The sequence below is a fragment of the Euphorbia lathyris genome, chromosome 1 (assembly GCF_963576675.1).
Source record: "Euphorbia lathyris chromosome 1, ddEupLath1.1, whole genome shotgun sequence".
Lineage (NCBI taxonomy): Eukaryota > Viridiplantae > Streptophyta > Magnoliopsida > Malpighiales > Euphorbiaceae > Euphorbia > Euphorbia lathyris.
This window is the reverse complement of record NC_088910.1, coordinates 62,375,399-62,447,487: the sequence shown is the minus strand read 5'-3', so window position 1 is coordinate 62,447,487 and position 72,089 is coordinate 62,375,399. Positions and strand designations below refer to the sequence as shown.

At 37.7% G+C, this 72,089-nt stretch overlaps 1 protein-coding gene across 2 annotated transcripts; it reads left to right on the top strand.

Annotated features, from left to right (window-relative positions):
- The first annotated feature begins 46,494 nt into the window (after positions 1–46,494).
- LOC136207729 (transcription factor BEE 3-like) lies at positions 46,495–47,847 on the top strand. Of its 2 annotated transcripts, none has more exons than XM_065998768.1 (6): positions 46,495–46,712; positions 46,770–46,901; positions 46,990–47,055; positions 47,121–47,189; positions 47,261–47,356; positions 47,431–47,847. In XM_065998768.1, the coding sequence occupies exons 1-6, from the start codon at positions 46,581–46,583 to the stop codon at positions 47,518–47,520; spliced, it is 585 nt and encodes a 194-aa protein (XP_065854840.1). In that variant the 5' UTR covers positions 46,495–46,580; the 3' UTR covers positions 47,521–47,847. The 2 variants fall into 2 exon arrangements, with proteins under 2 accessions (XP_065854840.1, XP_065854849.1); XM_065998777.1 differs by having other exon boundaries at positions 46,499–46,712; positions 46,779–46,901; positions 47,431–47,842.
- Positions 47,848–72,089: the final 24,242 nt, after the last annotated feature.

Genomic DNA, 72,089 nt, shown 5'->3' with positions numbered 1-72,089 from the left:
TTCGATTCGTATGTTAACTCTATACTAAACTCACTCCCCGAAAACGAGTTTATTTACATGGTTCGTACCTTAATCGCCGTTGGAACGATTTAGGTACGTTTCAAAACCCCGCTGACTTACATGTCATCTACTTGAATCGCCGTTGGAACGACTCGAGCATTTGAAGACGTGAAATAAAGAATTTTAATCCGAAAACGTGGTTAGGCATACAAGTCGATTTATTTTATACAAATCATTTAAGAAAACGATTCAAAACTCCATTATTTACGACGAAAACGATTTTAATTACAAGGTTCACCTATTCCGTCGTTGGAACGGATCAAGGTTTCAACACGTGATATTTTGGAAATGATTTAAAAATGTCAAGAAGACGTTTTATTTACATTAGAAACCTCTAATACGAGACGAAAACTAAATAAATACGAAAAAATTAAATAAAACGTGATAAATAAATAAGTAACTAAATAAATAAAATTATAACATAAAAAAAATAAATAAAGGAAATAAATTAAATAAAATAAAACGAGTCTAGTCCTCGGATAATACCTCAAGTTCGGTATTGACAGTTGAAGTCGGTTGATTCCACGAATCGTGCTTTTCCGGTGTTTTTTGTATTTTCGGTAAAATTTTAACTTTGGGAAAATTTGGAGATTTTCAATTTTTAGGAAAAAAAATGTTTTCTCCCAAAAAAATCAACTTTCTCTCTGTAGAAAATGTTCTAGTGTGAGGAGCTCTCCCCAAAAATCCCCCCCCCCCCTTTTGCATAGGGATCCGTGCCTTAAATAGGCAACGGATCCCGTAATCTTTTGGGCCACGCCCAACTAAGGTTGGGCGTCGCCCAAAAGAGGTTGGGCTATCACCCAACCTGGTTTCATGGATGAGTTTCATCTCTACACAAGGATCTGTCATATCTCACCTTATAGCTAATATATTTCTGGCAGAATTAAGCTTTAGAGATTACCTATAAGACAGAATTGAGTAGACCTATTCTTATTTGAGTGTTATTTCTATTAGGTTTTTAATATACCACAGAAGGTAACACACATCCTTACATAATCATTTTACCTTGCAAAGGGACGCTCAATCGCTCATGGTGTTTGTGGTATTTCTGTTCTAAGCTCGTTCCAACGAGGCTAATAGGAGCAAATATCATAAGATAGCATCTTTTCTAAAATCATAGTTTTTCATCGAAAAAACCCGGCTTTTAGCAACTTTTTTATCTAAAATTCTAGATTTTAGAACATGAATTGGCTGTTCTGTATTTCAGGATTATTTCCTACATACACTCTTTAGCCCTTGCATACTTGCTTAATTCCATAAGCTTGTAAGGTTGTCGAGACTCCATTGTTTTGTTTTAAACTTAAGGACAATCAAGAGTCTTTTAATTCGGTTATAATGGGGCTAGGGTAAATATTTATGGATTGAAAAGATGTGAGCTAATCATGGCTACCATATCATAGTTCCCCATTCATATAACAGTATTTAGCACACATATACACATGTAATAGAGGCTTTTTATTGCCTTTCTCAATGGTACATGCTATAGGATAAATTTCCAGTTCCCATAATCCACACATGAAAGAATTTAGCACAAGTTAGGTAGAATTCAACTTTTCATCACAAGGGAATATTTCAAAACAATTAAAACACATGTAACTTATAATTGGAAAATTAATACCATAAGAAAGAATAATTATGCCTTATGCTTTTGTTTATTTTTTTTATTGTATAGGCAAAATTCATGAAGAAATTTTTCTTAGCTAAGCACCTTTCTTTAAACACACACATTTGGAACTTTTAATAAGTATCACAGTAGCCATGTGGGTGTTTTAGAAAAAGACATTGAGAATAGGCTAAAGAAAAACAATATAGTGGCTGTCAAGAAAGGTTAAGCTCAAGTGGGCTTACTATAATGAGAATATTCAGTTTGCACAAGGTAGGTCAATTTAAGCCAAGTGGTTATTAGTATACCTCTATCATATTTCTCTTAAGGTTAAGCATACAATTTTGAATGGCAACAGTACAAGTTCTAGCATTACCAAGCTATGGATGACTCTTTCAATAATGAGTTTACTGAATGAATTCAGTTACAATGAATGGCTCAAGTACCGCAACCTGTTGTAAAATTAATTTATTTGATTACTTGTGGCAGGTGTACTCATGTCATATGTTGCCCTGACAATATTAGATTTCAAGATAGCAACACAGTCTGAACTTACTATTGTCTGCACAAAAATACAAACTAAAACCTAAGCACTCAATACTACCTATCAATCATGCCATACTAAGTTAAATGTATTTTTTACTAAATATACTCTTGACTGACTCTTACACTTAAGAATGATATGAGTTAGCTAAAAAAAATGGAGGCAACATTTTATGCACATCTTAGCATGATACTTGAAATATTACACAATCATACAAAGTAATGTCAATAAAAGAAACTTAATTTTCGCCTCTTCCCAAAAATATTTGTGGCACTATCCTCAAAACATACATATCAATATAAAAATGACACATTGAGTTCTAATTACCGTATCAGCTGCCAAAAGGTCAAAAAATAAAAATTTAGAAGTCATACCAATTAAGCGGTGCAAGTAAAATTCATGCATCAGATTTTGAGGACTCTCCTATGGAGACCTCGTTCGAGGGTTCCATGGATTCCTTATTGCCACTTAGTAGTCTTTTGAAATGCTATTTGGGGCTGAGGGAGGAGGTGCTTGTAGAACTATAGGAGATAGCAGGCTGTGGGGCTTCTGTAAAGGTCTTGGCAGGGAAAACATGCATGGTTACCTTGCTACTTGATCCTAGAGGTCGTGGATTACCTATCCAATTTCTCCAAGAGTTAGTGCACTCTAAGGTTTCTTTGTCAATGCACTCCAAGGTTTCTTTGGTGATGATATTTATCCAGTTGAGGCTGGTGTGCCACCTCAAATGATTTTTTAGATCTAGGCTTCCTATAATTATGGTTGCCTCAGTTATTGGCCTCTTCTCTAGTGCCTTTTCCTCAGCTGTTGTCTCACTTGTCAATTTTTCTACACATGCATATGCCTTACAGTCCTCCATGAAGAAAATTTGTCCCGGAATCTTTTCAGACTAGCAAATGTGCAAATTTTCCATCATCTTTACATTGAATGCTTCCATCAATTGAGCTCTGGACTAAGACTCCTTGTCTGTTGGTCCCTTGTGAGGTTAGATTTGTTCCAAAAGGGGGGTGATAGGCTAAAGATCGTATAACCCTCTATAAGAGTAAGTGAACCTTATTGTATCACATAGTAAAAGTTCCGAAGAACAATATCGATCCCACAAAGACTAGTACCTAATGCCCTATTCGTACTCGAATTCTATATTATCTAAGATATCGGTTAAGTGTATCGTGTGTTTTTATACTAATACAAAAAATAAACTAGCAAAGCAATTAAACAACTAATATGTTAAACGTATGAATGGAAGACTGGGATTTAGGATCCCCATGCTAACCCCTATGGATCAATAAGTGTATGTTATGTGAATTTAAAGGTTAACTCGAGACGGTGATTTTCCATTAGAAAATAGTAACTCATGTCAATAACTACTAAATCTACCTCAAACACTATTAGGTCGATGCTTGGTTGGAAAATCCCTAAATGTGTTTGAAGGCATTATATGGTATGTAAATGAAGGCTAAACAATAACCTAGACCACGAAGCCGCACTATCCGGTTAAAGCTATATGGTTAACTAATATGTTAAATTGATTCGTTTATTTGGTTAGGTTTCATAATTCAACTTCTCTGCCTAATTACTTGGTTAGGTTTCTTAGATAGAGGTAAGCAATACTTTAGTTAATTCTCTAGTTAAATCCTACAACATAAATAAACGATTATTAACGATCCATACTCGTTAAGTACGGTTTATCGCCATCCTAACCTATAGTGCTTTATCTTATGTCTGAGCTAAGACACAAAGGCATGATGAGATGGATTGAAGATGGAATCATGTTCAGAAAGTTAGGTTTATTAATTCAAGAATAAAAGATGAAGAGTATGTAGATAAAGAGAAAACTTGAATTAAGATGAACTAAACTTGGGAATAAGAGGTGAGAAAAAAAAATGTCAAAGCTTGCTTAACTAAACTAACAATATAACGAAAACAGTAATCTAAACTAAGGTAAAAAGAAATATAAAGCAAAGAATGTGAAAACGGAAAGTAAAACTAAGTTACAACTAAGCTAATTTAAGAACTGATGACTAATCTCCCTAATTACACTGTAAAAGCTACTATTTATAGTGATTAGGTCATCCACTGATCTCTAGTAGGTCTTCTAGCCTTCATCTGGTCGGATTACCTTTTGTCTGACTTGGACATTTGTTTGCCTTGTGGTTAAAATCACCACACTTGAAGCACCTTCCTTGTTTCTTCTTAACCCTCGATCTATTATACCCATTGGGGCTAGTGGTGCTGAAATCTACTTTAGGGATAACAGGACAACAAAGGCACATGCACTATTCAGGAGGCCTTTATAAGACACGAGATGATCCCTAAGATCATAGAAATCAATGACAGCTCCCTAATTTGTAATCAACAACTGGATAATGTTATCAAAATCTTCCTCGAGATTTTTTGAATAGTAGTGAAGAGAGCAGATGAACAAGAAAAGGAATTCTAAAAGCAGTTAAATCATCAAGGATCAGTTTGACCTTCTGCATGTAATGAGCAACAGGCAAATCATTTTTTTAGATCATACAGATCCAGACTGAGTTGAAATTTTCTAGTACTCGAGACAACCCAATAGGTACATTCAAGTACCACCCATATGGCATGTGGGGATTTAAGTCGAGTGATAATGGGATAAACTTCTTCAATTATAGAATTAAGCAGTAGGGCCCGAACAAAATTCTCAACATCATACCATTAAAAAAGGAGGGATTAAGTAAATAATCATGAATAATTATTGGATAAGCAACATGAGGTAAATGTTGGTCCCGTGTAATGTAATAGGATTAGATCCAATGGAGGGGGGTTAGGAACTAATGTAACTTTTTTGCTTAATTGCTGACTTAATTTAATTCTTTAAACAACTTCACTCAGTTTAGGTCAGCAAGGCTGAGCGCGATGCAAGACAGCTTTAGTCAGAGGCTGACTAGAAATGTTTTACTTGTGAGTTGGGAATTAACACTCAAGGTCAGCTTCCAACTCAACACTCTGATTACTCAGCGTCGGTTTACAGATTATATACTGAGTAATTTAAACAAGCAACACATACATATATATATATATATCAAGAGAAGGGTAAGAAATTACTCAGCAGTCTTATCCTGGTTCGGCCTCACCGCTGTTAGACGAGGTGCCGCGGCCTAATCTCCCGGGCGGACCGGGGGGTGGACACCTCATGGCGATGTAAGCGGTGATTGGCGCTGAAAGCAACCAATCGTGGAATCAAGCTGCTCGGCAGGACCGGAGCTCGGAGTATGGAAGAGTCGCCACCCACGAATGGGAAAATGAACACCGATCCCTTGCGGGAGACCGGTGAGGGTTCGGGAAACTTAGGTACGAGCCGAGAAGGCTAGCTCCTTTCCGGAGAAAGGCTACTAGGCACCCCGACATCGCCCGGTTATGAACCACCGGCCTCCTACTCAGCGTGTTAGGCGATAACGGACTAATCGCATATTTCTTTAAGTTTAAAATTCATTTGAAACCTTTTCTTTCTCGTTTTGAAAACCGTTTTGAGCATATATTATTGAAAGCCACTTTGGTAAAGAATCACCCATTTTGCATAAATTTATAAAAGAGAGAGGGGGAGAAGGAAAAATTGATTTATTTACAGTGTGTCTTATGCTTCGATTCGTATGTTAACTCTATACTAAACTCACTCCCCGAAAACGAGTTTATTTACATGGTTCGTACCTTAATCGCCGTTGGAACGATTTAGGTACGTTTCAAAACCCCACTGACTTACATGTCATCTATTTGAATCGCCGTTGGAACGACTCGAGCGTTTGAAGACGTGAAATAAAGAATTTTAATCCGAAAACGTGGTTAGGCATACAAGTCGATTTATTTTATACAAATCATTTAAAAAAAACGATTCAAAACTCCATTATTTACGACGAAAACGATTTTAATTACAAGGTTCGCCTAATCCGTCGTTGGATCGGATCAAGGTGTCAACACGTGATATTTTGGAAATGATTTAAAAATGTCAAGAAGACGTTTTATTTACATTAGAAACCTCTAAAAATTGAGCTTAAATAAACAAATTAAATTCTCTTTTTTTTGTGGTTTATTTTCCCCTTTTCACTCAATTGAAACAATCTTGAACATTATCATAGTCACAACAACAAATGAACCAATCCCAAATTCATCAATTGGAAACTAATTTAAAACCTATATCCCCAAATGCCAAAAGGGTAAGAAAATGAGCATATACATATATATATACATATATTTAAAAATAATGATATACATATAATTTAGAAAACCAAGTAAAGGATACCACCTAATATAGCTAAATATATACATAATAATGAAAATGAAAGATACTAAATATAATACACTTTTATCATACTTAAAACATGTAAAATAATGAACCAAGTTTATTGTTAATAAGAAAATAAACCTTATATCCCCAAAATAACTATCATAATAAATATATGAGAAATAACTCTCCCAAATATACATTAAACATCAAAAATAACTCCTAATTATCCTCAAAACACCTTCTAATTAATTACCCAAGATGCCCAGATAAATAATCCTCTAAAAATAATACCCAATATAGTTTAAAGGAATTAAATAGAAAATATATACATATAAATAAACATATGTACAAAGTATTTAAAAATAGCTTGAAAGTATATATTACATAAATATACATATATATATATAAAGGACCAAAAGCCTAAAAGTTGAGAAAAAGGGACCAAAACAGCATTTTTTACATTTCAGCAGATTTACCGACGGAAAATCCGTCGTTAAACAGCAATCAGTGACAGAAAGAGAAGAATTACAGAAACAGTCCACGACTTTCCAGATTCGTTCAAAAGCTTTAAATTAAGTCTAATTCAATCGTTTTGGATCTCCGAACTACCAAAAATGGATCATAGTCTATAACGGAGTTTCCTAAAACGACGTTTTTATTTTAAAACGTTATTCGGAAATATCTTTTAAAAAAACTTATAATTACGACGTTTTTTAATACCCGAACTACCTTTTAATCGGATCACGGTTCGTATTGGGATATCAAAACGAGGTTTTTTATTTAAAAACAAAACCGAACGTTTATCTAATACGAGACGAAAACTAAATAAATACGAAAAAATTAAATAAAACGTGATAAATAAATAACTAAATAAATAAAATTATAACATAAAACAAAATAAATAAAGGAAATAAATTAAATAAAATAAAACGAGTCTAGTCCTCGGATAATACCTCAAGTTCGGTATTGACAGTTGAAGTCGGTTGATTCTACGAATCGTGCTTTTCCGGTGTTTTTTGTATTTTCGGTAAAATTTTAACTTTGGGAAAATTTGGAGATTTTCAATTTTTAGGAAAAAAAATGTTTTCTCCCAAAAAAATCAACTTTCTCTCTCTAGAAAATGTTCTAGTGTGAGAAGCTCTCCCCAAAAATCCCCCCCCCCTTTTGCATAGGGAATCGTGCCTTAAATAGGCAACGGATCCCGTAATCTTTTGGGCGACGCCCAACTAAGGTTGGGCGTCGCCCAAAAGAGGTTGGGCTATCACCCAACCTGGTTTCATGGATGAGTTTCATCTCTACACAAGGATCTGTCATATCTCACCTTATAGCTAATCCATTGCTTAGTTATAACTCAATGACATTAACTACCAATATTATTAACCAAAGTTTTTTGTATTAATATATTTCTGGCAGAATTAAGCTTTAGAGATTACCTATAAGACAGAATTGAGTAGACCTATTCTTATTTGAGTGTTATTTCTATTAGGTTTTTAATATACCACAGAAGGTAACAATATACCACAAAAGGTAACACACATCCTTACATAATCATTTTACCTTGCAAAGGGTCGCTCAATCGCTCATGGTGTTTGTGGTATTTCTGTTCTAAGCTCGTTCCAACGAGGCTAATAGGAGCAAATATCATAAGATAGCATCTTTTCTAAAATCATAGATTTTCATCGAAAAAACCCGGCTTTTAGCAACTTTTTTATCTAAAATTCTAGATTTCAGAACATGAATTGGCTGTTCTGTATTTCAGGATTATTTCCTACATACACTCTTTAGCCCTTGCATACTTGCTTAATTCCATAAGCTTGTAAGGTTGTCGAGACTCCATTGTTTTGTTTTAAACTTAAGGACAATCAAGAGTCTTTTAATTCGGTTATAATAGGGCTAGGGTAAATATTTATGGATTGAAAAGATGTGAGCTAATCATGGCTACCATATCATAGTTCCCCATTCATATAACAGTATTTAGCACACATATACACATGTAATAGAGGCTTTTTGTTGCCTTTCTCAATGGTACATGCTATAGGATAAATTTCCAGTTCCCATAATCCATCCACACATGAAAGAATTTAGCACAAGTTAGGTAGAATTCAACTTTTCATCACAAGGGAATATTTCAAAACAATTAAAACACATGTAACTTATAATTGGAAAATTAATACCATAAGAAAGAATAATTATGCCTTATGCTTTTGTTTATTTTTTTTATTGTATAGGCAAAATTCATGAAGAAATTTTTCTTAGCTAAGCACCTTTCTTTAAACACACACATTTGGAACTTTTAATAAGTATCACAGTAGCCATGTGGGTGTTTTAGAAAAAGACATTGAGAATAGGCTAAAGAAAAACAATATAGTGGCTGTCAAGAAAGGTTAAGCTCAAGTGGGCTTACTATAATGAGAATATTCAGTTTGCACAAGGTAGGTCAATTTAAGCCAAGTGGTTATTAGTATACCTCTATCATATTTCTCTTAAGGTTAATCATACAATTTTGAATGGCAACAGTACAAGTTCTAGCATTACCAAGCTATGGATGACTCTCTCAATAATGAGTTTACTGAATGAATTCAGTTACAATGAATGGCTCAAGTACCGCAACCTGTTGTAAAATTAATTTATTTGATTACTTGTGGCAGGTGTACTCATGTCATATGTTGCCCTGACAATATTAGATTTCAAGATAGCAACACAGTCTGAACTTACTATTGTCTGCACAAAAATACAAAGTAAAACCTAAGCACTCAATACTACCTATCAATCATGCCATACTAAGTTAAATGTATTTTTTACTAAATATACTCTTGACTGACTCTTACACTTAAGAATGATATGAGTTAGCTAAAAAAAATGGAGGCAACATTTTATGCACATCTTAGCATGATACTTGAAATATTACACAATCATACAAAGTAATGTCAATAAAAGAAACTTAATTTTCGCCTCTTCCCAAAAATATTTGTGGCACTATCCTCAAAACATACATATCAATATAAAAATGACACATTGAGTTCTAATTACCGTATCAGCTGCCAAAAGGTCAAAAAATAAAAATTTAGAAGTCATACCAATTAAGCGGTGCAAGTAAAATTCATGCATCAGATTTTGAGGACTCTCCTATGGAGACCTCGTTCGAGGGTTCCATGGATTCCTTATTGCCACTTAGTAGTCTTTTGAAATGCTATTTGGGGCTGAGGGAGGAGGTGCTTGTAGAACTATAGGAGATAGCAGGCTGTGGGGCTTCTGTAAAGGTCTTGGCAGGGAAAACATGCATGGTTACCTTGCTACTTGATCCTAGAGGTCGTGGATTACCTATCCAATTTCTCCAAGAGTTAGTGCACTCTAAGGTTTCTTTGTCAATGCACTCCAAGGTTTCTTTGGTGATGATATTTATCCAGTTGAGGCTGGTGTGCCACCTCAAATGATTTTTTAGATCTAGGCTTCCTATAATTATGGTTGCCTCAGCTATTGGCCTCTTCTCTAGTGCCTTTTCCTCAGCTGTTGTCTCACTTGTCAATTTTTCTACACATGCATATGCCTTACAGTCCTCCATGAAGAAAATTTGTCCCGGAATCTTTTCAGACTAGCAAATGTGCAAATTTTCCATCATCTTTACATTGAATGCTTCCATCAATTGAGCTCTGGACTAAGACTCCTTGTCTGTTGGTCCCTTGTGAGGTTAGATTTGTTCCAAAAGGGGGGTGATAGGCTAAAGATCGTATAACCCTCTATAAGAGTAAGTGAACCTTATTGTATCACATAGTAAAAGTTCCGAAGAACAATATCGATCCCACAAAGACTAGTACCTAATGCCCTATTCGTACTCGAATTCTATATTATCTAAGATATCGGTTAAGTGTATCGTGTGTTTTTATACTAATACAAAAAATAAACTAGCAAAGCAATTAAACAACTAATATGTTAAACGTATGAATGGAAGACTGGGATTTAGGATCCCCATGCTAACCCCTATGGATCAATAAGTGTATGTTATGTGAATTTAAAGGTTAACTCGAGACGGTGATTTTCCATTAGAAAATAGTAACTCATGTCAATAACTACTAAATCTACCTCAAACACTATTAGGTCGATGCTTGGTTGGAAAATCCCTAAATGTGTTTGAAGGCATTATATGGTATGTAAATGAAGGCTAAACAATAACCTAGACCACGAAGCCGCACTATCCGGTTAAAGCTATATGGTTAACTAATATGGTCAACACTCTGATTACTCAGCGTCGGTTTACAGATTATATACTGAGTAATTTAAACAAGCAACACATACATATATATATATATCAAGAGAAGGGTAAGAAATTACTCAGCAGTCTTATCCTGGTTCGGCCTCACCGCTGTTAGACGAGGTGCCGCGGCCTAATCTCCCGGGCGGACCGGGGGGTGGACACCTCATGGCGACGTAAGCGGTGATTGGCGATGAAAGCAACCAATCGTGGAATCAAGCTGCTCGGCAGGACCGGAGCTCGGAGTATGGAAGAGTCGACACCCACGAATGGGAAAATGAACACCGATCCCTTGCGGGAGACCGGTGAGGTTTCGGGAAACTTAGGTACGAGCCGAGAAGGCTAGCTCCTTTCCGGAGAAAGGCTACTAGGCACCCCGACATCGCCCGGTTATGAACCACCGGCCTCCTACTCAGCGTGTTAGGCGATAACGGACTAATCGCATATTTCTTTAAGTTTAAAATTCATTTGAAACCTTTTCTTTCTCGTTTTGAAAACCGTTTTGAGCATATATTATTGAAAGCCACTTTGGTAAAGAATCACCCATTTTGCATAAATTTATAAAAGAGAGAGGGGGAGAAGGAAGAATTGATTTATTTACAGTGTGTCTTATGCTTCGATTCGTATGTTAACTCTATACTAAACTCACTCCCCTAAAACGAGTTTATTTACATGGTTCGTACCTTGATAACACAAATGAAACTTCTGACCGGACCACGTCCCTGTGAGGCGCCGTTGGGATCGGCCGGGGACACTCCGATGCTAAAGTCAGTAACAAATATGGCGAATAAACTGAATGGACAAAGCTTAGCGAAAAGTAAGTATGAGTGAGTGTACCTTGATAGCCTAGACGTAGGCTATTTATAGTAGATAGATTTGTAACTTCTAGGTAACTAGAGAGTCTCCATTAATGTTCATTTAATGGCGGTTACAAGTTACTCTTAACCTGGCGGGTTAAGACTATTAATGATCATTATGGCCGAGTTGACGGTTAGCCGTTACTTAAGTAAGTGGATAGATTCGCCTTAGAGATCCGCCAGCGGATCTCTTAGAGCTAACCCAGGGGGATCCGCCGGGCGGTTTCCTATGCCACGTGGCATATTTGAGACGATTATCTCTTTTGGTCCTTGCGATAATATCCCGATGTTATCAGAAGCCCCCCCAAAATGCCTTTAAAGTCCTTTAGGGCTCTTAGACTTCTGCGCACCGTCACACGCTTCTGTATTAATGAGCACTCTGTTCGAGGTTCTTTGATGGTTGACACGTGTAATCACACTGCCCTAGGAGCGCTTTAAAAAGCCGTCTTCCTTCTCCGGAGTTCTCTTTCTCCATTGCTTTCCATTTTCTTCTGCTTTTCGGAGCTTTTTCTCAGAAACCTCAAGCTCGTTTGTTTGGAGGATTCAACTCGTTTCCTCCTGGTTGACCTCCTGTCAGAGCGTGTCCAACAGTTCCCGAAGATGGATGGGGTGGCGGTCCTCCTAGATGAGACGTTTTTTCCGATCTCTTACTCCTTTTACGACCAGCAGATGGAGGAGATCTGCCACGGCGTGAAGATTTTGTTCGCCGTGGCGAAGGAGATCTTGGCTGTTTATCTTTGTTCTTTCTGTGCTTTTTGCGAATGGGCTCTTTAAATCCCCCAAGGGACGAATTCATCCGTGGTCGTCTGGGTACATTCGGCCCATCAAGATTAAACCTTGGAACTCCTGATCCGCCAGGGGGGACCACGTCAATCCTACGGCTTCCTTCACCGGGAAACAGCTCCCTCATAACTGGTCGTGATCCACTTGGCGCCGTGGTGGTTACCGTAGAGTCAACGTTATGAGCTTGAAGGAATGAAGAGTTACGAGCCCTTGGTCCTAAACCAAAGTTTAACGGAGGTAGAGACGAGACTACTGACGTAGAAACCGTACTACTATAAGGAATAGTTGTGAACGCTCGAAGGCGATCGCCAATTTCAATCCCATATCGCGCCTCGATATCCAGAACAAACATATCAAGGAAGGATGCTGGGGGCATATTTCCATCGATATTAATTGTGGGAGCGGTCGTACCCGTGTGCCCAGCACTGGATGGTGTGATTACTGGCGACTCGATCCCTGAGGAGGGATTTAGTATTTCATCATTCATGATGTCTCAATGTGACCGAAAATCCTTTATTGGGTCAAGGATTCCACCTTCACCGCACCAATTGATAACACAAATAAAACTTCTGACCGGATCACGTCCCTGTGAGGCGCCGTTGGGATCGGCCGGGGACACTCCGATGCCAAAGTCAGTAACAAATATGGCGAATAAACTGAATGGACAAAGCTTAGCGAAAAGTAAGTATGAGTGAGTGTACCTTGATAGCCTAGACGTAGGCTATTTATAGTAGATAGATTTGTAACTCCTATGTAACTAGAGAGTCTCCATTAATGCTCATTTAATGGCGGTTACAAGTTACTCTTAACCTGGAGGGTTAAGACAATTAATGATTCATTTAATGATTATTATGGCCGAATTGACGGTTAGCCGTTACTTAAGTAAGTGGAGAGATTCGCCTTAGAGATCCGCCAGCGGATCTCTTAGAGCTAACCCAGGGGGATCCGCCGGGCGGTTTCCTATGCCACGTGGCATATTTGAGGCGATTATCTCTTTTGGTCCTTGCGATAATATCCCGATGTTATCAGAAGCCCCCCTAAAATGCCCTTAAAGTCCTTTAGGGCTTTTGGACTTCTGCGCGCCATCACACGCTTCCGCATTAATGAGCCCTCTGTTCGAGGTTCTTTGATGGTTGACACGTGTAATCACACTGCCCTAGGAGCGTTTTAAAAAGCCGTTTTCCTTCTCCGGAGTTCTTTTTCTCCCTTGCTTTCCATTTTCTTCTGCTTTTCGGAGCTTTTTCTCAGAAACCTCAAGCTTCTGCATTTCCATGTAAGTGTTCTTTACATCATTTTTTGAATGTTTAGAAGTTCATCTTCGTCTTCGGGGTCAACTTCAGAACTTTTTAATTTGCCATCTTCTCCTCGTATTGAAGTAGATTTTAGTTGGTCCTCGTCTTCGTCTTCGTCGGAGGATTCCCAATTTCTCGCCGGAGAAATTAATTCCGGTTTAGCTGAGTTAAATAACTCGGCGCAGAGCCATTATCGGATTCGTTCCTCTGGAAGTCCTTCTTTTCCTTCTAGTTTCGCTCCGACCGGTGCCCGTAACCGGTTTCTGGGTTCAATGGCTTCTTCTTCTGTTCCTGTTAGGAAGAAGACACCTCGAGCAGAATCCACTTCGTCTCGCCTGAGTGCCGCGGATTTGGCGAACCTATCAGATCGCTTTCCATGGATCAAAAACTACGAAACCCAACTCCCTGCTTCATATCAACGCCCTTCCAATCCGCCGATAGGCTTTTTTACTGTTTTTTGTAGTCATGTTGAGAGAGGGTTTCGCCTTCCTCTTCCCAAGATGTTGGCGGATATCCTCTCGTATTTTGACATCGCTGTCAGCCAACTACATCCTAATGGTTGGCTCGATATGGCCTTGGATTGTTATCTGGCGTCGAATTTAGGCGTAACGTATAATGGCCGTATCTTCAGAGCCTTTCATAAACCTTCTAAGAGGAAGTCCGAGTCCTATCTTACATTCGCCAAATTTGGTGTTTACTCGCCCTTCTACCACAAAATGTCTAACGTGCATAGCTGGGATGAGAGTTTCTTCTATGTGAGGATAAAGGAGGACGAGCCATTGGACTTTCCTTTAGTCTGGAACTCTCGTCCACTACACATTGCGGGAGACATGCGAATCTTAACGCTTGGCGATGAGGCTGTGGCGGATCTCATGAAGCAAATTAAGGTGAATGCCTGGACTTATGAGGATGCCTTAGCCTTCATGATGAGCGACGTTCCTTTGATCCGCCGAGTGGAGGATCAACTTGTTTACTCGAAAATAACTCAATTTGATCAAGGTACCTTATTTATTTTTGGAGCTTTAATTTATTTTGATATCTTCTTTTGGCAGGGCTGCATCTAAGGCAAATCGTGCTCTTGCAGAGACGCGCAGGCAATTTCGAGAAGAAGAAGCCCGCAAGAAAAATCAAGAGGCTATCCCTCAAACTGATACGGGCAAACGCCCTATGGAGACGACTGCTGACCCGCCACTAAAGAAGAGGCGGCCCAATACCGTTGGGAGTACCAAGATAATGGCGGATGCCATTAAGTCTGCCAAGACTACTGAAAAAACGGTTCAGGTAATGCATTTGCCTGCTTGTCGGATTTTGAAGTGGCGTATGGTCTTTCTTACTTATGCAGACGGCGAAGCCCAGTACTGGCGAATCTTGGTCCGCCAAGTTGGCTGGACGAACTTTCGAGGATGAATCGCTTTTGAATAACCTGGACGAAGCTCTAGGACAAGTAGGAGAAGTACAAAGGGGCTATGACCAAATCCCCAGATCGATCCACGTCCAAAATGGAAAATCGGAGCTTCTTTCAGTAAGTTTTTTAGAAGAGTGTGATGATTTCTTTGTTTCTGCTTTTTGGCTAACTTGTTTTGCTTTTCCCAGCTGTACGCCCGCCTACGTACCTTGGAGAACGGGCTGCTTCAGGATAGGGTCACTGTTGAGAAGCTGGAGAAAGAGTTGGCAAATGCCAATTCTTCTTTTGCCGTTGCCAATGCCAACCTTTCTTCTGCTAACGCGAACTTGGCTTCTGCCACAGCTGCTTTGATTCTCCGAGACGAGGAGATACAGAAGTTAAAGGCAAAGATAGCCTCCGATGCTAAAAATCATGAAGATGCTATCGGGGAGGCGGAATATACGGCAGGCGAACAAGCATTCTTTTATGGAGAGATGCTTATGGCGTATTTCTCCTTAGCTCATCCCGGAATCGATTTCACAGATCCTGAGTTCGCCGTTCCTGAGCCGGAGGATGTGGCGAGGTTCAAGAAGATGCCTGATGCCAAGGGGTATCTCCGCGATTATGTAAGAAGGTGGATGAAAGGAACCTTGCCTGAGGCTAAGCCTTCTACCATAGCTGTGGAGGATGATCCTCAGGAGATACCGTCTAAGGCTGATTCAGAACCAAAAGGGGATAAGGAGGTATCTCTTGGTGGCGAATCTACAACTGTGGAGAAAAAGGATCCTCCGGTGTGCCCTGCGGGTGAGGGAAGCGTAAAAGGGGATGCCCCTGCTATCATTTAGCTTTTGTTTGTATAAGTTTTTGTAAAAACCAGTATGATTCCAAACATTGCTATTTAATTCACTTTTACACTTTGTGCCCGATAGTGTTTTGAATGTGAATATGTTCAGGATTTTTGTTTGAAGTAGGTGGCCAGCCATACTTCACCGTGTGAACCTTTGTGAAGGTTTGAAGCTGTTCTATTCCTCCTTAGAGGAAGTAAAGCTGCCCAGGGGTTCGTTTTGCCACCTATCTTTGAGGTGAAACGATCCGCCCATAGGACTTGTAAGTCCTTCTTAGGGAAGGACAAGAGAGTGTAAAGACCTTGCATTCAAGGATCGTTTTAACTCTATTGGTGACCATGATCTGCCAAGTGGCGGATCTGTTGTGATTGTGAGGAGCGTTGGATGCCTCCTTTTTATGACTGGAATATTGATATTGCAGTAGTGAATCATAAAAAAGAAAATGGATAATTAAACCAACAATCTTTATTAATGGAAGAAACACCTTATTACAGGAGATAGGTCTTTGCAAATGAGCCTCATTAAAACCTTTAACAAGAAAAACCTCGTGGGAAAAAGCTTGTTAAAGAAAAAAGAGTACTCAAGACCATAGGTGCATTTCATTCTCTGACCAAGTGTTTATGTCGGCTCAAGAGATTCGCCATGTGTGGTAATGTATTGTCCTCCGCATCATCCTTATCCACTGTTATTGTAGTGCATTCCTCTTCTGTTTCCTTTTTAGATTGAGGGCGAATCATTAACGAAGCCGAATAAGTTTCTTGAGCCACTTTTTGACAACCTCTAACCATCACTCCCCCCTTGACCGTAGGAATGTAAAGTGTTAGATGGCGAATAGAGATAAGGGCCGCAACTTCGGAGATAAATGGTCGTCCGAGAATAATATTGTAGGCCAATTGTCTATCTAGGACTGAGAACTCCAGATCTCCTTTCCAAACTTGATCATCCCCAGCAAGTTCGCACTCCAAAATAACTTGGCCTTTCGTCTGAATGGTATGACCAGTGACTCCCAGAATATCGACCATAGTTGGTTCCACTTGGACAGGATCAACTTTGAGTTTGATGAATGCTTCTCGAGTGATGACGTTACATGAACTTCCCGTATCAATCATCACCCGTCTAATTTCCCAGCCTTCAACCATCATTGTGACGACCAGTGCATCCGCATGGGGTGCAATCCCCAGACCTGCGTCTGAAAAAGGGCTATTTAACGATATCCCGTCAGGGTTGATCGTTTTTGCCTTTTTTGATGCTGGCTGATAACCAGGTCCGCCAGCTATGACATTAATAGTGCCCTTTCCTTTCTTCTTTGAATCCTCCTTGGATCTATCATCGTCTTTTCCTTCCGTTTGGATGAACCGATCCAATTTACCTCTTTCAATGAGTCGTTCAATTTCTCGAGCTAACTCCCAGCAAGCATCCGTATCATGGCCATTTTTCCTGTGATATTTACAATAATTTTTAGGATCCTTTCCTTTATTGGTATATTCCCCCCCTTTTGGCTCGGGGTATGAAATGCTCCGTTTGTGCTGGCTGTTCTCGATCCACATAAGAACCTCACTTTTAGAAGCATTAAGAGGTGTGAAGGAGGTGACAAATGTTGATTTGTTCCTGGAATCTCTTCGTTTGTTTCGAGGAGAATCTTGACGTTTGTCTCTGTCCCGATCTCGGTCTCGGGAGCGGGATTCGCCTCGATCCTTCTTTGGTGATGATGGTGAGCCTCGGCGAATATCATCTACCTCTATAAAATCTTTGCAACGTTCCATTAACTCCGCCATGCTGGTTGGTTTCTTGCGGATGAGGTCTTCTTGCAAACTTTTACAAGTAGTGTTTTTCACAAAGCATTCCACAGCTACAGAGATATCTACGTCAACGATCTGTATACACAATTGATTAAAAGTGTCTACATAGTCTCGGAGGGATTCATTCGCCTTTTGTTTTAACTCAAAAAGCTTTCCAGATTTCACCACTGCAGGAATGCAACCGGCGAATTTAGCACAAAATTCCCTGCTCAATTGATCGAAGCTGTTTATTGAGCCTGGAGGTAGGGATTGAAACCACAAATAAGCCGGGCCTCCTAACGTGGTGACAAACATTTTGCAAAGCACAGGTTCGGTGGCTCGATTGAGTCGGGCCATGATTCTGTATTTTCGAACATGAGCTTCCGGGTTGTCTTTACCTGTATAAATTGCCAGATTAGGGATTTTAAACGCTCTTTCAGTTTCCTCTGCTTCAATCCAAGCCGCAAAAGGCGAATCCCTGTTGGCGAATGGATTATGCCTAGCATTTTCTTCATTCATTTGAAGCACTAGGGCTCTGACTCTGTCATCAAAATTCTCCAGCTCCGCCCTGGGACGATCTCTTCGTGGCGATCTGCTCGGAGAAGATGAAGAACTTGATTCGGACGATGAATCCGATGGCGAATGTCCTCCTCGTCCGCCTCCCCTTCTTCCTCTATTGCCTCCTCCCCCGCTTCCTTTGTTTGGAGGATTCAGCTCGTTTCCTCCTGGTTGACCTCCTGTCAGAGCGTGTCCAACATTTCCCGAAGATGGATGGGGTGGCGGTCCTCCTAGATGAGACGTTTTTTCCGGTCTCTTACTCCTTTTACGACCAGCAGATGGAGGAGATCTGCCACGGCGTGAAGATTTTGTTCGCCGGGGCGAAGGAGATCTTGGCTGTTTATCTTTGTTCTTTCTGTGCTTTTTGCGAATGGGCTCTTTAAATCCCCCAAGGGACGAATTCGTCCGTGGTCATCTGGGTACATTCGGCCCATCAAGATTAAACCTTGGAACTCCTGATCCGCCAGGGGGGACCACGTCATTCCTACGGCATCCTTCACCGGGAAACAGCTCCCTCATAACTGGTCGTGATCCACTTGGCGCCGTGGTAGTTACCGTAGAGTCAACGTTATGAGCTTGAAGGAATGAAGAGTTACGAGCCCATGGTCCTAAACCAAAGTTTAACGGAGGTAGAGACGAGACTACTGACGTAGAAACCGTACTACTATAAGGAATAGTTGTGAACGCTCGAAGGCGGTCGCCAATTTCAATCCCATATCGCACCTCGATATCCAGAACACACATCTCAAGGAAGGATGCTGGGGGCATATTTCCATCGATATTAATTGTGGGAGCGGTCGTACCCGTGTGCCCAGCACTGGATGGTGTGATTACTGGCGACTCGATCCCTGAGGAGGGATTTAGTATTTCATCATTCATGATGTCTCAATATGACCGAAAATCCTTTATTGGGTCAAGGATTCCACCTTCACCGCACCAATTGATAACACAAATAAAACTTCTGACCGGATCACGTCCCTGTGAGGCGCCGTTGGGATCGGCCGGGGACACTCCGATGCCAAAGTCAGTAACAAATATGGCGAATAAACTGAATGGACAAAGCTTAGCGAAAAGTAAGTATGAGTGAGTGTACCTTGATAGCCTAGACGTAGGCTATTGATAGTAGATAGATTTGTAACTCCTAGGTAACTAGAGAGTCTCCATTAATGCTCATTTAATGGCGGTCACAAGTTACTCTTAACCTGGAGGGTTAAGACAATTAATGATTCATTTAATGATTATTATGGCCGAATTGATGGTTAGCCGTTACTTAAGTAAGTGGAGAGATTCGCCTTAGAGATCCGCCAACGGATCTCTTAGAGCTAACCCAGGGGGATCCGCCGGGCGGTTTCCTATGCCACGTGGCATATTTGAGGCGATTATCTCTTTTGGTCCTTGCGATCATATCCCGATGTTATCAGAAGCCCCCCCAAAATGCCCTTAAATTCCTTTAGGGCTTTTAGACTTCTGCGCGCCGTCACACGCTTCCGCATTAATGAGCCCTCTGTTCGAGGTTCTTTGATGGTTGACACGTGTAATCACACTGCCCTAGGAGCGTTTTAAAAAGCCGTCTTCCTTCTCCGGAGTTCTTTTTCTCCCTTGCTTTCCATTTTCTTCTGCTTTTCGGAGCTTTTTCTCAGAAACCTCAAGCTTCTGCATTTCCATGTAAGTGTTCTTTACATCATTTTTTGAATGTTTAGAAGTTCATCTTCGTCTTCGGGGTCAACTTCAGAACTTTTTAATTTGCCATCTTCTCCTCGTATTGAAGTAGATTTTAGTTGGTCCTCGTCTTCGTCTTCGTCGGAGGATTCCCAATTTCTCGCCGGAGAAATTAATTCCGGTTTAGCTGAGTTAAATAACTCGGCGCAGAGCCATTATCGGACTCGTTCCTCTGGAAGTCCTTCTTTTCCTTCTAGTTTTGCTCCGGCCAGTGCCCGTAACCGGTTTCTGGGTTCAATGGCTTCTTCTTCTGTTCCTGTTAGGAAGAAGACACCTCGAGCAGAATCCACTTCGTCTCGCCTGAGTGCCGCGGATTTGGCGAACCTATCAGATCGCTTTCCATGGATCAAAAACTACGAAACCCAACTCCCTGCTTCACATCAACGCCCTTCCAATCCGTCGACAGGCTTTTTTACTGTTTTTTGTAGTCATGTTGAGAGAGGGTTTCGCCTTCCTCTTCCCAAGATGTTGGCGGATATCCTCTCGTATTTTGACATCGCTGTCAGCCAACTACATCCTAATGGTTGGCTCGATATGGCCTTGGATTGTTATCTGGCGTCGAATTTAGGCGTAACGTATAATGGCCGTATCTTCAGAGCCTTTCACAAACCTTCTAAGAGGAAGTCCGAGTCCTATCTTACATTCGCCAAATTTGGTGTTTACTCGCCCTTCTACCACAAAATGTCTAACGTGCATAGCTGGGATGAGAGTTTCTTCTATGTGAGGATAAAGGAGGACGAGCCATTGGACTTTCCTTTAGTCTGGAACTCTCGTCCACTACACATGGCGGGAGACATACGAATCTTAACGCTTGGCGATGAGGCTGTGGCGGATCTCATGAAGCAAATTAAGGCGAATGCCTGGACTTATGAGGATGCCTTAGCCTTCATGATGAGCGACGTTCCTTTGATCCGCCGAGTGGAGGATCAACTTGTTTACTCGAAAATAACTCAATTTGATCAAGGTACCTTATTTATTTTGGAGCTTTAATTTATTTTGATATCTTCTTTTGGCAGGGCTGCATCTAAGGCAAATCGTGCTCTTGCAGAGACGCGCAGGCAATTTCGAGAAGAAGAAGCCCGCAAGAAAAATCAAGAGGCTATCCCTCAAACTGATACGGGCAAACGCCCTATGGAGACGACTGCTGACCCGCCACTAAAGAAGAGGCGGCCCAATACCGTTGGGAGTACCAAGATAATGGCGGATGCCATTAAGTCTGCCAAGACTACTGAAAAAACGGTTCAGGTAATGCATTTGCCTGCTTGTCGGATTTTGAAGTGGCGTATGGTCTTTCTTACTTATGCAGACGGCGAAGCCCAGTACTGGCGAATCTTGGTCCGCCAAGTTGGCTGGATGAACTTTCGAGGATGAATCGCTTTTGAATAACCTGGACGAAGCTCTAGGACAAGTAGGAGAAGTACAAAGGGGCTATGACCCAATCCCCAGATCGATCCACGTCCAAAAGGGAAAATCGGAGCTTCTTTCAGTAAGTTTTTTAGAAGAGTGTGATGATTTCTTTGTTTCTGCTTTTTGGCTAACTTGTTTTGCTTTTCTCAGCTGTACGCCCGCCTACGTACCTTGGAGAACGGGCTGCTTCAGGATAGGTTCACTGTTGAGAAGCTGGAGAAAGAGTTGGCAAATGCCAATTCTTCTTTTGCCGTTGCCAATGCCAACCTTTCTTCTGCTAACGCGAACTTGGCTTCTGCCACAGCTGCTTTGATTCTCCGAGACGAGGAGATACAAAAGTTAAAGGCAAAGATAGCCTCCGATGCTAAAAATCATGAAGATGCTATCGGGGAGGCGGAATATACGGCAGGCGAACAAGCATTCTTTTATGGAGAGATGCTTATGGCATATTTCTCCTTAGCTCATCCCAGAATCGATTTCACAGATCCTGAGTTCGCCGTTCCTGAGCCGGAGGATGTGGCAAGGTTCAAGAAGATGCCTGATGCCAAGGGGTATCTCCGTGATTATGTAAGAAGATGGATGAAAGGAACCTTGCCTGAGGCTAAGCCTTCTACCATAACTGTGGAGGATGATCCTCAAGAGATACCGTCTAAGGCTGATTCAGAACCAAAAGGGGATAAGGAGGTATCTCTTGGTGGCGAATCTACAACTGTGGAGAAAAAGGATCCTCCGGTGTGCCCTGCGGGTGAGGGAAGCGTAAAAGGGGATGCCCCTGCTATCATTTAGCTTTTGTTTGTATAAGTTTTTGTAAAAACCAGTATGATTCCAAACATTGCTATTTAATTCACTTTTACACTTTGTGCCCGATAGTGTTTTGAATGCGAATATGTTCAGGATTTTTGTTTGAAGTAGGTGGCCAGCCATACTTCACCGTGTGAACCTTTGTGAAGGTTTGAAGCTGTTCTATTCCTCCTTAGAGGAAGTAAAGCTGCCCAGGGGTTCGTTTTGCCACCTATCTTTGAGGTGAAACGATCCGCCCGTAGGACTTGTAAGTCCTTCTTAGGGAAGGACAAGAGAGTGTAAAGACCTTGCGTCCAAGGATCGTTTTAACTCTATTGGTGACCATGATCTGCCAAGTGGCGGATCTGTTGTGATTGTGAGGAGCGTTGGATGCCTCCTTTTTATGACTGGAATATTGATATTGCAGTAGTGAATCATAAAAAAGAAAATGGATAATTAAACCAACAATCTTTATTAATGGAAGAAACACCTTATTACAGGAGATAGGTCTTTGCAAATGAGCCTCATTAAAACCTTTAATAAGAAAAACCTCGTGGGAAAAAGCTTGTTAAAGAAAAAAGAGTACTCAAGACCATAGGTGCATTTCATTCTCTGACCAAGTGTTTATGTCGGCTCAAGAGATTCTCCATGTGTGGTAATGTATTGTCCTCCGCATCATCCTTATCCACTGTTATTGTAGTGCATTCCTCTTTTGTTTCCTTTTTAGATTGAGGGCGAATCATTAACGAAGCCGAATAAGTTTCTTGAGCCACTTTTTGACAACCTCTAACCATCACTCCCCCCTTGACCGTAGGAATGTAAAGTGTTAGATGGCGAATAGAGATAAGGGCCGCAACTTCGGAGATAAATGGTCGTCCGAGAATAATATTGTAGGCCAATTGTCTATCTAGGACTGAGAAATCCAGATCTCCTTTCCAAACTTGATCATCCCCAACAAGTTCGCACTCCAAAATAACTTGGCCTTTCGTCTGAATGGTATGACCAGTGACTCCCAGAATATCGACCATAGTTGGTTCCACTTGGACAGGATCAACTTTGAGTTTGATGAATGCTTCTCGAGTGATGACGTTACATGAACTTCCCGTATCAATCATCACCCGTCTAATTTCCCAGCCTTCAACCATCATTGTGACGACCAGTGCATCCGCATGGGGTGCAATCCCCAAACCTGCGTCTGAAAAAGGGCTATTTAACGATATCCCGTCAAGGTTGATCGTTTTTTACTTTTTTGATGCTGGCTGATAACCAGGTCCGCTGACTTACATGTCATCTACTTGAATCGTCGTTGAAACGACTCGAGCGTTTGAAGACGTGAAATAAAGAATTTTAATCCGAAAACGTGGTTAGGCATACAAGTCGATTTATTTTATACAAATCATTTAAGAAAACGATTCAAAACTCCATTATTTACGACGAAAACGATTTTAATTACAAGGTTCGCCTAATCCGTCGTTGGAACGGATCAAGGTTTCAACACGTGATATTTTGGAAATGATTTAAAAATGTCAAGAAGACGTTTTATTTACATTAGAAACCTCTAAAAATTGAGCTTAAATAAACAAATTAAATTCTCTTTTTTTTGTGGTTTATTTTCCCCTTTTCACTCAATTGAAACAATCTTGAACATTATCATAGTCACAACAACAAATGAACCAATCCCAAATTCATCAATTGGAAACTAATTTAAAACCTATATCCCCAAATGCCAAAAGGGTAAGAAAATGAGCATATACATATATATATATACCTATATTTAAAAATAATGATATACATATAATTTAGAAAACCAAGTAAAGGATACCACCTAATATAGCTAAATATATACATAATAATGAAAATGAAAGATACTAAATATAATACACTTTTATCATACTTAAAACATGTAAAATAATGAACCAAGTTTATTGTTAATAAGAAAATAAACCTTATATCCCCAAAATAACTATCAGAATAAATATATGAGAAATAACTCTCCCAAATATACATTAATCATAAAAAATAACTCCTAATTATCCTCAAAATACCTTCTAATTAATTACCCAAGATGCCCAAATAAATAATCCTCTAAAAATAATACCCAATATAGTTTAAAGGAATTAAATAGAAAATATATACATATAAATAAACATATGTACAAAGTATTTAAAAATAGCTTGAAAGTATATATTACATAAATATACATATATATATATATAAAGGACCAAAAGCCTAAAAGATGAGAAAAAGGGACCAAAACAACATTTTTTACATTTCAGCAGATTTACCGACGGAAAATCCGTCGGTAAACAGCAATCAGTGACAGAAAGAGAAGAATTACAGAAACAGTCCACCACTTTCCAAATTCGTTCAAAAGCTTTAAATTAAGTCTAATTCAATCGTTTTGGATCTCCGAACTACCAAAAATGGATCATAGTCTATAACGGAGTTTCCTAAAACGACGTTTTTATTTTAAAACGTTATTCGGAAATATCTTTTAAAAAAACTTATAATTACGACGTTTTTTAATACCCGAACTACCTTTTAATCGGATCACGGTTCGTATTGGGATATCAAAACGAGGTTTTTTATTTAAAAACAAAACCGAACGTTTATCTAATACGAGACGAAAACTAAATAAATACGAAAAAATTAAATAAAACGTGATAAATAAATAAGTAACTAAATAAATAAAATTATAACATAAAACAAAATAAATAAAGGAAATAAATTAAATAAAATAAAACGAGTCTAGTCCTCGGATAATACCTCAAGTTCGGTATTGACAGTTGAAGTCGGTTGATTCCACGAATCGTGCTTTTCCGGTGTTTTTTGTATTTTCGGTAAAATTTTAACTTTGGGAAAATTTGGAGATTTTCAATTTTTAGGAAAAAAATGTTTTCTCCCAAAAAAATCAACTTTCTCTCTCTAGAAAATGTTCTAGTGTGAGAAGCTCTCCCCAAAAATCCCCTCCCCCTTTTGCATAGGGATCCGTGCCTTAAATAGGCAACGGATCCCGTAATCTTTTGGGCGACGCCCAACTAAGGTTGGGCGTCGCCCAAAAGAGGTTGGGCTATCACCCAACCTGGTTGGGCGAACGCCCAACAATCATTGGGCGTGCGCCCAACGTCGTTGGGCGTGCGCCCAACGAACGTTGGGCGTTTGCCCGACGATCGTCGGGCGCCCTCCCAATGGCTGTCGGGCGCTCGCCCAACGACTGTCGGGGGAGCGTGCCCGACGGCCGTCGGGCGTCCCGCGGACGCTGAGCGCACGCCCTGCGCTGCTGGGCGTGCGTCCGACTGCCGTCGGACACACGTCGGCTGCCGCTAGGCGTTCGCACCACTTCGCGGAGCGTCCACGAGCCGTCTACTCGACGACTGCGACCCGTTGACTCACCGCTTTGCTATTATACATTTTTCTCTTTTTCTTTCAAAATTTTTCCGGAATCAACCGCTTCGACCGCTTTGTTAAAGGTTTTCGTCACAGGTCCTCCGACTCGGTGTCTACAACCGCCTACGTCTAGTCCCCAGAATCCTTTAGGGCTTTTTCAATCCACTACTGAGCTCTTTAAAGGTAGAGCACAAACTGTTTACAAGAAATTGAGTATGCAAGAGTACCGTCCTCTATTCGTCTACTCAACCCTACTGAGCGCTGTAACCAAACACTCAGATTTTCTCTACCACTGAGTACTAAAACCGAGTACTCAGAACCACTCTCTCAATCTTTACAATTGATACAAATTTGTTCTTTCTAGATGAAGAACACTTTAGATGAATACAAATTCAATCTAGACTTTTACACAGAGATAGGATTTGGGTGTAAGTATTTGCTTTTCTTGTTTGTATGTGCTTGTATGTATTGTTTTTCTTTTTGTACTTCGGCAAAGGATCCAAGTGATGAACTTGTCCTTTTATAGTGAAATCTGATGCTTCAATCATTTGAATTCGTATGTATCCGTTGAATTCAAACGGTCTTCTTGCGTCATTCATTGGTCAGCATACAGATTTGCAGGCCAATCCTATCGTCTGAAATTAGCAGCCGTCAGGCTTGTCTTCTTCCGCCAGGTTCATCTTCTAGCGTCAGTTTCGTCTTTTAGCCAAATGCCAGTTGACCCATGCGTCTCGAAAAGGTCTCTTGGCGTAATTCCAAAGCTTCTGAATTGACGCAGATCCTTGTCGGTTTTTGTCTTTTAGTTAACGGATCATTGGCGCTGTCCTGATGAACACTCAGCTTGACTTAATAGACGTTGCCTTCGATCTTTATCTTTGGCGAGGCTGAGTCACGTTCTACTCAGTTTCTTCGGTCAGCTTCGTCTTCAAGCTTTTGTTCTGAAGAAGACTTTTCTTCTATTATGCTGAGTTGTGTTGTACTCAGCTTCTGTGGCTCATGCTGACTTCATTCTGTCTTACTTTTTTATTTCTGTGCTCATTTATAATTATACTCAACATTGAACAAACACATTAGTACAATTAAATCAAAGCACTTAAATTTAATTGTCTTAATCATGGGATTAACTTAAATAATTTTGTCAAATCAAAATCATGTGGAAAGGTGTTTCAACAAACTCCCCCATTTTTATGTTGGCAAAAATATTTAATTATGGAACTCAGCATCAAAGTTCCCCATGATTGATTTACCATTTATCCTTCTGAAGTTACTCCCCCGTAAGGGTTGCATCTATTGACTTAAATTAACTCTAAACCTTCTAAGATTTAATCGAGTGAAATCAAGACATGCCTTTACTGACTTAGTTCAATTCTAGACCTTCCAAGATCTAATTCAGATGAGCCTAGGTCAGCTTTTAGAAGATGGTCAATACTTGGAACATATAGTTATTGTTAGGGATTATTGCCAGTTAATCAACTGTAGCGCAGCGGAATTGCGGTTTAAAATTTATTTCTAATCCCTTTAATTTGATCTTTGTCCGTTAACCATTGATTGAATAAAACCTTTTGATCCGTTTAGGGATATAAACATACACGGACTGTCTCTTCTAGAGACGGCTGAAGAATCCACAAGGTAGTAAGATCTCCGTAGTCAGGTGCACGAACAACTATTGAGTCAGAACCGGTGCTAGCCGAAGAACGGAGGATGAACTGAAGGAATTATGTAATTAGCCAATAAAATCCCAAGCCATGAATGGTGGCTGCGATTTTGTTATTGCTTCTTCAAAGCAATTTAGTTGGCCGAATGAATAGTAGTTAATTAGGTTAGATTTAGGTTTTAGGCTTGTATTATATATAGTGTAGTTATTCCTAAACCTAATTGGTTTAGGGTTAATTGGTTAATTACAAAACTAATCTAATCCTAACATAATCACTTAAATAAATACCAATAGTATTTATTCTATGCAATTAGTTACAATTAGATTAAATTTAATCATCCCAATTAAATAAATAGCACTAATTAATAAATTGACGTATTAGTTTGATTAATTATTCACGAATGCAATTTCATTAATTTACAAATTAATTAATTACATCCCGTAAACTAATTAACCAATTAAATACTCAACGCCTAAATCCATTAATCAATTACATTGATACAAAGTATCAATTAATCAATCAATTAACCACCAATTAATTACCTTGACATTTTACCGTCAACCAATTAATTAATCTCATCCCTCCAGTGTACCGCTCTATAAGTTCTAACTCAGATGTTCAATGTGCACGATCCTATGGGACTGTCCTTAGCTAGTAGTGGGCTCATGGCCCACAGACAGTAAGTGGGTTCTAGCAAACCATTACTGCCCCTAACCAATACAGCTATTTCAGCAGTCTAAAGATGCAGAGACCCTGTAGTTATCTCTTAACTTCTTTTACCATTTGATATCGATATTATAAACTAGAGACATGGCGGCTGTCATCCTCTCTGATGTTTATGATATTTTTTTTATCTTAAGTAGATTAATGAATCAGATAAGTAAACTACTTATCAGGGTGTGGCCACACACTTATCAATCTCACTTATCAAGTGGCCTGTGATATCATCTCATTGTTATGTGAGTGGTAATTCCATCACTTCACTATCAATACTAATGTGTTCACGTGTTCACCCAATCATACCCGTATTTGGCATCCTGTTACAGACCTGTTAGGCGTATGTCAAAGTGAACCAGATCCCACATCGATATTATAATGAAATCTGGTCTGAAGACAGTTAGAGACCTACTTAAGAAAACTAATGACACAACCACCATGTAGTTTTCTCGAGCGGATCGATCCAGTCACATGTATACAACATGTACCCATATTCACAACTGACTTATCAAGTGCTATGACTAGTATCAATTACTACCATACAGTCGTCGAATATACAAGTCTGTGGTCCTAATCATTCCCATGATAGAATAGACTTGGGATATGGTTTTACGATTATCAATCAACAGATTCTCTATTCATATTATAGCACAAGATATAAATGAACTAGATCAATGCCTTTATTAATGTAACACAAATAGTGTATCTATGCAAGAATAATCAAAAGCACAATACAATATACATGAACCAATGCCTAAAAACTAGGGCACACCAACAGTTATTACTTAGTGTCGCATATGAGTATCAGAGTTGTGTGCTGAGTAATTTTTACTTGTATATTTCTTATGTTCACAAGCTTTTATTTTGTTGTTCAATGAATGGTTAAGTATGACAGATCAACATATAAGCATAACAAGTAAGCATCGTATATAGATAAGCCAGTTTGGATAAGAAGATGCTTTCAAGTTATATAACTCAGCATAGCACACCACAAAATACAAGTTACAAACACTATAGACTATTGCTAACACTATTTCCTAATGTTGGCTTGAACTTGATTTGGCTTAAGTTTGGTTTGGGCAGTGCATTGTTGCTGAGTGTGGGTGCTTGGGTTAGCAGAAGTTGAACTAGGCTTCTGCTGAGTTCCGGCAGCTGGCTTAGTTATCTCCCCCTGTTTCTGCTGAGTTCCAGCAGCTTGCCTTGGGTGTTCTTTCTCCCTTGTTTTGCCATCATCGGGAATTGGAGGAGGAGGATAGAATGTTCCCTATTGAACAGCACGAGTCAGTTTAGAGGAGTATAGTTGGAGTTGACTCGTACTCTCCCTAAGACCTTGGAAGACATGCATGCCATCGGACATAGTGGAAGCGGGGATCTTAATGTTAGCACTGAGCATACTAAGCAGATACTCTTGAGATTTCCCGATCCAAGTTATTGATTCTGTCATCCGGGCATATGATTGATGATACATCCTGAGCAGGGAAGTGTCATATTATTGACGTTGAGTGTTTGTTTTCCGAACCTCCATAAGGGTGGTTTGAGTGCATTGCAGAATCTCATTTTTCTTCACTGGGTCAGTGTCCATTTCCTCTTTATTCAGGTTGAGTAGGCGAATGGCTTCACCAATCTATTCGATGGAACACTGAGAGGAGGAGGAGATTAGTTCACGAGCTCCGGTCAGCTCAGAGGTCAGCTGAGAGAAGTGTTGAGTAACCTCAGCAGAGGTTGCATATGTTGAGTTCACAGCTGATAATGCATTGAGTTGACCTTGGATGGCGTTCATATGATTCACCATCATCAGTTGGAGTTTGGCCAGCTTCACTATTGACTCTTGCTTGGGCTGTTGAGAAGCAAAAGACGTCATGACACTCATCAAGTCTTTGAGACCCTTGATTTCAGTCAAAAGTTGAGTGACAGAGGAGATTTGTGTTGGCTCAACATGAACAGACCCAGCAGCATCGGCCTGAGTTTGATGAAGATCCTGAAGGAGAGCTTGAGGTGAGTCAATAATTTTTCTGCCAGACTCAGAAGCATGTAGGTAAGCATAGGATTCATCAACGTTTTGCTCAGAGGCCGGAGTCTTGTCAGCACCAGATGGAGGAGGTGTTTGGTGCTGAGAAGTTGAGGTGCCAGCTTGGTCAGCAGCTGCACTTTTAGCCAGGTCAGCAGCATGAGCTGACTGGATGTCATTCTGCTTTGAAGGAGTAGGAAGAGATGGATCAGTAGAGAGATTGACCTGCTTAGTATCAATCTGAAGTTGAGTAGATTTGGAAGGTTGAGGCAATTCAGAACTGACTTGACCAGGAGTTTCCTTTGCTAGCTCGTTTGGTTGAGCAGCATGGACTTCGAGCACTTGCTCAGTGGAAGGTTGAGCAGAAGTGTTGGCAGAGAGTGGACCCTTAGGTACTGTTGGGTCGGCTTATTCCTTAGCTCGAGAAATAGAGGCTTGTTTTTCCTAGAGTTGTTCCGGAGTTGGCTCAGTGACAGTGAAGAAGAATTGGAACTAAAGCTTGGTAAGGTCAGTGATTGGATCTCTGAGTGGGGAGTCATCTATCAAATCAATGAGGTTGGGCTTTTGAGCTTTGGGTTTGAAACGCTTGTCCGTACTGTCCTTAGGAGTTTTGGTTCGTGGAGTAGGATCAGCAGGAATGGACTCAAGAGACTCGGAGGAGGAGTTAAGGTCAGTACCAAGGCCTTCCACAACCTTGTCCTTCACTAGTGACTCAGCAAGATGCTCAGCTTGGTCAACATCTACTGGTTTACTTTGCTCAGCATCACCCAACTTATCAGCTTGAGGATGTCCCTCAGTATCACCCAATTCTTCCTCCTGACCAGAAGGAACTTTCTCCAGATCTATTTCTTGACTCCGCACGAAGTGGGATTTCTTAGTGATCACGAAGTCAAGTGGAGGAGCGTCAAGTGGGTTTAGCCCAGAAGTTTTCTTCCTTTTCAAGGGCTGATCATGTGTCTCCTCACTTTCTTCCTCAGGCTCAACTTGCCTTTTCTGCTTCTCCGCTGACTTAGGTTCCCTTTGAGCTTGCTCAGCAGCAGCTTTCTTTGCAATGGAGATTATCTGAATCTTCTTCGGAGCTGTGTTAATATCTCTTGCGGATTGGTTAGCTTTCCGCTTCTTATCTTGCCTAGTGCGGTCAGTGGGTTCCTTGTCACCCATCACTTTCTTCCCTTTCATAGTCAGCGCATCCTGTGCTGCTTCAACCATATTATCCCCTTCAACCATATTATCCCCTTCTTCATTTTCATCAGTGGGATCTTCTTCAACTGCAACCCCCTTTCCTTTCTTGGGCTTGATGGGTTGGTTGTAGGCTAAGCCGAACAGTACGGCAGCAGTGATTTCTGTACCAAAAATTTCAATCTCCTCTACAATACTGACCTTATAATCCTGGAGTATTCTAGTGATAAGGGAACCCATCCTAAGTGTCTCGGTACTGCGTTGGAAAGCACCGATGAGGAATACGGGCATGTTGAGTGGCTTATAGTTCAACATGTGCCAAATGAAGCACTACTCAAAGTTCGAAGCTGATGAGGAGGAGTTGACCTTGGGGAATAGGAAGTTGGTCAGGATATAATGGGCCATTTTCTTAGGCTAACACGTGCAAGTGCTCGCTATTTCACCTTTATGGTTCTTGGGTTTACAAAACTCAACTGTATAGTCAATGCGTGTGTAGTCGTTTGTGGTCCTGAGTTCTGAGCCTTTAGCCGTCAGCTTCAACAATTTAGCGAGGTAGGACGTGTGATGGTGATGTCCGTGTTTTTTACCCTGGTGACTAAGTGGTCAACATCATCTTCGGAGAAGGGCTTCTCAGCTTCTACAAATCCCTTGGAAAACCAACGGGAACGAAAGACTTTACACTTTTGCACGCTTTTGAAGACCTAAAGGAAAACCCTTTCTTGGGATTGCTTGTTCTTTTTCTCCTTTTTCCTTTTTGAAGGAGTTTCTTGGTCAGCTTTGGGGTTTTTGCTCGGAGTGCTGACCTTGGATTGGTCATGCTGACCATGTCCTTGAGACTCAGTTGAAGTCTCCTCATAGTCCTCCTGAGCAGGAGACGGAGGGTTTAGCTCGGATTTATTGTCGCCGTAATCGCGGCCAGAGTTGTTCTGGGAATCGTTAGACATGATGTTCTTGAGATTTCTTGAGAGAGTTTAGAGGATTTGGTATTAAAGAGAGAGAAATCGAATGCCAAAGATTTCAAGTGTAAAGAGAGTTTAGTGGGAAATCGTCCACTATTTATAGTCATTTTGGGTTGATCTGATAGGTCGGAATGGCGGTTTCACCTCGAGTTGATCAATCGTCTGTTATCCCTAGCATTTATGACACATTCGGCGCATGTGGTTTCTATTTATTATGCTTACGTCATCCTAGGTGGCTACTTAATGCGCGTGCTAGCATTTATTGTGCAACTGGTTTCACTCAGTATCTAGAATACTAAACATTTTTGACTTTCTGAGTGCTCAGTTTTACGTAGAAGGGATATTTGTATTCATAGTGACTCGGCTTATGATAATCAATCAGTATGTATGTCTACTCAGTATAAGGTGATTTTATGTAATTCATATTAGCTCAGCATGTAATAGTTACTAATCACTCAGCATGTAATAATCACTCAACATTCATTTAAGCACAGAAAACTATTGAAGAGGATTAGACATACCGATAGCTTCCCTTAGTATGTTAAATTGCTCACGAGCCAAAGGCTTTGTGAAGATATCCGCAAGCTGTTCATCGGTTGGTACATAGGTCAGTTTGATCTCACCTTTGAGTACATGGTCTCTAATGAAGTGATGCCAAATGCTGACATGCTTCATCCTGCTGTGTTGGATTGGATTTTTGGATAAGTCAATGGCACTCTTGTTGTCGCATTTGACTTCAATTGTTTCTGTTTGTACTCCATAATCCTCCAGTTGTTACTAAATCCATAGGACTTGTGCCACACAGCTTCCAGCAGCAATGTACTCAGCTTCAGTTGTTGACAGGGCCACTGACGATTGCTTCTTACTGAACCAAGATACTAGACAGCTTCTAAGGAAGTGACATCCTCCTGAAGTACTCTTACGCTCTAGCTTATCTCGTCTATAGTCAGCGTCAGTGTATCCAATGAGTGTGAAGTCATTTGTATTTGGATACTATAAACCTGCATTAACTGAGCTCTGCAAATATCTAAAAATTCTTTTCAGAGCTATATAGTGAGATTCTATGGGGTCAGCTTGATATCTTGCGCAATAACATACTGAGTACTGAATGTCAGGCCTACTAGCAGTTAGATAAAGTAGAGAGCCAATCATACCTCGATATAACTCGATGTCTACTGACTTACCTTTCTCGTCAGCGCAGAGCACAGTGTCAGTACCCATTGGGGTAGATATGGACTTACATTCTTCCATATCGAATTTCTTCAATATTTCTTTGGCATACTTAGACTGACTAATGAAGATGTCGTTCTTCCCTTGCTTAATTTGAAGTCCAAGGAAGAAATTGAGTTCGCCCATCATTGACATCTCGAACTCAGTTTGCATCTGTTTACTAAATTCTTTGCACATAGATTCATTAGTAGCACCAAAGATAATATCATCTACGTAAATTTGTGCCAGCATTGTATCTTTACCCTTTTTCTTAATGAATAAGGTTGTGTCAGCTTTACCTCTGACATAGTTCCTGGTCAGCAGGAAACTGGTCAACCTTTCGTACCAAGCACGTGGTTCTTGTTTCAGGCCGTACAGGGCCTTCTTGAGTTTATAAACGTGGTTTGGAAATTTTGGATCTTCAAACCCGGGAGGCTGACTAACATACACCTTTTCGTTTATAAATCCATTAAGAAATGCACTCTTGACATCCATTTGGAATAGTTTAAAGTTCATGAAGCTAGCATATGCACATAATATTCTTATAGCTTCTAACCTAGCTACGGGTGAGAAGGTCTCACCATAGTCAATGCCTTCTTTCTGACTGTAGCCCTAAGCTACCAGTCTAGCTTTGTTCCTGACTACATTACCTTGTTCATCTAGTTTATTTCGAAAGACCCACTTAGTTCCTATGGTCTTTTGATTCCTAGGTTTTGGCACCAAATCTCATACCTCATTTCTCTTGAATTGATCAAGCTCTTCTTGCATAGCGTTGATCCAGAATTCATCATGCTCAGCTTCGGTGAAGTTCTTTGGTTCATGGACTGAGACGAACGCAACATTGCTAAGATATCTTCTGAGTTGATTTCTTGTCATCAGGTTGTTCTCAGCAGCATCAATAATGAACTTCTCCGAGTGTCCTCTTGGAATTTTGATCTCTTTGGGTAGTGTTGAGTTATTAGGAGCAGGTGTTTCAACAATCTTTGCAGTTTTAGATTGGTCAGTAAAGGTAATTTCTGGTTTGTTTTTATCTTTGGTCAGCCTGTGTGGTAGTGACTCAGTGGCTCCATTTTAGTCAGCGGAAGCTGAGCATGGGTCATCTTCGGCAGACTGACATGACTTTCTTGCAGGGTCAGTTTCATCGAACTCGATATGAACAGACTCTTCTACAACTTGAGTTCGTTTATTGAACACCCTATATGCTTTACTGTTAGTTGAGTACCCTAAAATGATCGCTTTGTCAGCTTTAGAATCAAACTTGGCAAGGTTGTCTTTCGTATTGAGTATAAAACATTTACAACCAAAGACACGAAAATATCCAATGTTGGGTTTTGGTCCTTTCCAAAGTTCATAGGGGGTTTTCTTAAGTATAAGTCTAACTAAAGCCCTATTGAGTATATAGCACGCTGTCTTGACAGCTTCACCCCAGAAATACTTTGGAAGCATATTCTCACTCAGCATTGTCCTAGCTATTTCAACTAATGTTCTGTTCTTCCTCTTAACTACCCCATTTTGTTGAGGAGTTCTAGGAGCAGAAAAATTATGGTCAATGCCGCTGACTTCACAGAATTCATCAAACTGTTGGTTTTTTAATTCTCCGCCATTATCACTACGGATGTGAGCTAATTTTAAATCTTTGTCATTTTCAAGTTTTCTGATCAGTGTTGAGAACATCTCAAAGGCTTCATCCTTGCTACTCAGCAAGATGACCCAAGTATACCGAGAGAAATCATCTACAATGACTAAGGAAAATCTCTTACCGCCCAAGCTGAGTGGTTGGACAGGTCCAAAAAGATCCAAGTGTAGCAATTCCAATTGTCGTTTGGTTGAGACAATATTTTTACTTTGAAAAGACTTTTTAGTTTGTTTACCTTACTGACAAGCATTGCATAATTGATCTTTCTCAAATCTAAGTTTGGGCAAACCCTCAACTAATTGCTTTCTTGCTAATTTGGCAAGGAGGTCCATGCTTACATGACCAAGTCTCCTATGCCATAGCTAGGAATTGTCTTCCTTTGACACTAAGTATATATTTTTTGAAAATCTCTTTTCTAAGCTCAACATGAACACATTGTCAACACGAGGGGCAGTTAAAATCAAAACATTTGTTTTTCCCTCGAGCATCCGACACTCAGTGGCATCAAATACAACCTTTCTACCGCTGTCACACAGCTGAGCCACGCTCAATAGGTTATATTTGAGACCCCTGACTAAGGAGACTGACTCAATAGTAGGATTTCCTCCGATAGTACATGATCCTACTATCTTACCCTTTTTGCTGTCTCCGAAGCTTACATTTCCACCTCATTTACGCACAAGTGTGATGAACTGAGTTTCATCACCAGTCATATGCCTCGAGCATGCGCTGTCAATATACCAAAGCTTTGACTTCTCCGCGCACCTCAGGCTCACCTGCAATTTAAACTATTCATCTTTAGGTACCCAATTATTTTTGGGTCCTCGTTGGTTAGCATAAACAGGTAAAACATCATATTTTGCTTTGTGACGGCATACATTTATGGTGTGGCCATCTTTACCACAAAAGTCACAAAAGATTACCCTTTGAGGGTATTTCCTCTTTTGGTCAGCACGATGGTGCTGAGCATACCAACACACGTTTATAGTGTGTCCTCTCTTTCCACAGCAGTCACACTGACTGTTCTGCTGAGTGTATTGTCTAGGCTGACCAGTACCATGATACTTAGCATTGGGATAGAACCTTTTCTTAGCTGATGTACTCAGCCGGTTCTGTATAGATGTGATGTTCTTTCTCAGTTTCTTGGAATCTAATTGGACTTACGAGACAAACCGATGCATGATTTTTAGATTTACATCTTGCCTGGTGTTGTCCTGGAGCATATGTCGGAGGTCACTTAGTTTGACCTCTTCAATCTCATCACATCGCCTGCTAAGTGCCTTTATTTTTTTGTTACACTTTTTGATCAGTGTATATAGATCACTCAGGGCGTTAACCATTTCATTTCTAAGCAAGAGAATAGATGTTACCTCATTTGAGTGTTCCTCTTGGCCAGATTCATCTGAGAGGTCAGCTTTCTTAGATCAGCATTGGTCAGCAGATTCATCAGCCATAAAACATATGTTTGCTGACTCCATGGCATCAGCTTATGATGAGGTTGACTCATCACTGTCACTCCATATTGCCACCATTGCTTTTCTGCTGCCTTTCTTTTCTTTCTTCAGAGTGGGACAACTTGACTTAATGTGCCCAGTTTGATGGCATTCAAAGCATGTGACAGGCTTCAAGCTGTCCTTTTTGTATATGCTGTCGCTGGGCTCAGCTTTGTATTTATCGCTTCTCTTGAATTGCCTTTTGCTGTTCTTGTCATTCTTTCTGAACAGCTTCTTCATTTTTCTGGTGAATATATCCATCTCTTCATCATCTGATAAGTCAGCTTCTGTTGAGTCGGCTTTCATGACAAGGGATTTTTGCTTCTTGTCCTTAGTTTTGTCTTTAGCTTCAAAATTTTTCATGGAGATCTTGTGGGTCAGCAGAGATCCGATCAGCTCATCATATTTGTAGGTAGTTAAGTCATGAGCTTCTTCCATAGCTGTCTTCTTAGCTTGCCAGCTCTTGGGTAGACTTCTCAAGATTTTCTTCACCTGCTCTTCTTCTGTGAAGTTCTTGCCGAGTCTTTTCAGCTCATTTATGATGTTGGTGAATCTAGCGTTCATTTCAGAGATTTCTTCATTGTCATTCATCTCGAACAGCTCGTATAGTCTCATGTGTTGGTTCACCTTTGATTCCTTGACCTTGCTGGTACCTTCATAGGTCACTTCCAGCTTCTTCCATATTTCCTGTGCTGACTCACAACCTGAAATTTTGTTGTACTCTGCAGCATCTAATGCACAGTGAAGCATATTGATAGCCGAAGTATTATTTTGCAGTTTTTTAAGGTCATCCTCTGACCACTCAGTTTCACTCTTAACAACTTTCTCGTTGTTTACCATTTTGTAAGGCACAAACGGGCCTTGGACTATTGCAAGCCATGCACTCATGTTTGTAGCCTGAATAAAAAATTTCATCCTGTTCTTCCAAAATGTATAATTTGATCCGAAGAACAAGGGAGGCCGACTAATAGATAATCCCTCAGGGAGTATCTGTGTTGTTTGATTTCCAAGAAGGAAACGAGTGCTGTTCTCAACCATTTATAAAGATCAGCTCAAGATAGTTTTATCTTTGAGTAGTGAGCTACTGCGCTCTGATACCACTTGTTGGTCCCGTGTAATGTAATAGGATTAGTTCCAAGGGGGGGGGGGTTAGGAACTAATGTAACTTTTTCGCTTAATTGCTGACTTAATTTAATTCTTTAACCAACTTCACTCAGTTTAGGTCAGCAATGCTGAGCGTGATGCAAGACAGCTTTAGTCAGAGGCTGACTAGAACTGTTTTACTTGTGAGTTGGGAATGAACACTCAAGGTCAGCTTCCAACTCAGCACTCTGATTACTCAGCGTCGGCTTATACATATTATATACTGAGTAATTTAAACAAGCAACACATACATACATATATATATATATATATATCAAGAGAAGGGTTAGAAATTACTCAGCAGTCTTATCCTGGTTCGGCCTCACCGCATACGTCTAGTCCCCAGAATCCTTTCGGGCTTTTTCAATCCACTACTGAGCTCTTTAAAGGTAGAGCACAAATCGTTTACAAGCAATTGAGTATGCAAGAGTACCGTCCTCTATTCGTCTACTCAACCCTACTGAGCGCTATAACCAAACACTCAGATTTTCTCTACCGCTGAGTACTAAAACCGAGTACTCAGCACCACTCTCTCAATCTTTACAATTGATACAAATTTGTTCTTTTTAGATGAAGAACACTTTAGATGAATACAAATTCAGTCTAGACTTTTACACAGAGATATGATTTGGGTGTAAGTATTTGCTTTTCTTGTTTGTATGTATTGTTTTTCTTTTTGTACTTCGGCAAAGGATCCAAGTGATGAACTTGTCCTTTTATAGTGAAATCTGATGCTTCAATCATTTGAATTCGGATGTATCCGTTGAATTCAAACGGTCTTCTTGCATCATTCATTGGTCAGCATACAGATTTGCAGGCCAATCCTGTCGGCTGAAATTAGCAGGCGTCAGACTTGTCTTCTTCCGTCAGGTTTGTCTTTTAGCGTCAGTTTCGTCTTTTAGCCAAATGTCAGTTGACCCATGCGTCTCGAAAAGGTCTCTTGGCGTAATTCCAAAGCTTCTGAATTGGCGCAGATCCTTGTCGGTTTTTGTCTTTTAGTTAACGGATCATTGGCGCTGTCCTGATGAACACTCAGATAGACTTAATAGACATTACCTTCGATCTTTATCTTTGGCGAGGCTGAGTCATGTTCTACTCAGCTTCTTCGGTTAGCTTCGTCTTCAAGCTTTTGTTCTGAAGAAGACTTTTCTTCTATTATGCTGAGTTGTGTTCTACTCAGCTTCTGTGGCTCATGCTGACTTCATTCTGTCTTACTTTTTATTTCTGTTCTCATTTATAATTATACTCAACATTGAACAAACACATGAGTACAATTAAATCAAAGCACTTAAATTTAATTGTCTTAATCATGGGATTAACTTAAATAATTTTGTCAAATCAAAATCATGTGAAAAGGTGTTTCAACAGTAAATATTTAGGTGGGGGAGGAAAAGTGTTGATGACATGTTTGAACAGACGATGAGACTGCAAAATGGCTCCAATGCTCATCTTCTAGCTACGATAAGTATGGGGTGTCAACTTAGTGTGAATATGCAACTTAGTGTGAATATTAATATTGGACATGGATTGATGAGGTAATGGAATAAAATTTGGTGGAGCGGGGGAGAAAAAGTAGACGAGGGTGGAGGGGTAGAAGGCTAAGACATAATGTTGCTGGGAAAAGAATAAATAGGATTTTGCATGACATGAGATTGCTTGAAGAATGATTCATCAATGGTTCTAGGGGGATGAAAATTCAAATGTGGGATATGGGTGGGTTGAACAATGCATGATCCGGGTTGATAGGAAACATGAGGGGGTGTAATCAGTTGAGGGAACGAGGATGCAACAAGATTAGAAAAGAGGTATGAACTGGTAACAGTTACATGATTTTATTGAGAATTTTCGGGTTGAGAAAAGGGCGATAGAAAATTCCATGGATGAAGGGAAAACTGAGACGAGTCGGTTGCGGTTATTAAAGTATACTCAGATTCGACCATAGAAGAACAGTTGGTCTGCGATAAGGAAGCATGGATGGTTGCGGGTGGGATAGAAATAGGAGCCGGGAGGGTTGCGGGTGGAACAGAGACAGTGGTGGACGGTGCAACTCCAGTTGCCGAAGTGGTAAAAATAGCCGATCGAGATAGGCTATAGGTCGAAAGAAATGTGTTTGCCATAGAATCCAATAAAAGAGGTAGGGGTTCACTGGCGGTAGAAGATGGAAAGTAAGGGTCTGCTTGGATTGAGGTTAATGGAGGTTAATTAAAGGGAGATTATTTGTGTAACCTTGCTTGGGAATGAGTTTAAATGGAGGTTATTTTTCTAACCTTGCTTAACCTTACTTGGGAAGGAGTTTAAGTTTAAATGAGGGTTAAATGAGGGTTAAATGGAGGTTCAAAAACCTCCAATTTCAGTCCCACCAAATTGGTGGGATCTGGAGGTTCTCTAATCTCCCCTCCATTCCCTTCCCCTTCCTTTAATTAACCTCCCCTCCCTTCCCTTCCCCTCCATTCCCCTCCCTTTAATGAACCTTATGAAACTTTCATCCAAGCAGACTCTAAGGTGTGTTTTGCTATGATACCATGATAAACTAGGAGATTGAGAGAGATTAAGATAGAATATGAGAGTAACAAGAATTTCCCTTAATTTGGAAAGTATATTGATTGTGATATAGATGTAGATATAGGTAAGGGTAAAAGATAGAAACCAAGATAATATGTAACACTTAAAAAATATTAACAAAATATATACTAAAAAATATTGAGAGATAATAATAAATAATAATGATATTATTTAAATTATCTCTAACAGTATTTTATCATTTTTCATATTTATCTTATTTAATTTATACCTAACTCAATTTTTCACATTTAAATATTTGTTTAGAAAAATTAATTTTAATAAAATATGTTGTTGAATTTTCACATAATTTGTATTTTCTAGAATTAATTTTTATCTTAATAACCAGTTAATTATATTAATCTTTTCAAAATTTGATAAAAAAAACATTGAATTTCTTCAAAAAAAAATCTATAAAAAACAATAATAAAAAAAGTGCTATCCACAACTATAAATTGAAGGATGATTAAGAGTAAAATTATGGAATCAATAAAAAAAAAAATTGAGGTAGATTTAGAAAAATTCAAACGGGTATAATCGTTTTCTAATAATTATCAAGCTTATGACCTCTTCATTTTTTCTTGATTAAGCTTGTGGTGTTTGAGATAGATATATCAAACTTTTAATACTTAATTTTTACACATATGATATATATATATTTTTTTTTAAACAGACACGCATGATATATTAAGCTTTGTTAATTCACCTGTGAGAGGTCTAATACAAATAAAAGTTTAAAATTGAAAACTTAATATGTCTATTTAGAAGATAAAAAAAATTTAATAAAAACTTAGAAAAACAAATAACTGAAATATTTGTTGTTGTTTTTTTTTTTTTTTATAAATTAGCATCTTTTAGTGAAGAAAAAGGGAGGTAAAGTAAAAGGTTGAAAGTGAAAAGCATAAGTGAAACTTAGCCCTCCATATATACACACGACCATGCTTAAAGCATTTTTAGTGGGAGTTATTTGGTTCTAACTTTGTAGTGATTGGTTACAAACTACCACTATGGACCTTATCACTAAAGTTGACGTGTTACCAAAGTTAATAATAACCTTTTTCTTTAAACAATTATGAGAAAAGGCATGGAGAGGTAAGTGAGTGAGAGACAATTTACCATTTTAGTTCCTACCGCTTTCCAGAAATTTACATTTCTAGTCCTTGTATATTAATTAAACTTTTTTTTTATTCTATATAATTTTGACATAACAACCCACTCTAATTTTAGCACCTAAAAAGTTACAGGGTTTACAATCCAGCACTAAAATGCTCTTATAAAATGAAAATTAATAGCTATCACAAATCATGTCATTTCCAAGAACTCCCCATACATGTTAATCAAATCAAGCCCATCAATATATTGCATTCTCCAATTTTAATTTGCATAACTGTCAATCAACACTATAAATTTTACCATACCACCCATCACACCACATTATTTCCATATCTACTCTACCATTTCATATTACTTAGGATTTGTGATTTTATATACCTGAACTCAAAATATGTAATTAATGCAGTGTTAATGTTAATGTTGTATTGTTTGATAACTAATATAATATTATATTATTGGTTTGATGCACGGATGTTGTGGTACATAAGACGTATAGTAAAATTTCTCCCATGTACAAACTCAATTTTTACTAGTTTGGAGTTTTATTACAATAATAATTTGATAACCTTATTTAGTGGCGGAGCCAGAGCTCAAAGTCCGGATGAGCTCCATTGCATGAAGATTTTTTTTCTTAATAACGACTTAAGGCTTTGATTCATAGTAGTCAAATCAAAATTTTCAAATTTTTGATAATATAGAGTAAATTTGATCATAATTGGAAACATTAAGGTGCAAAATAACTAAGCTTCAATATAAAGTAAGGATAAGGTGCAAAAATACTCTAACGTTATACCTACGAACAATTTTACACCTAACGTCTAAAATGATGCAATTTTACCCTTAACGTTGGCAGCCAAAAATAATTTTATCCCTAACATTGACAAGTTTGGTCAATTAGAGAAATTATTCATCAAATTGTCTTCTCGGTCATGAATTTTGTAACTAAAAAAATACAATTAAAAATAATAAATGAGAATGAGGTTAATAATGATTAAAAATGATAATTAGGTAGTAATATTGATATTTTTAAAGGAGAATAAGATTTAAGGAAAAAAATTAAAATGAGATAAAAAGTGAATAGATGGAGATTCTAGCTTAGACCAATTTGGATGTGGAGGTTTATTTGATTATCACTGCAACCAACTATGCAAACTTAGTTTTATGTCATATAATTACATTCTATATTATAAGTACTAATTTTAATTATTTTGGGGGGCTGCTTCGGACTAAACCACTGTTCGTCAAGGGTGTTTCGGAGGGCCGGAGGGTCGGCCGACCCTCCCCACCCCCTCTGGATCCGCCCTTGACCTCATTATGTTTCTAGAATAGTGCACTCAACCAAACTAAAGTAGGAATCATACCGGTTCATGTAAAGAAAACTATTGATATTAAAAAATAAATATTTATTATCAATTAATTGACTGAATATATTTTCTTCAGAAGTTAAACTAATCAAATTTGAAACCAGTTACTTTTTATTTTTTTAAACTAGTTTTTATTTAAATTAAAAGTGAAGAAGGGGAGCCAGGTGCCAGGACATCCCAACTAGGTTAGCACTTTCACAGCGACCAAGGACCCGAACATAAAAATATATATAAATCAAAGAATCAAAATGTTACAGAAAGATAAAGAAAGTTGCTAAGAAAAACGATACATTGCTCGATCTATATGATTGTCCATAACCCTGAAATCCCACCATGAAACTGCAGCACCGACCCATTCCTGTAAGTACTCCCGCGACCATGTTACCTTCTCGAGAAACATGTGAGACCACAAGATGCATTTAATCTGCGAGATTAAGGCTACATCGCCACTTACGATGATGCTGTCAAGGAATCGGCCCGATGCAAAGTTTGAGACACGAGATGACGTAAGTTGAGTCGCTTTCAAGCCAAAGTGACGTCCAACCGCTGGAGTGAGCAACCTAGATCCGGTGTAATGCTGCCTCTAATTCCACAAGGTGTGCAAACTGATATGCTGAGGGGAAGGCAAATGAACCGGTGGAACCATCTGAGCCATCCCAAAAAAATGCCTCCGCATCTGGCCGTGCCTGCAATGACCGAGGAATATGTATTAACCTTGATCCAGCCCCGCGAAGGGGCCTGCCAACAAACTGTTAAGATTTTGGGAGCATGTCTCAACCAAGGCTACATCCACAAAGTATATAAAATACCCAGTTCGATGACTGAATTCCACATAAAGCCCTTTTGTAATAGGTCCGCACTCAAGGGCCGATGGTTCAGGCTCAACTATAGTCAATGAGCAACATGATAAATGAGATGCGAAATCTCAACCGCCAAACCTATGCTATTGTTCAACATATGGATCAACGCTTCACGACATTTGATCATATCATGTATCAGAGGTTATCTGGACTTGAGTATGTAGCGGAGGACTATTATGCCCGCTACAATATGCAGTGGCCCTAGCCCCCGACCGATCAGTAAGTTGTCTTCTTCTCCCTAACTCTTTACATGTGCACTTTCTTGATAAAATTGCAATGTTGGAACTTATTGCAAATTTTAAGTGTGAGGAGACAAACTTACAAAAACTTGTATAAATTTTTCAAATTTTTGTTGCGTCGTGTCTAGTTTAGTTTATGATGTTTTAAGTAGTTTTTGTGTGTTTTGCATGTTTTAGGGCCTAAAAACAAACTTCCTTCGAAGTTAAACTTCGTTATTTGTCCATAGAGATTGAGAATCGAAAATCTGTGCCCAAAGAAGTCGGAGTGATAGGTGAATATAAGGCTCGACATTCTCAAATAAGCAATTGTTCCTCATCTTCCAGATAACCCATACCCCATGCACCACGACACTAACCCACAGAGACTCTATCTGGGAACTGAACCTCTGGATTGCCGCCTTTTGCAAGAATTCCGTAAGGTTTGTATCCAAAACCATCGTAATTTCGAATAGATAGCCAATGATATTCCAAACCTGCTTAGCAAACTGATAGTCAATAAAAAAAGTGTAGAAGTGTCTCACTGTGATATTGCCACAAGTAGTAGTGCGATACTAACGGGATACCACGCTGCCGGAGAAGCTCTTGAGTCACCAACTAACCACGGAACGCCGTCCAGCAAAGAAGAGACCGAGATGGTAGGATAAATACCTGCCAGAGAAATTTAAAAATTGCATGCCACGTTGGTTCCGAGCATAACCATTGGTAAAAAAGTTTGACTATGAAATCGCCATCTTCAGCAGCCTTCCAAATACAAAAATCAAGTTCCTCACCGCTTTGTGTTTGATAACAACCCAAAGTATTCTTGAATGAGGAATAAGAGAAAATTAATAGAAATAATGGCAAATTATTATTCCTTCTAAAAGAGATATTTATGCATGATTAATGTGGAATTAATGATAATTAATGCAGGATTAATGCATGGATGAATATGCAAATAATGAAAAAAATGAATGAGTCTCTAGCATTATGCCACGCCACGTGGACCATGACGAGACACGCCATAACAAGATACGCCCGATGAGAGCGAGTAATGGAGACCAGCCATTATTCTCAAGGAGAGCATATATACGCCTCGACGGTTCTAAGAATACCAAAAGGCGCCCTTATAACCATCCATGAATGGGAATAAATACAATTAAATGGCAATTAATGCCATTAAGGGGAATAAAGACTTGACTGTTCGAATACCCCAACTTTGAGGGTTTCAAGGATAAATGCTGGGATTAATAGAGAATTGATAGCAATTAAAGATGAGTAATGACATGAGTGTTCATCTACATCTCTATAACATCCAAATATCATACATGGGGAAAAAGCATAATAATTAGACAAAGGATGAAGGATCCTCCATCAATATTCTTATGGATAAGGATCCCCCGACGAATCTCCCGGGTAGATACAAAGATGCTAAAAGGACTGAATAAGCATTTAGACATCGATCGTGACCAAATGTCCGCCAGCCAGATGGCGTATGAAGCAAGTCACATGCCACAAAGGATCCTTGATCTCTAGATATGCCTCGTAAAGGCCAAACGCCTTAAGGAGGTCCGCAACTGCCAAATCTTGGAAGACCCTCCATCTAGCGTTGATTCGCCCAAGGATGTCGGCATCGTCTTCCCACATGGAAACTGAAGCCATTAATGACTAGAAACAACTCCATAAATGAGCTAACAGCCAGACATGAATAGTGTAATAACTACTCATTAAAAGAGCATTAATCGAAGGCTTTCTAGTTACTAGTTCGATGGTTACAGGTATCCTAGTATAAATAGCCTCACATCCCAAGGCATTGAGGTACACATTTTGATTCTCTACTTTTGTGATTATAGTTTATTCTCAGAAATATTACTAACTTTGGCATCAGAGTATCCCCGGCCGATCCCAACGGTATCTCACAGGGAAGTGCTCCGATCAATGATTTTTTCACAAGTTATCAGTGTTGCTGAAGTTATTTTCTTCAGCAACGTCTGTGGGAGGGTGGGCAAATTCACGCAATCCACACCATCCAAAAAATCTGAAACCGGAGCTGTTAAGTGACGAGAAGGTACCATATGCGCTTGAATATAGACTTGCGAATTCATCCATTCCGATGTCCAAAAGTTAAGATCCGAATACCCTACAATTTGTCATAAGTAGTGTTGCCGAAGAAGCCCATAAGCTACCTTAACCGAGCTCCAGACTGAAGCAAGCGACTTCACAACGTTTTACCACATACCAGACCCCAAGCGAGCTTCCTAAATAGAGCCAAGTTAAAAGTGTCCAGCTACTTAACACCCAAACCCCCTTGTCGAATAGGTTTACCGTAGTCCTGCCAAGGTACAGTCACCAAATTTCGTTACGTGATAGAACCACACCATATGAAGTTCTGAATGTATCTATTAAAGCGCTTAAGAAGTTTAACCGACCACTTCTTAGAAAAGCACCAACGATAACAGCCTTGACTATTGTCAAATGCCCTGCCATAGGTGCCTGAAATTTTATCAACTATGCCACAAAGATACAAAGTTTTTGAGGTGTAAAATGAGATTTGTGGGGTTTGAAAGGAGTAACTTTTTAGGTTGAATAGTAATTTAATGTAAAGTGTTATATTTGTTTTTGGAGTTTATAGTTTATAAATTAGAGTTAAACGTTTAGCTTGTAGGGTTTAGAGTTTATATTATAAGTTTAAAAATTATATATATATAATTAAGTAAAAAGTATATAATAAATTAGATAATATTAATGTTTTATTGATTGAAATGTGAGGTGGCATGAAATAATTAAGGTTTTGATCTAGGCTGGGTTTCCTGATATAGTAAAATATTTTGTAATCTTAAAACATTGGTGAGCATGAAGTAGAAATAATTAAATAAAAAATGCAAAATGAAGAGGTGGGCTTCCACAAGAGGTAGAGTTATTTAATAGAGTGATGGGTGAGTAGGAAGCTACAAAACGTCAACTCAGAAGAGATGAACTCTTACTCTTACTCTTGTTCTTCCTCATCTGATTATTTGTTGGCCACAGCAACAGATGATCCACAATTCTTAATTTCTTCCGATCATCTCTCTCTCAACTCTCCCTGTCCAAACAACAATATTAAGGTAATTACATATAATTAATTAACCACGTTTCATTCCTTGTATAATTATATATATTAGTGCATGCAGACTAATAATGGTGGAAGAAAAAGAAAGAGAAAGGAAGACAAACAAATGGAGATGCCTAAAGAAGTTATTCATGTCAGAGCTAAAAGAGGCCAAGCTACTGATACTCACAGTTTGGCTGAAAGGGTATCTCCTTTTTCACTTTTTTTATTATTATTTTCAATCCTTCCATTATTCATTTTAATATCATCAAATCAAATATATATATATATAGGTAAGAAGAGAGAAAATCAATGAGAAACTTAGGAGCTTACAGGACCTTGTTCCAGGATGCTACAAGGTACGTAGGGTACTTGTTATAATTCAATTTTATATTCTTCAATTCATAACTTAATATCTTTGCAGACAATGGGAATGGCTGTTATGCTGGACGTCATTATTAATTATGTTCACTCACTTCAGAATCAGATTGAAGTTAGTCCCCCCACACCCCAATAATTATGTTGTTTTTAATCTTATGTTAATTCTAGTTTTTGTTTTCCCAGTTTCTGTCCATGAAACTTTCAGCAGCTAGTATGCACTATGACTTCAACTTCAACTTGGAGAGAGAGAATTTGGAAACAATACAGCAGCAGCAGCAGGTAATTAATTAGTTTATCTTTTTTTTTTAAGATATCTGCCCAAATAATCTTATATTAATCCTTTAACCCCTTAGGCGACAAATGCATATGAATTACAAGAAATGGAGAGGATGGAATATGGAGGACCTCCTAATTATTTCCACTCAACGGACTGGGCCCTTTGACTCAAATACATAAATAAATATTTGCTTTTCTTAAATTCTCTCCTTTTTTAGTTTGTATAACAATATGTGGTTGATTGTGGCATTTAAATAAGGTATGATCATATGAAAGGAAAATTTATAATTATTATAGTGTAATGTTGTAGTAGTAGTTGTCATTGATAGAATTGAAAAGGAAGGAAATAATTGGGAAAGGACATATGGAAGATGACATGAGTTAGAAGCATCTTACAGTATGTGAATCAAAATAGCTAGGTAAACTATCCCATCTTTTTTTGTTAGATATTATTTCTACATCGATAATGATTGAAATTTGTCACCTACCTAACTCTATACAACTTTTATGTTACTATACATCTTTTTTTTTTTTAACTGCACATATTTTATTAACATCCTCATTATTTGATTTGATGCTCACATTTATAGAAATAGTCACGTAAATATATAATTTAATCATACCAATAAATTAAACTGTTAGTTGAAGCGGTTGGGACTCATTCCCTTCTGAAATTTGATATAATAAAATGGTATCAAATTAGACATTCACAAATGTTTATGAAATCTTGAAAGAAATCGGAAAGAATAATAATTTAGTGTATATAAATTATGAAGTGTTGTGTGAAGTTGAAGAATGCATGCACCAAAAATAAAATAAAATAAAATAGAAGAAAGGGCATTTGTGTTTAGTTAAAGGGGGAAACAAAAGGATTTAGGGGTTGTGTGTGTGGGGCAGTGTATCCTTGAGAAAATGGGTAGATTCAGCCCCTAATTTTAGGAGTAATGGCAAACGAAGCATTGCTCAACACCGTTAACTATAACACAGTTGGAATTGGAAAGCGACGCTTTTGTTTTGGATTCTAGGACACTAAGATCCATTACTCTATTGTACTTCCAATTTATGGGCCTAGCTGTCTGGGCTCTGGGCCTTTTAGCCTTTTTTTATATACTTTAATCCTTTAATGATTTTTATTAATTTGACATAATTCAAAATTATGACTTGATATAGTTGTAAATAGTTTTTTAAAAATGAATTTCTACATAAATTTCCATTTTTTTATATATTTTTCTTTATTTTTCCTTATATATAAAAGAAAACAATATTTAATCTTAGAATTTTAGATTATTTTTAAAATCGCATGTTCCATTATTCTCTTTTTTCATCTTCTCTCAAAGAACATTTCTCTCAACCCATATCTCTTGTCTCTCTGAGAATCCACCACCGGCAATTAGCTTTCTCTAACCGTCTAAGCTCCTTTAATTTCCTCTTCCCATACAAAACTCGCCCTATGTTGTTAGCGTTTAGGTAAGGTCTCCTATCTATCAGCTTATCCATTCTTCAAGTGTTTAGCTTATATGGACAAGGATTGTTTACATGAAAAGCATAAATAATAATAATATTATTATTTTGTTAATGTTGGAAATTTAATTTTTAATAAATCAAAAATATTAACTTTTATTTTCCAAATGTCAAATAATATACTAAGCAGTTATTGAAAAAGAGCAGCGAAGGTGTATATTTTGTTTAACTGTTATAATATTATTGGCCATGATATAGTTGAAAATAGTAATCGAAACAAAATTGTAGTTACTTTTTCAAATTTGAATTTCTTTGTAAATTTTTCTATGGACAACTAGTATGGCCCGTTTGGTGGATCCATTTTCTTAGGCTATAGAATGGGTGTTTGCTTCTTAGTGGGCTTTTGGCTCCTTATACACTTTCTCTTCAGTAGATAACATAAAGATTGTTTTAATATTCTGAATTGTAATTTAATTATAAACATATTTCACTAATTTTGATTTTTTCTTTAAAAAAACAGAACAGCAATATCTATCCCTTAAATATGAAAACGTAAAATTACATAATACCTTATGATTGAAATGTGACATTGGAAAAGCCCAGTACTTTGATGTACTTGTATAGGAAGGAATACGACATCCTTCCACGACTGGACAAGTAGCGATTTCCCATTGGTCATATAAAAATGAAAGGGGAAAGATTTAGCTGGATTTTATAGATGTCCAACTCAATTAAGGACCCTCTAAATACTGTCAAGTTTATTCAATTTATCCACATCACAATACGAAAAAACTTTTTGCTTCTTCTATCTTTCTGTTTGTTACCGAGCCCTTTCTCCTCCACTTATACCAAAATTGACTCAAGCACAATATTAATTAACAACATTATGATAACATTATCCATTACAAATTCAATCTTTTGGAGCAAACAATGAGCAGAATGGAACTGATCAATATATTATATTATATTATATGAAAGAAAGAGAATGAATTGAAACTATAAACTTAAAATTACAATTAAATTGCTTCTAAGCTCAAACTAATATTTGCTTCCTTTGACCATAGACCTTTCCAGTTTTGTGATTGTCCATTTACGGACTAAATCATCCTTCAAATCAGCAATAAATTCTTGGACTTCTCTAATTTAGATATGCAAAACAATTAGGGGATTCAGAGGCCTAATGCGTCAGAATTACATAAAGCTCGCAAAGTTGAAGGGTCTTTGATCCTTAATTGTTTTATTCCTTATTTAATTGGGTAATTCTTGAACCATAGTAGAGTGAAAAAATCATGTTGAATTAGGTGTTTTGTTGAAAGTTTAATTGAGTTTGTTTGAACCGGTTAGAGCTTTTACAAACAGTGAAGAGCGACAGCGAGGGCGATGACGACAAATGGAGAACCGTGGTTCTGGAAGGGTAGAAAAGGATAGATGAAAAAGTATTAAACATTTTGTTTAATGATTAATGAGTTTTTTTAATTGCGATGTGGATAAATGAAAGACACTTGGCAATATTGTACGAAGGGTTCTTAATTGAGTTGGAGATCCAAGATCCTCTCATAAAATCTCAGATTTAGCGATGGTGGTCATAATACTCATACCTATTATTGGTCCAACTATATTTAGGTCGGGAAATTTCTAGTATCTGTTTTCATTCAAGTCGAGAATGAGGAAGAAAATTATTCCCGTTTTTGGAGATGGTTCGGGAAGTTATCCCCTGCCATGAAGATACTCAACTCATTACCGTTAAGGTTACCCATCCAAATACTCATAAATATACCCATTAATATATGTTTGGATTATGCGCCAAATTTGATTCTAACATTTTCAGAGAAGTGCAGATTTTGCCCCAACATACAAAATTACCTAAATTTAACCCTAATTTCCAAAGTAAGATCAATTTTATCCCTATGTTATCGAAAATTTGAAAAGATCGGTTTTAACTGTCATATTAGACCTTCCAAACATCATTATGTTAAGCTATTTAGTGTGTTATTAATACATTTAAAAAAAATACTCATTAAAATGCTAACAACTAAGAGCATCTCCAATGGAGATGCTTGGAAGAGTGCTTTCCATTGAATGTTTTATTTTTATTTGAATATTTTGATTTTTTTAAATATTTTTGTTATGAAAAACTATTTGATCGAATAATATGTCGAATATGTTTTATTATTTGTTATGGATGATTATATTTGAATTATTTTTATGTTTTTTTTAATATAGTTCAGTGATATCAGGTTAAGTGATGTCACATGTGTGACGTCATCACCATCTTCATTGCGGCCCAAGTTTAAGTGTAATAAGAGTCCAAAGAACGCCCTGATACGGTCCATGGCCCACTCCAACAGTCCAGATATATCCACCATGACCCAAGCCCAGCAAACAACAGTCCATCGCGACTTATGAGTTTCTGACCTCCGGACGTCAACGGATCTTCTAAAATCCTATGAGACAAAGGATTCCTCCCCAGATTCAGATTCCTTAAGGGATTACGAATCCTAGCTCCGTAAGGATTCCCAAGAAGGTGGCAACCTTAAACCTAATCGAATAAATAGACATGTATATACACAAGGTTTTGTACGTTAACTACTATCTCAAACTAGTTCATACCCTTCCATTCAGTCTTAATCATAAATTGACTTATGCATCAGAGTGGGTTTGTTGGACTCCGACCCCGTCTGACCTGCATACTGATTCGTAGGCTCATTATGATGTTGGATCATCATCACAGCTTGGACATGTGACTGTCGAGCGATTTCCGTAAGTGCACGGCTTTCGCTTGTAGTAATAAAAAAGATATCGATCCCACAAGGAACGTTTTGATAAATAAAAACTTATTATTTTGATTAAATTCATTTTCTCGAGGCTAATAGAAAAATCGTTAAATAGTTTAAATGGATATGTATTTTGCTTCTAATTCTGCCAATAGTTTAGATTACAATTTATAGAAATTACATTTAGGTTAAAGTAGAATTCAAGGCATGTTTACACAAAGCAAGAAAACAACTTATAACTTTGATCTGATTATTAATGTGTAACAATTTATCGATTAATTCAACTTATTAGGCTTTGAACTACAGACAATCTTTCCTTGGTCGGTCTAAGACTGAAAACCTTAATCAAATTTGGTGTTTTATATCCGATCAATCGAGTTCTTGTAAATAACCAAATATAAATCTAAATTTGCTTAAGTGTTCAACAAAGTTTTTATGGAAAATAAGATTTGTGTAAAAAGGTTTTATGAAAACACCAAATAAATTACTTTAAGAATATCGCTAGATCAGACTTAAAATAATAACAGTAAAGAAGGAATTGCATTGAAAAGATAATTCATTAATTTATTATGAAACGTCACAAGTTAACAGAAAAGAAGAAGCTTGGATAGCATTTTAACTAATTGAGTTTCGGGTTGTCAATCCTTTCCTCAACTTCGTAGGCTTGTCAGACCCTAGGCGCTTCATACACTGATTCCTCTCGCCGAATCCTCAGAATAGAACCTACTCGGTCTCTACCAAAGTGCAAACTTGACTTAGAACAATACTCGAACTTAAACGATAATATCTGTGTCTTGTATCTAACTAATTGAACAACTTGTACAACAAGTGTGCTTTTACAAAATTGAAACTAAAAATCTCTAACTCTCTTGAATGCTGAAATGCATCCTCTATTTATAAGTGTTGATGAGTTGTGTTGAAGGGACGAGTCTGTTGGTGAAGAGTCGTTTCTATCCAGATGAATAGACATGTCATTTTGGATTAAAAACATGTAAAAGGTGTCTGTCAAAGTTGCTGTTTCTGTAGAGATTATCAAAATCTCGGTCGCGTCTTTGGATTGAGGGGGAGAGTGCACGAATTCACGTTTCTTTCACAAGAAAACACGTGTTGTGATCAAGATATTGGGAATCTCGGTCGCGATAGAGACTTTTGCTCTCTTCTTGAGTTGCTTCCTTAGTCTCCGGCATGGCCTCTAAATCTCGTATGCATCTTTTACTCGTAAACTTGATTTCTCTCTCGTTTTTACTCCATTTTAGCTCCTATTTGGATTTTTCCAAATAATTTAGTACCTTGCACAATAGAAACAAATATAGACGTAAAATCGTTCTAAAAGAATATAATTAACATAATTTAAACATGAAACTGATTTAATTATGTATGTTATTTTAGGTATATTTTGGGCTTATTAGTGACCAAGATCAGGTAACAAGTTATCATTGGTGCGGTGAGCGTGGAATTCGATTATCCACCATCTATCGGAATATTCACTGATGGCTCAATATAGTCGCGTTCCCTTGGAGATTCACCAGAACAACGATAAGGAAGTCAATGAGCAGGCAGGGCCGCAATCCCAATTAGATCCCCAATGCCAACTCCTGGCGGAGTAAGTATCTCGTAGGTTCACCCAGAACCTAGTGGCCATAAAAAAGGAGATGGATGATGCGAAAGCAACTCATGAGCTTGACATGGCTAATCTTCAACGACAACTACGGAAAGCAAAGAGGACAAGCGAATAAAACTCGCCCGAATAGGAGAATCTAGTAGGGAATCCACCATGACCCCTAGGACCTATTCTCGAAGCATGTCCCCTAAGTGAAGGTATTCCAGATCAAAAATCCCCTCCGAGGCACCACACAAAGAGAAAAGACCCTAAGGACAAAGAAAAAGATTGATCATGTGGGTGAAGCAGATGACATTCCCCATCAAAGCCCCCAAGTAATCGCCATCGGAGTCCGAGCCTGAAAAGGCGAAGGCAAAGGATGATGCACCCCTCAGTAATGAGGACATATTGGAGCTCCTCGAAAAGAATTCCTATTGTAAATCCAGCTCGAGACAAATATTCTGATTTGGCAGAGATAAACACGCCTTTGTCAAACGAGATTCAGCGGTAGCCCATGCCTCGAGGATTTCGAGTTCCAACCTTCACATTGTATGGAGGATTGGGGGACCCCATCACCCATTTTAAGAACTTTCGATGAATAATAGAAGCAACTATGGCTACTGACACATTATTATACCGTATTTTCTCCACTATTCTGAAAGAGTCCGTAACCTTTTGGTACGAGCAGCTCCTACCCGAGTTAGTCCATAACTTTAAGAAAATGGCAAAATCATTCATTGACCACTTCATCACCTCGGTTCCAGAAGGGAAGACCATTTTAGATCTCAATCGAGCAGTCTAGAATGAGGGAGAGACCCTGGACCAGTTCATTGAGAAGTTTCAGGCCATGTCGATTCATGTCAAAGTATTTAACGTAGGAGGAGCCATAAATGCCATGGCCAGTAATTGCTGAAGCTATGCTCTTCAACAAAGCATCATAACCACTTGGACAAAAGACTTTCAAGAGCTAATAAAAAGAGTCCGAGATTACACCGGTTGGGACTAGCACAAGCTGAACCCATTATTTCGAAGAGACCAAGCCTCTGTTGGCGATAAACCCTCCAAGAAAAGAGAGGGCAGTGACTGAAACATTAGTGGGCCTCAGAATGAACGGATAAGCCACGACACTCATTTAACCCCCCGGAAAGGAAATGCTCTTTTGGGTAGAAGACAACAAGATGTGAATCGAGTACCCACATAAGCTCAACAAGGGCCAACATAACATAAAATATTGTCACTTGCATAAGAGTGAAGGGTGTGAGACGGAAGAATGTAGACAGTTGGCTATTGAATTGGAAAAATGGCTGAGGGGGCAAGCCAGATCGCTTCCTTGAAAATTACAAAGGCGAGGGCAAGAAGGAGAAAGAGAAAAAGAAGGACAGCTGACCCCCCTCCCGTGGAGTAATAAATATGGTGGAAGGAGGTCCTCGGACAAAAAAGAACCAAAAGGCAGTACTACCATCCAACCCAAGGAGCAACATGCAGATTTATTCAATAGTTCTAAAAGCAGACTCGAGGAGGAGCGTGACTATGCATTGGTGATTTAGATGTTAAGTAACGGCTGCACATTTGAGAGAGCCTTCGTAGACACCGATAGTGAAGGAAAATAGACAAGCCTAGGCGCAACGGAAATATAAATTTTTATCTATTTCCCTTTTCCCAAGATGTGTTAATCGTTATTTCATACAAAGAGAGATTAAACAAGTGTACCTTTTCTGAAGATCAATCTACCATTGCAAATGAAGTGCCCACAACTTCTAATCCGTATATCACGAACAATAATAACAACAGAAAAGAAAATGGTTAGTAATCAACCAATGAATAGCAATCTAAATTGATTGCCTCTAAAGGAATCGACACGAGAACAAAGAGAGAGTAAACAAAAGAGTAATTAAGATGAGATAAAGTTTAAAGAAATTCTTAGCCTCTTGAATATGCCATAGGCCGAAATTCATAGGTATGGGGACTTATTTATAGTATTCCAAATATTAACCCTAATCACATTAGGTTTAATCACTTAATTAGGATTCTATTCCAAATAAGTTTACTAAGAGATAAATAAATAGATATTATCATTATCTTTATCTATATATTAATATAAATAAATAAATGATAATCCTAATCTAATTAGATATTTATTTATGTAAGGGATTTAATTTAATTAATTAGAATCTTTAATTAGATAAATATAATCATTATCTTTATTTATATCTTAATATAAATAGATAATAATCCTAATCTTAGATATTTATTTATATTAGAGATTTAATTAATTAGAGATATAATCACATTAAACCTTCTAATTAATATTATCCCATAATCAGATAATTTAATTATAACTATAATCTAATTATAATTATCAATTAAATTATTTCAACCCCAATGTCTCGACCCATATACTCCCTCTCTCTTAATTACCATTATGTCCTCCGATTCCAAGTCTTATGTGCGACCCATTGGGTTCTTATCGCTGCTAGCCATATATATTTATTGGAATTAATTCAACCTGATTAATTTCAACTTATATATATATATATATATATATATGGGGTTGGTTTCAATGGTGAGCACTAAATTATCACCATCTATAGTGAGTGTTTAATAGCCATTGGATCAAGATCTAGTGGTCCATGATTTAAGTTGTGATTTAATATTAAAATTGGTTTTACCTGATGACATGTCAGCTGTAACTTGGAATATTGTGCTTTGAAAAATGTTTTCTCTTTCCTCAAGATATAACCAACTTCCAAGAAATATTTTTTTTTCCGAATGTTTTTATGTTACATAAGAAGACGTCTTCTTTTAAGTAATTTTGTATCCGTCTAATCAATGTAATATGCATTAAATCTTAATAAATGATTATTCATTGGGAACACAAAAAGCTTAACATTGAGAATGTACAATTATTATTTATGATAACCAAATACAACATTAATGATATTCTAATTAATGGTGTTGTCCCCATATTTATTACCTTAGAATTGTAAGCTCAATTTATAAATTTCTATGATTGTAAGCTCAATTTGTAAATCCTTAAGATTCCAAGATCAATTTGTAAATCCTTAAATTTTTGGGATAAGGTACCAAAATAGGCCTAAAGTTTTTGGAGAAGTACCAATTTAGGCTCAACGTTCAAAATAGCACCAATATAGGCTTAACGTTTACAAAATAATACGAATTTAAGTTTAACGTTTACAAACTATATACAATCTAAGCTAAACGTAATAATTAAATTAATCATATTATATTCTTTCCCTATTAAATTTATATGCTATCTTTTTCTTTATTTCTATATTCTTATTTATTATAATACAATTAATCAGTATTCTTGCCCATTAAGATCTTATATTTGTTTTTCATCAATGATTCCATGATTACTAAATTTCATTGCTCATATATTTCATATGCAAACTAAAATAATTGAATATCCATAATATTTCGAACGTTGACATATATCAATATTATTTTAACTAGTGTTCGAAATATTGTGGAAATTCAATTACTTTTGGTTTTCATATATTACATGAGCCATGGAATTTAGGAGTCATGGAATGGTTGATGGAAAACAAATATAAGATTTTAATGGGCAAGAATACTAATTAATTGTATTATAATAAATAAGAAAATAGAACTAAATAAAAAGATAACATATAAAAGTTAATAGGACAAAAATATAATAGAGTAAATTACACTAACGGTACCTGAAATATACCCCAACTCACACTTTGGTACCTGGATTACATTTCGTCCCAAAAATATACTTCAAGTATGGGTGACTGGACGATTATGTGTGTTTTTCCGGTTTATACTTGGTCAACGTCTGTTTGACCATTATTAACTTAAAAATGGGACCCACCATACACTTTACTTACATAAAAATACATAAATATACAATAATACCCTTTAACTAAGATATATATTACCCTTTATTTTTTTTCATTCCCAAATTCTAATTCTCCCTCACTTTCCCAGAATCCTTCTCTCTCTCTCTCTACAAAATCCTTCTATGTGTCCTTTCCCCTCTATCATTCCATTTTTAATTAAAATGTTAGACTAATTTCTCTCTCTTAACATCTTTCTCTCTTCTCCATTCTTACTCTATCTCTCTTCAATTCTCACTGAACCTTCTTCCTTTTTCTTCCTTTCCTTTGTTTCTCTCTCTAAAAATTGAATATTCAATGTTTCTCTCTCCGATTTGCTTTCTCTCTCTATCCTTTCTGCAAACCAGAATTTAGTTTCACGAGGATTTAGTTTTCAGGAACCAGGAACATACCCAATTGATTGATTGTATTTGAAATTAATGCACGTGATTTAGCCCGTAGTTTGATCGTCTTTTCTTCATCTCAAACCAAAAAATCTCAACAAACCATAAAAGGTAATGTTCAGAAGTATTCAAATATTTTATCAATATCAACAGCATTTAAATATAAACAGATGTATTCATTGGATGAGGGTTTTCAATAGTATTCTGAAAATATGTGTTCTATTGAAGGTTCAGACGATAAATTGATTCAGTTAGCTATTGATGCGAGTGATAAATTTCAGTTCTCGATCTCGCAAGATGCATCAACTAGCACTTATGGATTTTTATTTATTTCCTGTACCTTCCTATGAATTGTTAATGGTGTTTTGTGTTTTTTTTATTCCATAAACAAGAGATGGCTAGAGAGAGAAAGAGGGTCAAATTAGAGAGAATGAATTGTTAATGGTGTGTTTTGTGTTTTTTTGGTGCAGAAACAGAGATGGCTAGAGAGAGAGAGGGAGAGAGGGTCAAATTAGAGAGAATGGGTCCCATTTTTAAGTGTATATTGGTCAAACACGTGTTGACTGGTTATTTCCGGTCGCACGTATTTAAATGTTCGGTCACCCATACTTGGGGTATATTTTTGAGACAAAATGTAATTCAGGTATCAAAGTGTGAATTAGGATATATTTCAGGTACTATTAGTGTAATTTATCCAAATATAATATGGTTAATTTAATTGTCACGTTAGCTTAAATTGGATATATTTTGTAAACGTTAAGCTTAAATTCGTATTATTTTATAAACGTTAAGTCTATATTGGTGCTATTTTGTACGTGGGGCCTAAATTGATGCTATATTGTAAACGTTAAGCCTAAATTGATATTATGTTGTAAACGTTAAGCCTAAATTGGTACTCCTCAAAAACCTTAGGCATATTTTGGTATCTCTAAATTTTTTTATTTCTTTAAGCATTCATTTATTTATAAACAATCATTAAACTTACAATCTCTAGAATTCATATATTCTAATGCCACACTAATGACAATAATAAATGTCTAAAGTCATCCATTTAGATTTCGTATTAAATACTACTCCCTTCATGCAATTGATTTATATCCTCACATAAACGTAATGTAAAGTAACGTAAATATCGCTGAACAGAAAACTTTACGGAACTCAAACATCACTGGACAGAAACATTACTGAACTGAAACATTGCTGAACTGAAATATTACTGAACTGAAATATCACTGAACTGAAATATTTTGAATTAAAACATCACTGAACTGAAACATCACTGAACTGAAATATCACTAGACTGAAACATTACTAAACTGAAACATTACTGAACTGAAATATTACTGAACTAAAACATCGTTGAACTGAAATATTAGTGAACTGAAACATCACGAAACTGAAACATCACTGAGTTGAAACATTACTGAACTCAAACATTACTGAACTGAAATGTTACTAAACTAAAACATTACTGAACTGAAATATCACTCAACTGAAACATTACTGAACTGAAATATTATTAAACTGAAACATTACTCAACTAAAAAACATCACTTAACTGAAATATTACTGAACTGATACATTACTGAACTGAAACATCACTGAACTGAAATATTACTAAATTGAAACATTACTGAACTGAAATGTCACTAAAATGAAATATTACTAAATTGAATATCACTGAACCGAAACATCACTCAACTGAAATATTACTGGACTGAAATATTACTGAACTGAAAATCACTAAACTGAAACATTACTGAACTGAAACCTTACTAAACAGAAACATTATCGAATTCAAACATTACTAAACAGAACTATTACTGAATTGAAATATTATTGAACTGAAATACTACTGAACTAAAACATCATTGAACTGAAATACTACTGAACGCAAACATCACTAAACTGAAACATCACTGAACTAAAACATCACTGAACTGAAATATTACTAAACTGAAATATTACTGAACTGAAACACCACTGAACTGAAATATTACTAAACTGAATATCACTGAACCAAAACATCACTGAACCGAAACATCAATGAACTAAAATTTCACTAAACTTAAACATCACTTAACTGAAATATTACTAAACTGAAACTTTACTTAACTGAAACATTATTGAACTGAAACATTACCGAGTTGAAACATTACTAAACCGAAACATTACTGAACTGAAATATTACTGAACTAACATATTACTGAACTAAAACATCGCTGAATTGAAATATTTCTGGATTGAAACATCACTAAGCTGAAACATCACTGAACTGAAATATTACTGAACTAAAATATCACTGAATTGAAACATTACTGAACTAAAAGATTACTAAACTAAAACATTACTGAACTGAAATATCACTGAACTATAACATTACTGAACTGAAATATAACTGAACTAAAATATCATTGAACTAAAATATTACTGAACTGAAATATTACTGAACTAAAACATCACTGAACTGAAATATTACTAAACTGAAACATTAATAAATTGAAACATCACTAAACTGAAATATTACTGAACTGAAACATCACTGAATTGAAACATTACTGAACTAAAAGATTACTAAACTGAAACATTACTAAACTCAAATATTACTAAACTCAAATATTACTAAACTCAAACATAACTGAACTAAAAAATCACTCAACTGAAACATTATTCAACTGAAATATTAATGAACTGAAACATTACTGAACAAAATGTTACTGAATTGAAACATCACTGAACTAAAATATTACTAAACTGAAACATTAATGAACTAAAACCCCACTGAACTGAAATATTACTAAACTGAATATCACTGAATCAAAACATCATTGAACTGAAACATCACTAAACTGAAATATCACTGAACCGAAATATCATTGAACTAAAATATTACTGAACTGAAACATCACTTAACTGAAACATCACTGAACTGAAAATATTACTAAACTGAAACCTTACTCAATGGAAACATTACTGAACTAAAACATCACTGAACTGAAACATTACCGAATTGAAACATTACTAAGTTGAAACATTACTGAACTAAAACATTACCGAATTGAAACATTACCGAATTGAAATATTACTGAATTGAAATATTAGTAAACTGAAACATTAGTGAACTGAAATATTATTGAACTAAAACATCATTGAACTAAAATATTACTGAACTGAAACTTCACTGAACTAAAACATCATTGAACCGAAACATCACTGAACTGAAACATCACTTAGCTGAAACATCACTGAACTAAAATATTATTAAACTGAAACATTGCTCAATTGAAAAATTACTGAACTGAAACATTACTAAATTAAAACATTACTAAACTGAAACATTGCTGAACTCAAAGATTACTAAACTGAAACATTACTAAACTGAAACATCACTGAACTAGAACATTACTAAACTCAAACATTACTGAACTGAAACATTACTAAACTGAAACATTACTGAACTAAAAAATCACTGAACTAAAATATTACTGAACTGAAACATTACTTAACTGAAATATTACTAAACTGAAACATCACTAAATCGAAACATTACTAAAATCAAAGATTACTAAACTGCAGCATTATTGTTCTGAAACATCACTAAACTGAAATATTACTGAACTGAAACATCACTGAACCGAAACATCACTGAACTGAAATATCACTGAAGTAAAACATCACTGAACTGAAATATTACTGAATTGAAACATCACTGAACTAAAACATTATTGAACTCAAGGATGACTAAACTAAAACATTACTGTTCTGAAAAATCACTGAACTGAAACATTATTGAACTCAAACATTACTGAACTAAAACATTACTGAACTAAAACATCACTCAACTGAAATATTACTGAACTGAAACATTACTAAACTGAAACCTTACTAAAGTGAAACATCACTCAACTGAAACATTACTTAACTAAAATATTACTGAACTGAAACATCACAAAATTGAAATATTACGAAACTGAATATCACTGAACAAAACATCACTGAACCAAAACATCACTCAAATGAAACATCACTGAACTGAAACACCATTTAACTGAAACATCACTGAACTGAAATATTATACTAAACTGGAACCTTACTCAAACCAAACATTACTGAACTGAAACATTACCGAATTGAAACCAAACTGAAACATTACTGAACTGAAATATTACTAAACTAAAACATCACTGAACTGAAATATGAGTGAACTGAAACATCATTGAATTGACACATCACTGAATTGAAACATCACTTAACTGGAACATCATTTAACTGAAACATCACTGAACTGAAATATTACTAAACAGAAAGATTAGTCAACTGAAACGTTACTCAACCGAAACAATACTAAACTGAAACATTACTAAATTGAAATGTTACTAAACTCAAATATCACTGAGCTCAAACATTAGTGAACTCAAACAATACCAAACTAAAATATTACTGAACTGAAACATTAGTGAACTTAAACATTACTAAACTAAACATTATTAAACCGAAACATTACTAAACTGAAACCTTATTTAACTGAAACATTACTGAATTGAAACATTACTGAACTAAGACATCACTGAACTGAAACATTACTGAACTGAAATATCACTGAACTGAAATATCACTCAACTAAAACATCACTTATCGTAATGTAATGTAACTTATCGTAACGTAAGGTAACTTATTGTAACATAATGTAAAATTACGTAACATAATAAAACATAACTTAACATAACGTAACATAATCTAACGTAACATAACGTAATGTAGCATAACATAACGTAACATAATGTAATATAGTGTAACATATCGTAAGATAATGTAACGCAACGCAACGTAACGTAACTTACCGTAACTTATCATAAAGTAACGTAATGTAATAAATACAAGCTCAATTTATAAAGGGTAATTAATTTATTAGTCCCTATATTTTGACAAAACACACTATTTAGTCTTTGTATTTTCAAAAACACACGGTAAGGTCCCTAACTTTCTTCTCGGTGAACTATTTAGTCCTTTCGTCTGTTTGTTAGATTTTTTACCGTTTATGACTTCGAAAATGACTAAATTAGCCTTTACTATTTATCAGTCAAAAGCAATTCACACCTTTATGTCTTTCTCTCACAACTCGCGCTAAAAAAGTGGAGAAAGGATTAAATCCCTAACCCATAATCGACTCAAATCAACTAGAAGAACGCAGAGATGAAAAACAATGAAGATAATGGTGTTATATATTTGATTTTGTGGTAAATGGTAGTTAAAGCATTACATCTTTTTAAATAGATTTTGACTCAAATCCAAATTGACTAACAGAATCTTCATTAGAGTCTAACAGTATGGACTAAACAGTTCACCGAGAAAACCTTAGGGACTAAACAGTCCATCGAGAAAAGGGTTAGGGACCTTATCGTGTGTTTTTGAAAATACAGGGACTAAACGGTGTGTTTTGTCAAAATATAAGGACTAATAAATTAATTATCCATTTATAAATCCTTAGGATTGTAAGCTCAATTTATAAATTCTTAGGATTGTAACCTCAATTTGTAAATTCTTAGTTTTTTTTATTTCTTTAAACTTTTTTTTTTATAAATAGTCATTGAGCTTACAATCTCTAACGAAACGTAACCTAACGTAACATAACCTAACATAATGTTTGTGAATAAATAAACAAGATGCTTACAAATAGTTCATTTATTACTCATTTATTATGTTTGTGAACGAACTCATCTAATATCAAATGAAATAATATTAAGTTTAGATATTTATGAACTAACACAAAACTATATATTTTTCTACAAAACTAAAATTTGTTCATTAAATGTTCTAATTAAGCCTGCTTGCGACCTTTCGAGCCGAGCGTTGATCTGCTCAAGCTCATCTTATTTACAAACCGAGCTAGTAAATTGTGAGTGGGTCGTTCACAAATCAAAACGAGTTGAGCCGACCACCAAACCGCTAATGAGTGACTCAGCTTATTTACAGCCATACTTATCATAACCGTGTTTAGTGTAACTTATCATAAGATAACGTAACGTAACGCAACGCAACATTGCATCATGTAATGTAACGTAGCGTAACGTAACGTAAAAATATGAAATTTATCTAAAACTTTTGAAGTTTACCTAAAACCGTTAGGTTTATGAATAATCTACGTAAAATTGTGATCTTTAATACTCTCTCTATTCCATAATATTTGCATTTTAAGGTTAAAGCACAAGAATTAAGAAATGTAATTAATTTTAACTAAAAAGACTTTGTTACCCTTATATTAATTGCATCCATTAATTAATTTTTATCTATTCCCAAAATATAAAAAAAGGTAATTTAAATAGGGGCATATTTGGTAAAAGTCAATTAATGTGCTTGTATTAATTATCGTTTATTATCTTCTCTTAGCATATTTGAGATTTCAAGACATGAAAAATAAAGCAATTAATATATTTGACTCTATCCAAACCAAACCATGCATTTACACCCAAATTTCATTGTATATACTCCATCCATTATATTATATAAGTTATTTTAGGTTATTTTACACAAATTAAAAAATTCAATTAATATAGTGTCACATTAGTAAATTCATATTGGTTAACTAAAAAAATTATCTCTCATGTAATGGTCAGGGGTAAAATTACTTTTGGCTGTCAACGTTAGGAGTAAAATTGCATCATTTTAGACGTTAGGGGTAAAATTGCTCATAACTGTAAACCTTAGAGGTATTTTTTGCACGTTATCCCCAAAAAGTAACTTGCTAAAATCACTTATAAAAAAGAATGGATGGAGTATATAGAAGGTAAATATTAGAGCATAACATTTTATTTATCTTACAATTAGTTACAAGGTACCTATAATTAGTTAATTATCATGTTTTAATTTATCTTTCTAAAATTGTAATATAATTCATTTAAGAATTAAATTAACAATTCTTGTACTGTGTTCTAAAATTATAATACTGCATACTATTTAATTTTTTTTTTCATGATTATGACATGAAACAAACATGTTAGAAATTAAGTAAGAAGAAAAAATAGGTTTAATATATCAGTTGCCTTTAAATTTGGCGAAAAAATTTGATTGGTCACTCTAAATTTATATATTGTATCACTAGCCCCCTAAATTTACTTAAAATGTCATGATTAAGTTCCTAAAGTTATAAAAAAAATATCATAAATATGTACAAAATAGAAAGTTAATTTATTTTAAAGACTTAGAATTATGAATTAGTCCTTTATTTTTTTAAGTTCTAAATTTTTGTAAAGATTTAGACAAATTGCAATATCAGTTTGAACAAGTCATGTGGTAAATGGATCATTGTACGAAAGTTTATGGGGCTAATAGGTAACTTTAAACAAATTCAAGTGGACAATAGATTATTTTAAGCAAACTGAGAAGGTTAACGAGACAGTATATAAGTTTAGCGAACTAATCAAATTTTTTGAACAAGTTTAAAGGGCTTTTGATGTATTAAGGAAAAAAAAAAAAAAAACAACAACAACGAGAGTTTATGTATGTTACATTGAATTTTGAAAAATATGGCTTTGTAAACATTGAGATCTTATCTAAGTATCCAATGAATTAATAAATTTTCATATTTGATTTGACAAATTTTCATTTGATTTGCTCCATTAATCTCAGGCGATGAACTTAGAAATATTAATAAATATTATTCCTCAATATCAATAAATATTAAACTTTGTGAAAAATGAGAACAAATTTATTATGGAGAGAGAAACATGTCTTTAGGTAACTTGATAACCTTTTGGTAACCTACTGTAGCAGGTCACCTATTCAAAATATAATAATCTTCATGAATGAAGACTCACCATTGAGAACTCTTCCATATATATATATATAACGGGATGACTTCGAGAGCTGTTACTAGCAGAACCTTAGACATTGCCCCAGTGCGATAAGAAGCCAGGTTGAATACTGATGTTTACCTTTCCGTATTAGGTCTAGTATAATTCGATCCTTCATCAATTATATCCTTCAGACAATTCTTATAACCATGGAATGTGTCATGTTACATATAATGAAGAGTTTGTTATACTTGTCCAGGTGGAATTAACTCTAAAAGATAAGTTAAGTGAAATCTCCATTTCTACTCTTAACTTATCACCTTGCAAGTGGCCTTTTGGATATATCTCCTACTTACCAAGAGTGACGAATGCTCAATCTAACATTACTTATCCTACAATTACTTTATGTGATACCCAAGCCTACTCTCACACACCCCAGGACCTCTCTTGTAGTGGATCGTGCTCGCACAGAATCAAAGCATCACACTCTATAATCCAGAATCACTAATTAATGATTGTTTGAGTATGAGGATTACTTATACGTACTAACAGCAATAAGATGAACGGTTGACACTTAGATAAATTATCCATAATGTTATCTAAAGTCGGATCCCAATCCTACTGAACTCCTTCATCAGATCCATGTAACTGTCTAGATATCTCCATATCTAAAGCTTGTGAGATCAGCTCTTTATCTCGACAGAAAACACTGTTACATGCAAGTCTCAACCGTAATATGTCAACCCCTTTAACATATTACTTTACTTGGCTTGATTTTAAGTTTATTGACTTATTATAAAGTATAGTCGCACTTCATGCTTGTATAAACACTTTATGATCACTTAAATAAACTTGGGATTTCTTTTCTTTGACTTAATTAGTTCCGATAAAAGATTAATGCCTTTATATAGTTTAATTTACTATATATTATAAAACAAATGATAATGAACAATTCATTTACAAATAGTTTATATCTTACAATAATTGTCTATAGGATACTAAACCCCAACAGATAGCTCTATCAATGTCATAACACTACGCCAAAACCCCCTTCAGACGACGGTTAAAAACCGTCATCCCGCAAGATATAAATTTGTCCCGGGGCTCGCTGCCGTCTGTTGCACCTTCAAGGGGGATAGTCGATTACTTCGATGAACCCTGCTTCTAACTGCTTCTTCACTTCTTCTCTGATCTTATCTGCCCATTCCGGTCTCATGCGTCGGAGTTTCTGCTTTACGGGCTTCACATCGGGGTATGTTGGAATACGGTGAGTTACGATTGATTGATCGATTCCTGGCATGTCTTCGTATGTCCAAGCAAACACTATTTCGTATTTTTTAATTATTCTCTCGAATTCTTTCCTCTCTTCAATAGTTAATTCTTGAGCAATTTGTATAAGTTTAGGATTTTCATTCGTGCCAAGATTGAAAGTTGACATTTCTATTGTATTGATTTCAAATGTAGGCATGTTATATGAATGAGAATGCATGGAATGATCACGATCAACATCAAGCAAGTAAGCAAAATCAGAATTCATTTCACTGATAGTTTTGGCGAGTACATCATCGGATTCAAATAAAGCAGTAATACAATTCTCATCATCAGGGTTCTCGGGTTTTTCATAAGCTTTGGAGGTACCGGGTTCATCCATCGCTCCCATCGTGGCCTCAATAGTGACGACCTGCTCCTCGTCATTCAAATCTAACATCATGATCTCCTCGACGAAGCAGCTTGCCTTTCCTTTGCCCCAGTCGGTAACATCATTGAAGATCTCAAAACCTGGCAGAATCTTTCCTTCGGTGCTAGTCCATGACTCGGGAGTCCCCGAATAAACCTTTCTGTGCCCCTCATTCATAAAATACTTCTTTAGGCCCACCTTTCCTTCACCACTTGTGTTGGACGGACCTCCCAGCTCATATCCCAAACCCCTCCGGGTTTTCTGACTCTTGAAATCCGGAAATTCTGGCAACCCTTGATGGTGTGCTCCCAAGCCCATACCGGGGATGAAACCCCCTTTCATCATCTTCACCACATTGGTGGTCATGCTAGACTCGTAGATCCCAAAAACTTGGAATCCGGAGAAAAGTTGAGGCTCAATTCCCAATGCCGCCACCGAGCTCAATTTTTCCGCTCTGATCGTCACTATCTCTTCCCCGAAGGGGAATTTGATCATTTGGTGGAGCGTGGAGGGTACACCTCCCAACTTGTGGAACCATGGGCGTCCCAACAATACAGCAAAGGTTACCGGGATATCCAGCACCGTGAACTCTGTTTCTTCCTCATACGGCCCCACTTTCAGCTTGGCCTTAAAAACTCCTTTGATGTGCCTACGGCTATCATCATACGCCCTGATCACAGTTTCCGAGACCGTCAGGTCTCCTTTTTCTACTCCCAACTTAGACAAGAGTTTCAGTGGGCAAACATTAATGGCCGATCCATCATCGACCATCACACAGCTAGTCTTTTTCCCGTTAATTTCAGCTCGGATGTACAAAGGCTTATTGTGAGCCTTCCCCTCTTCTGGGAGATTTTCGTCAGTGAACGTGATTTCGGTCTTCTTCCGGGCCATAATCGCCCCTACTAAAGCTACCGGCTCAGTATCGGTAGAAATAACCAAATTCTGCAGCTCTTTCATCAGATTTTCACGGTGGTACTTGGAATGGCATAAGACTTCCCACACCGTAGACTTAGCTTGTGTTTTCTTCAATTGCTCGAGGACTTGGTCATCTGGCTTGGGAGCCGATCCTTCCCCTATCTCAGTCTCAACTATAGGTGCCTTTCCCTTGGCCACTCGACCTGATCTTGTTATGACGGCGATTTCCGGCTCATCATCAGATTCATCCCAAATATTGATAGGATTCCTCCGATCAGTATCCTCCTCATCCGAGGAACTTTCCCAAATATCCACAATCATCAGATCCATTACGTGAGGAACGTTTGAATTCAAATAAAAGGGATCCGCTGATCCATACAAAGCCCAGCCTATCAAATCATCATAATCCCTGAGGGATACTCTATTCATCCTTCTTGCCGCCAATGGAATTGCACCTCTCTGTATGCACATAAGCTGCACCTTATCACTCATTGTTTCATGACACTGCTCATAGCGGTGCCTCCACCTCCTAGCATAATCCACGAATGGTTCCTCGGGGAATTGCCTGATCCTATCCAGATCTTCCAGGGACCCCGTCCATGGAACATACATCTCATATCTTGCCACAAAATCACTCCTAAGCGGTATCCAATGACCCATTTCCTCCTCTGATAGGCCCTGGTGCCACAACAAGGCTTCTCCCATTAGGGTTTCCGGGAAATGTTCATGTAATTCACCTTGCGAGAACCCGGCGTCGTACATATGGTTGCGGAATAACCTCGCATGCTCAACAGGATCTTGGTATCCACCATACCTAGGCATTGCCAACACTGCCTCGGGTGTTTTATAAGAGGGTGAGTCCGGGGTTTGCTCCACCAGCATCCATACCGTATACTCTTTGATAAACCTCTTTGTCATTGCCGCCCAATCGGTCTTGACATGCATCGGAAGTGACATATACCACATCAACGGCTCACCCATCAATGAATTACAGAACAAACTGGTGATCTCTTCGTCCTTAAAACCCAAAGGCCCCATGGCCGACAAGTAGAAGTGAAGGTGTTCCATGGGATCTTTGTTGCCATTATACTTACTGACCCTCGGTAGCGGACGCTTGATAGGTCCGATCTGCATCGCGAAGCGCTCTGCAGTCCTGTCCTCAGCTCTTTGGTACTTTTCTAGAAATAAATCTGACAATCGATCCCAATCATGCTTGCAAGAGTCGGGTAATGAGTGGAACCACCCCAAAGGCTCGCCTATCAGTGAATGGTGGAACCACTGAGCAATCTCGTCCACCCCGAAGGATTCAACAAACATATCGCGCATATATTCACACAAGTGCACATCGGGATTCTCTCCATCACTAAACAGACCCAATTCTGGCACAATAGTCCGAGATGACCCTTCTCTAGTCTCTTCAGCATTATCTTCATCATACGGTGCTCCACCGTCCAACCCTTCATCCATCGGTTCGCCTTCCGGTTCTTTTCCAAGGAAGGACACATATAGACCATTTCCTACATTGCTCTTTTCCTCGGAGTCCAACAACTCCTCTTTGCCTTCCTCGAAGGATTCCATCACTACACTTTCTTTCAGACCAACTCCGATCATACTCACCCTATGATTAGGCAATGGATTACGCCTAGTGGAAGGGTTCGCTGATGAAGGATCAGCTATCTTCTTCTCCTCAATCAAATCTTGGATCTCGTGCTTCAACCTCTCACAGTTCTCAATAGTATGCCCATAACTGCTGTGGAATTCGCAGTATCCCCTAGCTTGTATCTGCTGAGTGGGCAGAGCTTTGTTATAAGGAGTAAGAGCTTTCAACAACCCCTTTTTCTGCAATCGTTTGAAAACTTTTACGTAGGTTTGATCGAATTTGGCGAACTGCCTCTTTTCGATAGCATTAAGATCAAGCACTTTCACCGCTGCAGATTCTGCACTCGCACTTGGCCCTCTGGCACTATATCCAGACTTCGTCCACTTGGTATAAGCTTTCTTTGGTTCTCCGTCCCCCTCAACTGTCAAGGCGCAGCTATACATCTGGTTGAAATCGGTAAAAGGCATGTACCGCAGCTCATTCTTAATATACGGCAATGTGTTACCGACTACCATTCGGATCTGATCCTGCTCGATCGGCTTCTGCTTCATAACCGCGGCCTTGGCCCTCCATCTTCTTACAAAATCGGAAAAAGATTCCCCAGTCTACTGCCTAGTGCTCTCAAGCTCCTTCAAAGTGACCTCAAGCATGGTGTTGAAGCTATACTGAGCGATGAATGACTTCGCTAACTCTTTCCAATCCCTCTTCATCACCATTGGCAATGCATGAAACCATGTGAGGGCAGCTCCCTCTAGATAAGTGTTAAACAGCCCTAGGACTTGATCCTCAGTCAGGATCGTGTGTTTCATCACAGCAACATACTGATTCATGTGGGCGGTGGGATCTCCAGTTCCATCCAACTTTTTCATGTCCGGGAGCCGGAATTTCAAAGGCAAAGCAGTTGCCGATAAACAATTCTTCAAGTTATAAAAGTCTTGACTCCCGGAACTTCCCCCACGTAGATCTTGTACTTCCTGAGTGATGTGTTGCTTCCACTCCTCTTCCTTAGCTTTCTCTTTCTCAAGCTGTTTCCGGATATAATCCTGATAGTCGTCCTCATTCCCAAAGCGGGGACCATCATTCACCTCGTTCTCAGCACGCTTACTACCACTCTTGTTGTCCTTCAATGCCAGCTCAGCTAGCTGGGCCAAAATTGCGGCCAGCTGATCATTGATATTGTTCACAGAGTTTTCCAATTCGGCCACCTTTTCGTCGGTCGCAGACATACTGACGGAAGACTGAGTATACTCGGACGAAGATGATTCAGAAGCCACAATTGCCGATTCAGAACTGTCAATCTGTAGCTGATCAAATTGCCTGACTAACCGGTTACTCTCGCGAAACCACAACCGCTTAATGATGAAGTCTGCGCGCACGGTCATCCATTAGTATGTATGCATGATTCGTGGTGTGTGCGTTTATTTATTTACGGATATATAAGATAAGAAGAACAAACGTTAGTCTAATTACACGTATCACAACATCTCTCTTCCACCCTTATTCCTCCACACACTCGATGGTCCAAGTCTCTTTCCTAGGATTTTGGTTTGGGGCTCACATTGCGGTCCAGGGGATGCGTGATGCCGTCGATTATTGCGGAAAAGTAAATCATTCATCAGATAATACAGTTCGTTTTAACGTATCAGCGTTCGGTGACTAAGATATCGACCAAGTTAGATTGTTCTTTCGGGATAACTCGTCTTTTGTCATTTTGCGAGACGCATTAGTTCGGGTTTTGACTCCCTTTGAACGCATCTCGGATTTTAGACGTGATACGAGTTATTCTTTCAGTCCAATCGTTCGTTATTGACAATGACTCATTCCCTCTTATTCGCATGGGTTCGTGTCTCGATTTTTGGATTACGACGGGATCTTTTGGATCTATCGAGAGACGTAACCACGTGTTCATTCAATGATGAAAGCACTTTTTATTTTAAGGAACGGACTCATCGCGTAACGTGTTTGTTTTTAGCGTTAAGAATCCGTTTGCTCGTTTTGGCTGCGTAAAAAGACGGCGAGTCTTATTTGAGCGCACGGTAATCTTTCGGCTAGCAACAACTCTTTATTCCTTCCAATCTACGGGATATGTCACCTTAGCGTGGTTATAGAAAATCAACGTTTCGTTGAGTCGCATGTTTATTCGAAGCAGGGATATTACCGTTCTTTTTCATTTAGGCACGAGTTTAAGCAAACGTGTATATCGGGCCATATTTCTTGTAGTTTTGGTAACGGTCGAAATGATCGAGTCGTTAGTCAAACCCATAGTCTCGTCCATATGGCGCAATTATACGGTTTAGCTTAATTCGGCTTTGTGATTTTAAACGGCGTATATACTCGTTCGAGGCACGTATTCAACGACATTGGTTTATTTTCTTTAACTACCCTTGGGATTGACATATATCGTAGATACAGAATGATTTTGGTCGTTTAGTTCATTTTGCTTTTATTTTTCTTAGTCACTTTTACGGACACGTCCATTTCTCTTAAGAATGACACAAGGCATAACGTAAAAGCTCGTCTTTTATTCGAAAGGGACGGGCCACATTTGCGAAACTTTTCACGTTACAACAGGGTCGTTCGAGACAGAAATGTTCTTCGTCTTCATTTCGTCATGATCTCGTTTCATCCCAACCTATTTAAAGAATGTGAATAAC

What these genes read in the sequence shown, in the direction of transcription:
- LOC136207729 (XM_065998768.1), top strand. Translation starts at nt 46,581, where the DNA reads ATGAACTCTTACTCTTACTCTTGTTCTTCCTCATCTGATTATTTGTTG. An exon ending in CTCACAGTTTGGCTGAAAGG is followed by an intron (nt 46,902 to 46,989) that starts GTATCTCCTTTT and finishes ATATATATATAG; the next exon opens with GTAAGAAGAGAGAAAATCAA. An exon ending in TTGTTCCAGGATGCTACAAG is followed by an intron (nt 47,056 to 47,120) that starts GTACGTAGGGTA and finishes ATATCTTTGCAG; the next exon opens with ACAATGGGAATGGCTGTTAT.